This window comes from Rutidosis leptorrhynchoides, chromosome 5 (genome assembly GCF_046630445.1).
Source record: "Rutidosis leptorrhynchoides isolate AG116_Rl617_1_P2 chromosome 5, CSIRO_AGI_Rlap_v1, whole genome shotgun sequence".
Taxonomy (NCBI): Eukaryota; Viridiplantae; Streptophyta; class Magnoliopsida; order Asterales; family Asteraceae; genus Rutidosis; species Rutidosis leptorrhynchoides.
The window spans coordinates 203,416,534-203,488,622 of NC_092337.1; the positions used below are offsets into that span (position 1 = coordinate 203,416,534).

The window sequence follows — 72,089 nt, forward strand, 5'->3', positions numbered from 1 at the left end:
TTCCACATCCCACCAATGTTAGAGGAGTTAGGAGTTTTCTAGGGCATGACGGTTTTTACAGACGTTTCATAAAAGATTTTTCTAAAATTGCCACTCCTATGAATAAACTCCAAGAAAAGGATGCTCCATTCATCTTTTTGTAACAACCCAAACCAAACCACGAACAAAGGAACGGTGTTTAAAGACCGTCAGAGTTCATAACTACCATTAGTGCACTTAACACTTCGTACACTAACCCCACGGGTGGCATCTTAACACGTCGATACTTCACCCTGGGTGGCGTCTTAACACTTCGACACTTCACCCCGAGTGGTGTCTTAACACTTCGACACTTCACTCTTCATTTTACTTGAGGTGGCATCTTAACACGTCGATACTTCACCTCGAGTGGCGCCTTAACACATCGACACTTCACCTGTTAATCTCTTGGAGTGGCATCTTAGCACATCGATACTTCACTCCGGGTGGTGTCTTAACACATCGACAATTCACCCATCACATTGATTTGAGTGGTGTCTTAGCACATTGACACTTCACTGGTCACGTGAAATGTGGTGTCTTAGAACATTGACACTTCACATCTCACGCTACAACAAATAAATACATTATATACCTACGCATATAATTATTCCACTCACCTTACGCCTTCGGTGAATCGATAAACCAAGCTTGAAACTTCAAGATAATGCACCTATTACAAAGTACATATAATCAATCAACCATTAAAGTTGGTCAAACCCACAACACTCACCACTACTAGGTCATTTTGACCCATTTGGACACTTAACCATAAAATTGGGTCATCTTTCGCCAAAACCCTAACATTAGCCAAGTTGGGTCTTAAAACACCTTTTAACACTAGGTTTATGCATTAATCACATCCGTTAATTAACTTAGGTCCATTTTGACCCATTTGACCAATTTAAAGTCAACATACCCATTTCGGGTAATCCACTAATCTACTTAACACCCATTTACATATATATCGGTGTTCTAGCAATTCACTAACTACTTAAGGTTCATTAACAACAATTAATACTTGAAAAACCCTAGTTAGTCATCTTTGAGTCAACATAACCCAAATTCACCCACAACATCCAATTTACTAACAAGGTGGGTTTTAAGTTCACCATAAACCCTAACTATAACCCTTACATAAAATTGAATCAAGAAATCAAGATTAGAGCATACCACTACCACCAAAACGTAGCTAGGAAGTAGATGAACAACTTTAGAACTTGAGTTTAAGCAAGAATCCTCCTTCTTCTTCTCCAAAATGAGTTTTCTCACACTAGGTTAACACTCTCTCTCTAGAATTGAATGGATGAGGTTGAAGTAGATGGAAATTTAGTTAATGAGGCCCCAACAACTGGTTTAGGGCCTTAAAGTCGGACCCCATGTGATTTTACCAATTTACCCCCAAAATATATAATTTTAAAAAGAGGGAATCTGTTACAGACCAATGGCGCGGCGCGCCAAACGCCCAGACCATATTCTGCCTTCTTTTGAATTATGAAACGAACACCCACACTTCAAAGATCACATTTACACATATGTACGGTGAAATATTTGGGTCTTACAACTCTTCCCCACTTGAATCGAAGCGCGTCCTCGCGATCCAAGCCGCATGACAAGAGGGAAGATAAACTAACACAAATTCTTCGTGCTCCCAAGTAAACTCGGAACCTTTACTACGACGCCATTGGACATTAAAAGTCCTAACCTCTTTATGTCTCAACTTTTTGACCTTATCATCGAGTATATCAATCGGCTCCTCAATATACTCTAACTTATTGTTTAACTCGATCTCGTCTAATGGCACCCACGAAGAATCATCCGCAAGACACTTACGGAGATGGGAAACATGAAATGTATTATGGATCCATGCAAGCTCTTCGGGTAATTCCAAATGATAAGCAACTTCGTCAACATGATCTAAAACCTTAAATGGCCCAATAAACCGTGGAGCTAACTTTCCCCGTTTTTGCAATCGAATAATACCTTTCCATGGCGAAACCTTAAGCATCACCATGTCACATTCTTGAAATTCGATCATTCATCTACGTTTATCGGCATACGACTTTTGTCTATCTTGAGCCTTCTTCAAGTGATCCCGAATAATATCAATCTTGTTATTCGTCTCCAAAACCAAATCGGTACTCCCGATTTCCTTTTGTCCCACTTCACCCCAACAAATCGGGGTTCGACACCTACGCCCATAAAGCATCTCATATGGCGGCATCCCGATACTAGTATGATAACTATTATTGTACGAGAATTCCACCAAAGGTAAGTGCTCGTCCCAACTACCACCAAAATCAATAATACACGCCCGTAACATATCCTCCAAAGTTTGATTCGTACGTTCGGTTTGACCGTCCGTTTGAGGATGATACACCGTGCTCAATTTCAATTGTGTACCCATATCTTCGTGAAACTTTTCCCAAAACCGAGATGTAAAACGAGTATCTCTTTCCGAAACAATAGATATAGGAACCCCGTATCTCGATACTACTTCCTTGACAAACAACTTAGCCAAGGCCTCCGACGATATTGCTTCTTTAATGGGAAGAAACAAAGCACTTTTTGTCAATCTATCAACTATTACCCAAATCGAATCAAATTGGGTTCTCGCCGTTTTAGGTAACTTTGTAATGAAATCCATGGTAATGTGCTCCCATTTCCACTTCGGGATTTCTAACGGTTGCAACTTACCATACGGCTTTTGGTGTTCGGCTTTTACTTGCAAACACGTGGCGCATTGCTCAACATACTTCACAACATCACGTTTCATGTCCGGCCACCAATAATCCTTCCTCAAATCATGATACATGTTCGTCGCGCCCGGATGAATGGAATACTTTGACTTATGTTCCTCATCAAGTAGCACCCGCCGGTAATCACCCACCATAGGCACCCACACCCTTCCTTGAAAAGACAACAACCCACGTGACCCTATAGTAATGAATTATGATTGCCCCACAATTCATTCCGCATGCTTGCTGTTAACGTAAGCCACTATTTGAGTCACACCAAGTTTTTCAAGAAAATCGTTAGTAATAATCATACGTAACAATCCCAATAGTAACGCCGGATGATGACTCTTTCGACTTAACGCATCCGCGACTACATTCGCCTTGCCCGGATGATAAAGTATTTCACAATCATAATCTTTTACCACATCCATCCACCTACATTGACGATAATTCAAATCTCGTTGATTAAAGAGATGTTTCAAGCTCTTATGATCCGAATAAATCATACTCTTAACGCCATACAAGTAATGGCGCCAAATTTTCAACGCATGCACAACCGCCGCCAACTCAAGATCATGAGTCGGATATCTTTTTTCGTGTTTCTTTAGTTGTCGAGAGGCATAAGTGATGACTTTACCTCTTTGCATTAGAACACAACCGAGCCCATTTAACGAAGCATCACAATAAACCGTCATGTCTTCCACTCCTTCTGGCAACACTAACACCAGAGCTTGACACAACTTCTCTTTTAGCAATTGAAAAGCAATTGTTGCTCGTTCTCCCAATTAAATCTCTCGTTCTTCCTCGTCAACTTCGTCAATGAAGAAGCGATCTTAGAAAAGTCTTGGATAAACCGACGATAATAACCGGCCAATCCGAGAAAACTTCGGACTTCCGTAGGCGTAGTCGGTTATCTCCAACTCTTCACCGTCTCTATCTTCCCTGGATCTACTTGAATGCCGTCTTTGTTTACAATGTGGCCAAGGAATTGAACCTCCCTTAGCCAAAATTCACATTTGGAGAACTTAGCATACAACTTCTCCTTTCGTAACGTCTTCAATACTTCACGCAAATGATGTTCATATTCGTTCATACTTTTGGAGTAGACTAGTATGTCATCAATGAACACAATCACCGACTTGTCCAACATAGGTTGGCACACTCGGTTCATAAGATCCATGAATGTCGTCGGTGCATTCGTAAGACCAAAAGGCATAACTACAAACTCAAAATGCCCATAACGCGTTCGAAAAGTCGTTTTCTCGATATCTTCCTCACGGACTCGCATTTGGTGATAGCCAGACCGTAGGTCGATTGTAGAGAAATACGTTGCACCTTGGAGTTGGTCAAACAAATCGTCAATCCTAGGCAATGGATAACAATTCTTGATTATCACTTTATTCAACTCCCGGTAATCGATGCACATCCGCATACTACCATCCTTCTTTTTCACGAATAAAACCGGAGCGCCCCATGGCGAAGCACTCGGTCAAATAAAACCCTTCTCAAGCAACTCTTGGGTTTGATTTAATAACTCTTGCATTTTTGTCGGCGCTAAACGATAAGGAGTTTTAGCAATGGGAGTAGCTCCCGGAACCAACTCAATGCGAAATTCAACTTGTCTTTCCACCGAAACACCCGGTAACTCATCCAGAAAAACGTCTTCGAATTCACTAACCACCGGAATTTCACGAATGGGTGGTGGCTCATCACGAGTATCAACAACATGGGCAAGAAAAGCCATGCCACCACTAACAAGGAAACGACGTGCCCGTGCAAAAGAACATATCGACACGAGTCTTCTTCGCTTATCACCATGAATAATCATCTCTCCCCCACTTGGGGTCTTCACAAGAATAAATTTTTCGTGGCATGCAATATCGGCTCTATTATGATCGAGCCAATCCATACCAACAACGATATCGAAATCACCCAAAGTCATCAGGATGAGATCAATTTTAAAGTTTTCGGCACCAAACACAACATTACAATTTTTACACACGTCCACCACTAGCACCGTCTTGCCATCCGCTATTTCAACTTCTACCGGACGACTCAACTTAGCTAACGGTTTATTAAGTTTCGGAACAAATTTTGGTGACACGAACGACAAGTTAGCACCACTATCAAAGAGTATCCTTGCCGGATTAGAATTAACCATGAAAGTACCTGAGACGACTTCGTTAGATTGCTTGGCTTCATCATTGGTCATCAAATAATTTCGACCCCTGGCCGTACCCGCCGCCTTCTCTAACTGCTTAACATTATCATTGCGCAACTCGGGACACTCGGGCCTTTTGTGCCCCTCCTTACCACAATTGAAACAAGTGATTTTGGTTGCGGAGGATAAACTTGGACATTCACGATCCATGTGGCCCTTTTGTCCACAATTATAACACGAGTAAGAAAAATCCCCGGAAGCACCTTTCTTCCCACTACTAGCATTACCGAAACCCTTTTTGTTCTTTTTGTTCGAAAAGTTCGAATGGTTCGAACCTTCACTATTTCTCTTGCCAAAAGTAAAGCCGCTCTTCCTCAATACGAGCGCCTCGAAACCCTTGGCCATATCAAATAACTCATCAAAAGTTTTCACCACCGTTACACTAATCTTATCTTGATAACAATCATTCAACGTTCGGTAAAAGTCTTCCTTCAACATCTTATTATTCCCGACATACTCCGGGCAAAATTGGGTCTTGGACAAAAACACGGATTTGAGAGTGTTCAAATCCATTGACCCTTGCCTCAAGGAACGTAACTCGTCCTTAAGCCTAGTAAGGTCGGCCGAAGTTCGGTATTCCTTGAAAAATTCGAACTTGAATTCATCCCACGTGAATTGCATGCATTGCTCTTCACCATAAACTTGGAGCTTTGCGTCCCACCACAACTTAGCATCACCCCTCAACATACCACACACGTACATTGTCTTTTTTCGTGAGGACATTCACAAGTACGGAAGGCCCCCTCCATATCGGATATCTAACGGGCACTCTTTAGAGGGTCTCGTTCACCTTCAAAGGTGGGAGGTTGAGAATCCTTGAAGGTCTTATAGAGAAAGTCCCATCTTCCCACATTATCTTCATGAAGAACGGCCTTCACTTGCTCCTTGACTACATTGACTAATTGTTCATCAATCGTATCTAGAAACATTTTCTTAACATCCTCGAGGAACTCCGCCTTTTGACGTTTAAAGATGGCCTCAACTTTGGCCGTGAACTCAACGTCCTCACTCGTACTTCCATCATTGGTGTCGTGTCCATTTCTCATCTTCATTCTATAGAACGGAAAAGATTAAACACCGAAACGAAGGGATGTAACACATATGTATATAGATATGCACCACACTACTCCATCTTGCTTAACAATCGTCGTACATCGCTTGTTTGACACGATTTAAACCCGTAACAATGGTAGCTAATCATTGTTACACGAGCACATCGCATTAACTCACTAGTACCACGTCTATCTAGCTCGACGATTTCAAATACCATACAAAACAATAGCGTATGATTAGTTCACATAAACCTATGCACTAACCAAAACCCGATCCGACCCAAAGTCCAACAAGTCCCGCATAATGCGCATACAAAAAGCCTAAGTCTAGGCGCATATCTCAAGTCACCTAAATCCCTTAGACCATGCTCTGATACCACTTGTAACAACCCAAACCAAACCACAAACAAAGGAACGGTGTTTAAAGACCGTCGGAGTTCATAACTACCATTAGTGCACTTAACACTTCGTACACTAACCCTATGGGTGGCATCTTAACACGTCGATACTTCACCCTGGGTGGCGTCTTAACACGTCGACACTTCACCCCGAGTGGTGTCTTAACACATCAACACTTCACTCTTCATTTTACTTGAGGTGGCATCTTAACACGTCGATACTTCACCTCGAGTTGCACCTTAACACATCGGCACTTCACCCGTTAATCTCTTGGAGTGGCATCTTAGCATTGAATGGATGAGGTTGAAGTAGATGGAAATGGAGTTAATGGGGCCCCAACAACTGGTTTAGGGCCTTAAAGTCGGACCCCATGTGATTTTACCAATTTACCCCCAAAATATCTAATTTTAAAAAGAGGGAATCTGTCACAGACCAATGGCGCGGCGCGCCAAAAGGCCGCGCGGCGCGCCAAATGCCCAGACCAGATTCTGCCTTCTTTTTAAATTATGAAACGAACACCCACACTTCAAAGATCACATTTACACATATGTACGGTGAAATATTTGGGTCTTACACTTTTCGGATGAATGCATCAAATCTTTTAATATTCTTAAAGAAAAACTCACTAATGCGCCGATCATGATAACTCCAAATTGGAATTTACCATTTGAACTCATGTGCGATGCAAGTGATTTTGCAATGGGAGCCGTTCTAGGACAAAGGATTGAAAAACAATTTTAACCTATTTATTACGCTAGTAAGATGTTACAAGGAGCACAAACAAATTACACAACTACTGAAAAAGAACTCCTTGCTATTGTCTTTGCTTTTGACAAATTTCGTTCATATCTCGTTCTAGCTAAAACGGTGGTCTATACCGACCATTCTGCTCTTAGATACATATTTTCGAAACAAGATGCCAAACCACGATTAATCCATTGGATCTTACTCTTACAAGAGTTCGATATTGAAATCCGAGACAAAAAGGGAGTAGAAAATCTCGCAGCTGATCATCTTTCTCGTCTTGAAAATCCTGAATTAGAGGTTCTAAATGAATCGGCTATACAAGACAACTTTCCTGATGAATATCTCTTGAAAATCGATTATAATGAAATTCGATGGTTTGCAGACTATGTAAACTACTTAGTATGTGGATTCCTTGAAAAAGGATTGTCGTACCAAAAACGAAATAAATTCTTTAGTTATATAAAACACTATTTCTGGGAAGACCCACATTTATTTAAAAGTTGTCCCGATGGAATAATACGTTGATGTGTATTCAGAGATGAAGCTAGTCAAATCTTAAACCATTGTCACACAGGACCAACATGAGGGCATTATGGGCCTCAACTAACAGCAAGGAAAGTCTACGATGCTGGATTCTATTGGCCTACAATTTTCAAAGATGCACACCTTCTTTGTAAATCATGTGATGCGTGTCAAAGGGCCAGAAAAATAAGTCAACGTGATGAAATGCCACAAAATGTCATTCAAGTATGTGAAGTATTTGACGTTTGAGGTATTGACTTTATGGGTCCATTTCCAAAATCTTATAATAATCTCTACATTCTCGTTTCCATTGATTATGTATCTAAATGGGCGGAAGCATAAGCTCTCCCAACTAACGATGCACGAGTTGTAGTCAACTTCTTAAAACGTCTTTTTACTAGGTTCGGAACACCGAAAGCTTTAATAAGTGATCGGGGTACTCATTTTTGTAATAATAAACTTGTGAAAGTTCTCAAAAGATATGGAGTAACTCATAAAATCTCAACTGCTTATCATCCACAAACAAGTGGACAAGTTGAAAATACCAACCGAGCTTTAAAACGTATTCTAGAGAATACCGTAGGATCAAATCCAAAGGAATGGTCCATGAAATTGGAGGATGCACTCTGGGCTTTTAGAACAGCCTACAAAACTCCAATTGGCACCACACCTTTTAAACTCGTTTATGGAAAAGAGTAAAAATTGAGCACAAAGCATTTTGGGCTTTGAAGACATGTAATCTTGATTTACATGAAGCTGGACGTCTACAGTTAAGTCAACTAAATGAATTAGAAGAATTAAGACATGAAGCATACGAAAATTTGTTAATCTATAAGGAAAGAACGAAGAAATGGCATGATAAAAGAATCAGAAGTTCAAAAGAATTCAAGGAAAGAGATAGAGTTCTTTTTTCAATTCACGATTCAAGCTATTTCCTGGAAAATTGAAATCAAGATGGTCTGGACCATTTATAGTCAAAAGAGTTTTCCCATATGGAACAATAGAGTTGATATATTCAAATGGGATTGAATTTAAAGTTAATGGTCATAGAGTTAAACATTATATAGATAATCCAATAGAAGTTGAAGATGAAGTTAATCACAATTTCGACACCACTGCTAACTAAATGTGGGAATATTCGAATCTTTTAAGGGTAATATGAATTTCTGTTAGAGTTAGATATTCTGTTTTCGTGTAGTTTTTGAAAATGAAATATGCATGGTCTTTCCCTAGCAGACCCTAAAGAACTAGTCTTCTCCCTCCATTCTAAATTTTTATTTCTTTTAGGTTTTACGAGATGAAGAATTCCTTTGATCTGAACTATGGTCTACTACTACACGCTATGATTACTAAACGTAATAATAACACCTTCCCGAGTGAACTGGTATCATTCATAAGAGGAAAAATGGACGAAGTGAGGAAAGAACTCAGGAAGAATCATCATAAGACACATTTAGGTAAAGGAAAATCAAAATCCGCAATAAAAAGAAGAGCACGACACCTTGAAAGATGTCATAAATGCGGAAAATGGTCACACGAAGGTAAATGTTCGAACAATCAAACATATTCAAATACCGAGTTCGTTACTTTATGCAGAGAAGGACCGTTCATATGTTTAGAAGAAAAGTTATTGGAGAATCGAGGTTACGCTTATGTAGCTATGGAAAACCAAATCACACGACTCTCCTATGATTCGGCTAAAGCAGGTCTCTGAGAATTCTATCTCACAAGTAAGTATGTACAGTTTTAACCTTTTGATAATAAACGCTGAATCGTTCGCTATAAAGTATTAAATTGATATTCAATAAAATTAGGTATGCGAAACCGAAATTATTGATATCATACAAAAATTTAATGCATCACTGCGAAATTTACCGTTTATTCATAAGGTATAAATATCTTTAATCAATCAATCCAAAATATTTCAAAAATTCGTCAGGAGTAAAACTAGGTAAAATAGCCGAAATTACTTTACCCAAAAGAGGGCCGTATATTTTAGATAATATTTGATTGATTAAAGTGGGATAAAAGATCAAAAAGATTTTTAATTTTAATTTTTACCTTATTTTTAAATTAATATTAAATTATTATTGTAAATTTTTAAAACCAATATATTTAAGTTTTTAAATATTTTAAAAATTAATATTTTCAATATAAGTTTGTAAAATTAATGTATAAAAATATTAATCATATTTATATGAATTTTTAATTTTATGCATTTTAAATTTAAGTTTGGTGTGAATTTAAAAAAACAAAAAATTTACTTTATTTCATAAAGTTAAAAAATTTTGATATTTAAAATTCTTCGTAAGTTGAAAACTAGGTCATTGAACCGAAATTACTTTACCCAAGGGCGGGATAAGAAATTTTATTATCATTATTTTTAATTTTATCGATCTAAAGTATGCCAAAAACATTAAAAAATTTCAAAAATCTTAGCTTTTAAAACAACGCTTTAAAAAGACAATTTTTTAAAATTTTGTCGAGGGATGAACTAGATCAACGTACCAAACGCCCTCAATATAAAAGGAAACAAAATTTTAAATTTATTCCATTTTTTTTTTTACAAGTTAAAGGTTTTATTTAAAAAAAATATACTATACACCATGCGATCGCATGGGGTTTTGCCTTACATACCATGCGATCGCATGGCACGTAAAAAACTGGTCAGGAACAAAAGGCCATCGACTGGTTCTCTATCCACACAAAACACACACACATATACACGAAAATACTCTCAAATCCTCCCTAAAATTTGCCATTTTTCAACCAAATTTCACGAAATTCGTCACAATAATCCGCTATAATCATGTCTTTTCTCAGATGGGGAAGCAGAAAGGTAAAAATTTCACCCCTAAACTCATAAATTTCCTAATTTTTGTGATAATTACAAATATTTTTCCTAATTTAATTTTGATAATTATTAGTCTAATTAGAGTTAAATTGTTAGTATATTAAGTATGTATAACCTAGATTGATGCTATTTAACATGATTTGAAGCCTTAAACTTCAAAAATTTTAGAAATCTATGGTTTGTGTTCTTGAGCAATTTGTGGCTTTTTGACATAAACAAGTTATGGCCGATTTTTGTTATGAATTATTGCTAAATTAAGTAGTGTAACATGTTTTGGTAGCTAAATGATCCAAACTTTGATCCTAAACATGATTTTTGAACATCAAAGTGGACTTTTTAAGTCTAAAATTCATGAACTTGATTATTTTGATGTAATTGCCATTTGAAACTTGTTTAATTGCTTGTAATGATTATTTTGACATGTTATTTGAGTTGAATGCTTATGAACTTTGTATACATTTTCATATATGCTTATTTGAAAAATTGTAGAATTAATAAAAATATGAAAATGAGTATAAGTTTAATATGGATTAAACATGTTATTGTAATTGTTTTAATTTGTTATTTTGCTAACACTAATGCATATTTGGATGCACAAAAATTTTGTGTTTAATGTGTTTTGCAGAGAAATACCGATACTGATGGTGCATCATCATCGTCTAGGCAACCTGATCCGGAACCACAGCCAGAGATGCAATATCACGAACCGGAGCAACAACAGGAACAACAACAACAACATTATGATCAACACGTGCCATACTATGAACCAAAACCACAATTTTTTATTGCCTACGTAGTATTTCCCGTTCACCATGTAATAGAACACTCGAGAATTCATGAAGAGGAGTTACACCCCAATCTAAGGTTTGATAGAAGTTGGAGAGATTACCCGACGTACCAAAGTAACAAATTTAAGCTTTGGACCAAAAATGTAGAGGTACCAAGGGTAATAGATCGGGAGCCTTTGGTAAGGGTCCACCTAGCTAACTCAGTTAGGCAGCATCTAATCCAAAGGTATGGGAGCTCTTCTTTTACTGATTGGGAACGTTTATTTACCACTCGTAGGAATGTATATAAGGAGTGGTGTGTTGAGCTAATGAGTACTATAGCTTTAAATAAGGATGTAGATAGGTTAGACGATAAGAGTTTTCTTAGGTTTTTACTTGGAGGTAGGATGTACAGGATGTCTATGATAGACATGGCTAGAGCTTTACAGATTTACACCCCCACTGAATTATTATCACCTGATTGTACAGCTTTAATTATCACGGTGAGAGGGTAGATAGAAATTTTGACGCTAACGCCGTATGGAGGCGTATGTCAAATTTTAATGTGTTTACATGGGCAGGAAGACACTACTATTTAGATATTAACAAAGCAGAGCTTCGTATAATACATAGATTTTTAGCTAACTCGATTACACACAGAGGTAAAAACAAGGAGAAAATGACTCTAAACGATTTATTTTACCTTAAGTGCATTCGAGACACTAGAGGCTTTGTTAATATTCCCTACTGTGTTGGGTATTATTTGTCCAAAGTTGTGGAAGGTATACAGGATGGGGGAATAATAGGAGGAGGTATTTTTGTTACTCTCATTGGAGAGTACTTACGTGTAGATAGGGAACACGGGGGTCCAATGATGGTAGTTGAGGAACAAGCCGAGAGCATAGGCTTGCAGGTTTATTAGGGTGCAAAGGTACTAAAACGGAGGCATAATATGCCAATACCATATCATGGCACCCATCCATAGGTAGAGAGGAGTTCGGATGAGGAGATGGAGGAAGCAGATGACATCAGGGATGTCATTAGGGATAGTTTTACTGACGTTTTTCAGCGTATAGATGAGGTGGAAATGAGTAATGAGGATAGGCATCGTCAATATGAGCAGTGGCAAGCCGCGAATGCGTATTAGACTTCCAAGCGACACCAACACAATAGCTGGCAAGTTCATCAGCACCAAATCATGAGCCAGCTATTATATCAGGTACCAAATTACTACATCCCGACTCGACCTGCTTACTATCCACCACATCAGCCCGACATGCGACCACCCTTTGACCTGTACGACCCCAATCAAGCCTACCAGAACACCTATCACCAACCATGGAACCCAAGCGATGATATGAACTGGAACCCCTATCCAAATCAATAGTGTTCCATTAGTGATTTCTTATCTTTTATTATTTTTATCTATTTATGTTAAACATTTAATATTTTGATACTTTTATGTAATGTTTAATATTTTTATTATTGTATACTAATATTTCATTTTTGTAATTTGAAAGTGGGATATTAAGTCCCATTTCAAAATTACCATGCATGTTTATATTTGTATTGTATGTATTTTATCTCATGTACACAACAGGGTAAACCAGCGCATTTTCAAAGACTGGCATTAAATTCAGCAAAAGCAACTAATTTTGACGACAAGATGCAAAATAAATGTGATATAACAACTGCAGGAATGAACAAATGATGTGCACCATTTATCATTCAAAACAAACAACAATATGTTTGGAAACTTTGGTAAAATTTAATCATTTTTCTACGCTAATCACCCTCAATAATTTAAATTGCTACTGATTTCTTGCAAATGAGGGCATTGCAAGATCTTAAGTGTGGGAAGGGATTAAATTCTTTTAGTTTTTAAATAGTACAAGACTTATATACTTGGTTTAATAGCCGCCGTTAAACTTTACTAGTACCGCAGTAGTTGTATTAGAATCTAGTGCTCTCTGATAATAAAGAACAGCCTTAGTCTTATATACTGACTACCCACTTCTAGTAAAAATTTTAAATTTTTTTAACTAAATGGACTCAAAATCATGTTTATACATATTTATGAACGATAAAACTAGGTGTTAACACCGAAATTATTGTTACCTTAGAAAGGACATAAATTGAGAAACAACTCAAAATGCTTGAATTCATTTAAAATGGAATAGAGGAGAATAAAAAGGCAAAGAAAGAAAAATAAAAGCCAAGTGTGGGAAAAATTTACCAAGTTATTTAGAACATATATTACATATTTTTGTACAAATAATTGAAAATACTTTTGTTTTGGACAATATTAATCAGTTTTACCCAGTTTATTGTAATAGAATTTATAAGGAAGTATAGTCTTCCGAAAAAAAGACACGCGCTTCTTGATTTAGGTCAGGAAGTTGTCGTCCAGACCAGTTGTAGAGACTACGAAAACCTTGAACAGTTTTCTCAAAAATTAGCTGGAAATTCACGGACCTTAGCATCAAACAGGGTCGCCAAGTGGTCAGACTTATCCTAACGATGAGAGGATCTGTCTCGTACAATGGGGGGCACCGTGCAAATTAGCTTATAAGACTAATGAATCAGATCACCAGAAAGAATAATCTCCTTAAAAGATCAAAAATCAGCTTTTAAGCCTGATATTACTCAATCCTTGAGATTGACCTTAAAGATTGAGAATTACAAACTCATGGAAATCGATGATATCTAAACTCGAGCTTGAACGAGAAAATATTTTGATCAAAATTACAAACCGATTTGTTTTCTAAAAACCCATTTTTAATGCGTTCATTACCATTGAACGTAAAATCCTAAGAATTCACTGGAATTCATTAGGTCACCTGAACCAAATCGGGTGTCAACTGTAAGAACGGTGGTTGCATAGCATGGTCAAAGACAGGACCTTGTGCCAGACCGAAAAATTATAGGGTGATCTTTACTATTGCTCCTACAAAGGATAATGATTGCATCCGACATGATATAGACCATAATCAAAAGCGTGTCACGGGACATTGCCTTAACAGTTGCTTGTTCAACGCTTTCCTTTACAACTGGATGGTAGTTTACCGAAAGGTAATATAGGGAGCAAGTATACTGGATATGTTGCTTTCCTAATATAAGGGTAGCAAGTGGGTGACACAAAATTGCAAGTTTTAAGCTAAAATTTTCAAATCTGAAACCCACAAAACCCACAAAAACATTTTGCAAACACCGGTGAAGGACTATTCTGGAAAACTAATCTAAAGTAAAAGCTAGATTGAATTTTCAAAAGATCAAATGTTTTCATAAAGATCCAATTTCCTAAAGGATCTAAATTTTTATAGTCATATGGGACTGTAAACCACATCGTTACTATCATTGTTCATACCGCCGTATTAAAATCACTGATGTACAAAGTGTGAAGAATAAAGAAGTGATTCTAGTAAAGTTATATTCAAGTTCTATATTGCTTGAGGACAAGCAACGCTCAAGTGTGGGAATATTTGACAATGCTAAAAACGAACACATATTTCATAGCATTATCCTTCAAGAAAGACAAGCTTTTAGTTGCTATTGTTCTATTTACAAATGATATTTGTTTAAATAATAAAATGTGAAGACAAAAGACAGATTCGACGATTTTAAGACGCAAACGACCAAAAAGCTCAAAAGTACAAAATACAATCCAAGTGGTTCAATTTATTGATGAGAAACGTCTCAAAATTACAAGAGTACATGCCACAAAACGCAAAGTACAAGAAATTAAATAGTACGCAAGGACGTTCGAAAATCCGGAACCGGGACATGAACCAACTATCAACGCGCGACGCAACGGAGCTAAAATTACAAGTCAACTATATACACGAATATAATATAATATAATATATAAATAATTCTATAAATTATTTATATATTATATTTATATTAGAAACCGTCGGCAAATAAAAAAACAAAAGTACCTGAGCTGTAAAAGGGGGCCATGCGATCGCATGGCCAGGAAGGCAAAATCTATGCGATCGCATGAAGTACTGTAGCAGTCCAAGCCCTATAAATTGGAACGTTTTCTGCCGAGTAATACACACCTTCATCATACTTCAATCTCACTCTCTCAATATATAAATATTTATATTTTAATTTTTAATTTTAATTTTAAGTTAATAATAATAAGGTTATAGTGGCGAATGTTTTAAGTTTGTAAGTCGAAATTCTGTCCGTATAACACTACGCGATTAATACTCATTGTAAGTTATGTTCAACCTTTTTAAATTAATGTCTCGTAGCTAAGTTATTATTATGCTTATTTAAGACGAAGTAATCATGATGTTGGACTAAATATTAAAGATGGGGTTATTGGGTTTTGGACCATAATTGAGGTTTGGACAAAAGACCGACACTTGTGGAAATTGGACTATGGGCTATTAATGGGCTTTATATTTGTTTAACTGAATGATATTTCGTTAATTTAATATAGAGATTTACAATTTGAGGTAATTATAAATAACCACATACACTCAATTGGATACGATGGGCAGGATATTTATAAATACTAATAATCGTTCATTTAACCGGACACGGGAATGGATTAATAGTCAATGGACTCATTAAAATAGGGGTGGATCACATACAAGGACACTTGGTGTAATTGTTAATAAAGTATTAAAACCTTGAATTACACACAGTCGATAACCTGGTGTAATCATTAATAATGTATTAAACCTTATTACAGTTTAAGTCTCCAATTAGTTGGAATATTTGACTTCGGGTATAAGGATAATTTGACGAGGACACTCGCACTTTATATTTATGAATGATGGACTGTTATGGACAAAAACCAGATGGGCATATCGAATAATCCAGGACAAAGGACAATTAACCCATGGTTATAAATTAAAATCAACACGTCAAACATCATGATTACGGAAGTTTAAATAAGCATAATTCCTTTATTTTATATCTCATCGCACCTTTAATTATCGTAATTTTATTTATCGTCATTTTATTTATCGCACTTTAAATTATCGCACTTTTATTATCGTTATTTACTTTACGCTTTAAATTAAGTTGTATTTATATTTAATATTTTACATTAGGTTTTAATTGTGACTTAAGACATAAAATCGACAAACCGGTCACTAAACGGTAAAACCCCCTTTATAATAATAATACTACTACTTATATATATATATATATATATATATATATATATATTTATACAAATATAGTTTAAAATATATATATGTATATATATATATAGCGTTAGACTCAGCTAGCTTCCTGTGGAACGAACCGGACTTACTAAAAACTACACTACTTTACGATTAGGTACACTGCCTATAGTGTTGTAGCAAGGTTTAGGTATATTCACTCTATAAATAAATAAATAACTTGTGTAAAATTGTATCGTATTTAATAGTATTTCGTAGTAAAATATAATCTAATTCGTATACTATCCTGCACACATCAATAATTGTCTTTCTTAGACACCACTAAATGCTTATGAATAAGTTTGATAGAGAGCAGTATTGCCTGATACCAGTTCCCCTTCAGCGGAGCCAAAAACTAGTATCCTCCCGTGATATGGCCGAAATGGACGGTTTTTTTATTCGCGCGGTGTCGTCAGGCCACGGCTCGCCAGGATCAGCCACTCGTGGGAGGAAGGTACTATTTTAAATTTATATTTAGTGGGGCCTAAATCTTACTACTCCTTATAAGTAAGGGAAGTATGACCTAGAGTCGTATTTTTGAGATATCAGTAGAATCGAACCTATATTTAAGCCTAAGATAGTTAGGTAGTAGTGAATATTTATTTTTAGATTTTCTAATTTATAAGACAGATAAAGTAAATGCGATAAAATTCGTAATTCAGATAAGGTTAAAGTGAGTGCATACTATGACTTCATCAGTTATTCTACCGAGATTATGGAATGCTGGCTCATGAATAGGCAGGGGCCCTGTATTCATTACACTAGACCTAAACGCCCCTATCATAAGACATGTCACTGGGTACTGTGTTAGGCTTGAACATTCTGAATAGACAGCAACGTCCCTTACCCCCGACGCCCGTGCAGTCTGACTACAGGCATACACGTTCAGACGGCTCATCCAATTGAGCGACTCGGTTAGGTGACGTATTAACATTCCAAAAAAATGGTCTAAACTTTCTTAAGCATAATAGAATACATGGTTTACCATATCCGAGCGACTCGGTTGGGTGACGTATTAACATTCAATGATTTCGTTAATGATTGGTATGTGACAACCCGGAAATTTCTGACCAAATTTAAACTTTATCTTCATATGATTTAATATTTTCGACACGATAAGCAAAGGCTGTAATGTTGAAATCTCAAAAACTTTGAACTATGTTCATGTATTCATTTACCTTTCGACTGTTCTCGACGATTCACGAACAATTATGTGTAAATAGATATGTATGAATATATACATATGTGTGATTATTAAATTGAGAAATATTAATGAAACATTAAACGGTTTGATTAATATGAAAATAAGTTACGAAATCTATTATATGAATTGAGAACGTTAACAAGGTATTAGATGAATAATACTTTACATGAACGTAATTATTTCAAGATATTTTTCAACGGAATTAAAAGATAATATCAAATGATTTATTTATCAGATACATTGTATGATTATGAGTCTCTGTTGAAAGGTCCACTTTGATTTAGAAAACCTTTCCTTTTTAATGGTATTCGAAATGATTGGTAAAGTGATTTACAAATAAGAACAAAAGTGTCAATTAACGGTAACTGGACAAAAGTTAGTAGAGATTCATGTTTAATTTTCAATGCATGCTTTACAATAACTTTTTCGTGACTCTTGATAAGTTAATTATTTAACTTTCATAAAATTAATAGTAAGAACATGAAATGTAAATGGATGTCGACAAGGTAAGCAAATGGATATGTTGATTTAAAAAGATTTCATACGTTTAATTGTCCATTGGATTTAACCCTGCGATTTACGAATAAACTGTAAGTAAAAACTAGAAATCCATTGTGACTTATATATTATATAATTTTACTTTATGAAGTGAAAATGTTTTATGATATAACAATTTCTATTATTTAAACCTTTTAATAAAATGATATTGAATATAAGTAGTTTTGGAAAAACTAAACCTTATAGTATTATTTGATTTAGTTTCAAACGTACGAAAACATTTTTATTCTTTCGATATAATAGAATTTGATTATAAAATATTTTTATGGATTTTCAATGATATGAAAATAAAAATAAAGATAAAATAAAGATTTCTAATGGGCACCAAAAGACTATAACATTTCATCTCAAGATCGCAAGTTAAAATGATGGAAATCACTAAGCATGTGCACTTTCACAAGAAAAATCATAACTAAATCATACTGACTCGAAAAAGGGTGATTCCGGTGTCCAGACGTCCGTAACTCAAAAATCTACAACTTTCATGAAGACACCATACGCGGATCGCGTACCTATCTACGTGAAACGCGTAATGTTGTGTCGACATATTTTTGTGGCGGCTCACTATTTAACATGTTTTTTATTTATTTTAATATTATATTATATTATTATATTATTTATATACCTATATATATATATGATCGATCATAATTGTTTTCTAACTACCTAACTCTCACACTCTCTCTATAATTATATTTATTATTATTATTAGTATTATTATTATTATTATTAGTATTATTATACATAAAATACTACGACGATGTCATGAGCGAGTTATTTCAAAACGGGTTTTTCGAGCGGGGTAGAGCTAAGAAAATTATGGGTTATAGCTATGGAGGTTATGGGTATTGCTTGGGGGTTATGATCATGAGTCAAAGGCCAACCTAGTGTTTATCATCTCCGTCGTGTTTACGTACCTTTCCAGCAATATTGAATCTCAATATTGATACGTGAGTACTCATAAATTAACTTTTATATATTAATAGTATATCCCTGACTAGTGCTCGAGTATATAGGATTATGCATGCTTGTACTTTTGATATTTCCATTAGATAGGTTATGTTAAATTCTGAATTAGTTACATATGCGGTTGAGATAAGGTATAAGATATGCATGTCGTTGGAAAGCTAGCGAAAAATTAAGAACTTTTCATTTAGATATCGAACGGTTTCGATGAACGGATTAGAAGTTATAGTGAATTGAAGTTTGTATTATTATTAAAAAAATGATTATTATTATCGTCGTTATTATCGTCGTTCTAGTTTTTATCTAATTATTAATATTACTATTATTATTATTATTATTATCATTATCAATAAAAAGTATTATCATTAAAAATTATTATTTTATTATTATTACTATCGTTATTATCGTTAAAGTTATAATTAGTATTATTATTATTATCATCATTAAAATAGTTATTAGTATTATCATCATAATATTTATTATCACTAATATTATTATAATTAAAACTAATATTAGTAACACCTAATTATTATGATTACTATTATTATCATTATTATGAATGCGATATAAAAGAGAACTAAAAGCTATTGAACAAATCGATCAGGAAATAATGAGTATGGGTATCATGATGAAATTAAAATATTGTAAGATATTGATTTAAGAGAAAAAATATCGATTTCATTATTTTTATCATTATTATTATTTCTAAAAATATCATTTATATTAAAACTATCTTTTTTTACTAAAATATCATGAAATATCATTACTATTATCATTTTAGTATTATTATGATAAAGTAGAGTTATTATCTTATTATTAATATAGTTAATATTAAAAAGTATTGTTATTACTAATATTATCATGATTAGAATTATCAATTTTATTATAATAATTAGTAAATATAAACATTGTTATTATTATAATAATACTTATTATTATTACAAAATAATACTACTTTTACTTATTATTATTATTATCAATATTATTTTATCAAATAGATATGTGATACAAAGATATTTTGACCACACGTAATATAATTACATTAATAATACATACATCTATAATTTTATGATATTAAGTGAATTTTATAAATTTTATTACTTAAGACATAAAAGTATATTTTTATAATATATAAACTTTAATATAATTTTTATTTATTAACAAATGATTTATATTATTTACTTTAATAAAATTTAATAAATATTTAAATATATAAAATGACTATATTTAAGTTATATAATAATCATGTATAGATTTTGGAAATCATTTTGGATCAAGTTGACTTTTGCATGTTAGTCTCGAGCATTAGGATTGTGATACACTACAGTTTGACCTAAATTGCTAGACAGATATTGACCATCATATAAATATATATACTTAATATAGGTTCGTGAATCCGAGGCCAACCTTGCACTTGTTCAATGACGTCATATGTATTTTCACTACGAAACACAGTATTGTGAGTTTTCATTTGCCTGTTTACCCTTTATATTTTTGGGCTGAGAATACATGCGCAATTTTTATAAATGTTTTACGAAATAGACACAAGTAATCGAAACTACATTATATGGTTGAATTATCGAAATCGAATATGCCCCTTTTTATTAAGTCTAGTAATCTAAGAATTAGGGAACAGACACCCTAATTGACGCGAATCCTAAAGATAGATCTATCGGGCACAACAAGCCCCATCCAAAGTACCGGATGTTTTAGTACTTCGAAATTTATATCATGTCTGATGGAGGATCCCGGAATGATGGGGATATTCTTATATGCATTTTGTGAATGTCGGTTACCAGGTGTTCAATCCATATGAATGATTTTTATCTCTATGTATGGGATGTTTATTTATGAGAAATGGAAATGAAAATCTTGTGGTCTATAAAAATGATGAAAATGAATATTGATGATAAACTAATGAACTCACCAACCTTTTGGTTGATACTTTAAAGCATGTTTATTCTCAGGTATTAAAGAAATCTTCCGCTGTGCATTAGCTCATTTTAGAGATCTTACTGGAGCCATTCATGGCATATTTTGAAAGATGTTGCATTCGAGTCATTGAGTTCATCAAGATTATCATTAAGTCAATTATAGTTGGATATTGGATATTATGAAATGTTATGCATGCCTGTCAATTTTCGATGTAAAGAAAGTTTGTCTTTTAAAAACGAATGCAATGTTTGTAAAGTGTATCATATAGAGGTCAAATACCTCGCGATGTAATCAACTATTGTGAATCGTTTATAATGTATATAAATGGGTCCTTTCATGGTAAAAGATTGTTAGGCTCTTAAAAAGAGTTCAACCATTAAGAACACCATGGCCAAGTCAAGCTGACTTTCATGAACACGTTCGGTTATCCTAACTGTCCAATCCTTTATGTGTCTAAACAAACCGTTCCTTAATTAACTAAGAATCCCTCAAGTGGGGTGCGATGCTTGAGACCGCGTTATGGTGCAGTGTACTGGTCAACAATAACCGGGTTCCATGGCCTTACTTAGCAGAGGTACAGCTTATAACAACCGATGTGCTTCAGCGTGCACGTACGAAGTTTATATACTTGGTGACTACACTAGCATGGTCTAGGACCGACAATGTACTAAGGGTCTAGTCAGATGTTTCACTATGAAAGAGTCCTCAGTCGGAATCTAAAGCTCGATAGACTTACTACAACCTGTGTGCCTCGGTCGATCTTACGTTGTATCCAATAGACTTCTCTTACCAAGGGGTGACACAGATAGTGTACTCTGAATCGGGGTTCGCGACTTCCCAATAACAGAGCCTATAACTACATTCTATTAGTTGGAAAAGCGATTGAGTTTAAAGCATAATCGGAAAGCATTTCAACAGCATACACAGACCATAATATTAATTTGGCATTATAACTGCTTACATCATAGCATACACTAAAGATAACTACTCGCTAATCATGGCAACAATATCGTAAAACATTATATAAGATAAAGGATAGAAGTACCAGTAGATTAAACGAGTTCCGAATACAAAAGTGACAACTTCAAAACTCCATACCAATCCTAATACAATCTTCAGCATTCTTCTTCGGGTACTAGGTTTCCCGCACGGAGTCGAAGGCCTTGAGAGTATGACTAATATTGTACAAGAGAAAGAAAGAAGTGAATTAAAGTGTGTGTTGGAATGAATGACAAAGACCCTTTAAATAGACTAGGATTTTGCCAAAATATGGCTGGCAGGCTGTATGGCAGGCCGTATGGTGGCCCGTATTTGGCAGCCCGTTTGACTGGCAGCCCGTTTCTTGGGGGCATTTGCTGGGCCATGTGGCAGGCCGTACCCTATACTGGCAGGCCGTATCTGATGCTGGTCAGCCTTGATTCCCTGGATCGTAACTTGATTTCTTGTCTTTCACCGTTTTCGCTCTAGAATCTTCGTTTTAGCTCCGATTCTCTTTATTCTTTTTGCACCGCCTTCGTAATTACTTGTTCTTCAATTCTAACTGACGAAGTGGGTATTTTGCTGACAAAGTTCAAATCTTTCTTGTTTTTGGGCCTTAATACCGGGTGAAAACGTGACTTTTTAGCCGATATCAAAGTATCATGAAAACCAGTCAAAAAAACAATAAAATTCTTTTCCACTTAAGCGCTCGGTCATTTGATCAATATACGGGAGAGGTAAATGATCCTTTCTCGTGGCATCGTTGAGACGTCGATAATCTATACACACCCACCATCCCGTGATGGTTTGGGTCAGGACAAGCTCGTTTTGGTCATTTAAGATCACTGTGGTTCCACCCTTTTAGGTACCACTTGGATGGGACTCGCCCATGGTGAATCGAATATTGGGTAAATAAGGCCCGCAATCAGTGGTTTAATAACCTCCTTTTTCACAACATCTTTCATATTAGGGTTAAGTCTCCTTTGTCTTTGGATAACCAGTTTAAAGTTCTCCTCCATGAGGATCTTGTGAGTATAATATGATGGATTGATCCCTGGGATGTCCGTAGTCTTCCATGCTATTGCTTTATGGTGAGACTTAAGAAGTGAAACAAGCTTTGAATTTTGGTCAACGGTGAGTCTCAAAGAGATAATCACCGGAAGTTGGCTTGCTTCCTTAAGATAAGCATATTCAAGATGCTCGGGGAGCTCTTTGAGCTCAAGAGTAGTCTCACATTCAAATTCACCTTCATCAACATTAACATTCATAAATTCCCTAAAGTCGACCTCTAAATCCACAATGTCATTATTATAAATTTGGTTGAACCCCGTGGTATCAACCCCTAAAAGCTTTTCAAGCTCCTCATCTACACAAAAGTTAATGTGGTCAAGTGCATAACACTTATCATCATCGGTATTGCTTGGTTGCTTCATAGCTTCCTGGAATGTTTATGGTAACACGCTCTTCACCAACTCCAATGTTGAGTTGATTGCGTTGCACCAAGATGATGGTGTCGGCGGTTGCAAGAAATGGTCTTCCAAAGATGGACTTGAAGGTCATGCTTCGTCTCCATGATAACAAAGTCAACCGGGAACACCAAGGTGTCAATGCTAACCAAGATGTCCTCGGCGATACCAATAGCGGTGTCAAATGAATGGTTGGCCAATCTTATCCTAATTCGAGTTGGTTTAAGAGACCCAAGACCAAGTCTCTCGTAAAGTGAATGGGGCATTAGGTTAATGCTTGCACCCAAATCGGCAAGTGCATTGAATACATCCGATTCATCGAACATACAAGGGAAAACAAATTTTCCCGGATCACCCAACTTTTTAGGGATCCTTGGCCTTGATGCAAGTATCTTATTACACTCCTCTTCAATAAAGAAAGATATTTCGTCATGATACTTACCCCTTTGAGATATTAACTCCTTGATGAACCGACCGTAGTTGGGCATTCCTTTGAGCACATCGGTAATTGGAAAGTTGACCGACACATTTTTCATCATATCTTGAAACTTTTTATATTAAGCCGCCAACTTGTCCTTCCTTAAAGCTTTCAGATATGCTCCGGCCTTGTAACCTTTAAAGGTTCCTTACCCTTATTTTTACCCTTCTCATCATTACCCTTAGCATCCCTAACCTTATCATCATTACCATTAACCCCGGTTGATTCGAACTTTTCTTTCCCCTTCTCCTTGCTAACCCTGATTTCCACCTCAATGAATCTTGGTAGTGGTTCTTGGGTGATAAAGGGTTGTGGATGGGGATCTTCAATTCCTTGAGTGGTTAGACCGCTTTGAGTGGTTATGGCATTGACATTTTCATTTCGACTTGGGTAGCTAGGGTTTTGGTTGGTGATTTCAATAGGAATCACTCTTGTGTGGTTGTTGTAATTGTTGATTGGGTAGACTTGTGTGTTAGATGGCAAGGTGCTTTGAGGTCTTTCTGCAACTTGATTAGGAAGTCTTCCAACGGTGCTCTATAGGTTTTGAAATGAGGCTTGTTGATGTTTCAATTGTTGCTTCAAGAACTCATTCTCCTTTAACAAAATGCCTCGGTGGTTTTCGCTTTCTTGATATAATTTTGCATGATTTCTTCTAGGTTCTTTGAAGGTTGGGATTGTTGAGTGTTTTGTTGAGGTTGTTGATTGTAACCTTGGTTATTTTGTTGTTGGGAATAATCTTGGTTGTTTTGATAACTTTGATTTTCTTGGTTGGTATAAGGTTCGTTGTTATAGGATTGTTGGTTTTGAGATTGGATATTGTTACGGTTTTGGTAATAGTTGGAGTTGTAACCTTGGTTTCAGTTTTGGTTGGTAAATCCATGTGGTGGATTGGTTTGGTTGTTGAACGATACTTATCTTTGGTTAGGGTTGTGAAAGCCTTGGTTCGATTGATAAGAATTGTTGCCTTGGTTTGATGTTCCACCCCGTTGATAGTTTTGATTACTCACATAGTTAACATGAGCATCCGAATTCATGGAAATGTCATCCAAATCAACAAGGTTGCATTTATTAATTTATGGACAATTCTTGGTGAGATGTGGTCCTTCGCACTTTTGACAACCTACTTGCATTGCAACTATCGATTATTGTAGCTTTTTCAACTTTTTTCCATACATTTGAAATTGATTATTTAGGCTTGCAAGAGTGACTTGACCATTGTCACTCACCACTTGGGCTTTAGTTTTCCTTGGTAAGTCTCGTGGTGAAGGGTTCCATTCGTAAGTGTTGATCGACATATCCTCTAACATGGTTTCGGCCGCATTGGGTGATTTATACATAACCCCCCCCCCCCCCCCCCCCCCGAAGATGCATCAAGAGTTTGTCTTGTCAAAGCATTAGTGTAACGACCCGTCCAAATCCACCTGGACGAATACATCACATCTGGTCCCATTGCGAGGTACGGACCTCTATATGATACGTTTTACAAACATTGCATTCATTTTAAAAGATATCTCATTTCAAAATAACCAAATGATATAAGTTTTCCAATAATATGAATGACTAATCTGCCATTGACTTAATAAACGTCTTTTTGAACTTGACTACTTGAATGCAATGTCTTTTGAAATATGCCATGAACGACTCCAAGTAATATCTTTAAAATGAGCAAATGCATAACGGAAGATTTCTTTAATACCTGAGAATAAAAATGTTGAAAAGTGTCAACCAAAAGGTTGGTGAGTTAATAGGTTTATCATAAACAATAAAATTCAGTAATTTTGATAGACCACAAGATTTAAATACAGTACATCTATCTCGTGTACGAAACCATTTTTTATAAATTCTTGGCAGAGTAGGTTCGTATCCTTTTCTCCCCCGTAGGTTGCCTCGCGAGTTTTAATAATCGTACACATATCTGGTGTACAAAATAACATACACATAACCTGTGTATAAAATCATTCTCTCTATATATAACCTTTTCTTGGTAACCGACCTTAACATTTAATGTGCATAAATAATATCCCCAAAACAGAACCTCTCGTCTGTATAAATATATAAACCTTGAAGTACTAAACACCATGCCTACTAGCTCTACTGTCTAGTGAACATTCTGGGTAGGGGTGTTAAACCCAGTAGCTACCTTTGGGATTTGCGTCGATTAGGGGCCATTTCCCTAATTCTTAGGTTACCAAGCTATAATAATCAGGGGGAAATATTCGATATAATAACTTACAGAACTTCTGTCTGTATAATAATTCATTCGAGGAATGTTTTGCTTGTGTCTATCGTGTCAAACATTTATAAAAGCATTTAATGTATTTTCAGTCCCAAAAATATATATTGCAAAAGCATTTAGTAAAAAAGGAGCAAATGAACTCACAATACGATATTTTGTAGTAAAAATATGCATACGACGGAACTAAACAATGCAGGGTTGGCCTCGGATTCACGAACCTATATCATTTATATATATATATATATATATATATATATATATATATATATATATATATATATATATATATATATATATATATATATATATATATATATATATATATATATATATATATATATATATATATATATATATACATATACATATATATATATATATATATATATATATATACACACACACACACACACATATATATATATATATATATATATATATATACACATATAATTGTATTCGAACAAATTTATATATTATTATTAGTGATATAATTGTTATATTTAATAATTTATAGGTTTTATTAATTAATTAAGTATATTTATTTTATATATACTTTTAAAAATATTAATATAGTTATGTTATATGTATTAAATATATTTTAATATAATTAATATTTATTTTTTATAATATTAATAATAGGAATAGTATTAATAATAATGATACTTATAATAATAATGATAATACTAATAATAATGTTAATATTGATAATAAAAATGATAATAATACTAAAATATATAAATATTTTAATTATGATTGTAATAATAATAAGATAAAAAGATTGTATTACTTTTACAATAAAAATACTAATTTTGATAAAAATTCTTAATAATAATAATAATTATTAATAATACTTGTTAATAAATATATTAATGTTAATAATAGTAATAATAATAATAATAATGATAATAATAATTATAAAAATGATAGTAATAATAATATTAATGATAATAATAATAAAATGTATTATTTTTATAATAATTATAATAATAATAATATTAAAAATGATAATAATAATAATAATAATAATAATAATAATAATAATAATAATAACAATAATAATAATAATAATAATAATAATAATAATAATAATAATAATAATAATAATAATAATAATAATAATAATAATAATAATAATAAATTTTAGAATACAACCTTTGAAGAAACAAGCTTCTAAAAATAAAACGCCACTACCCAGACTCAAACACGCGACCTCTTGATTAAACACAAACACCCCTAAACCATGAAACTGCTTGTTACTTTTCTGATTCATTTAGGATTTTAAATCCTTTTAACCCAAAATTACGACCCATTCATATGTTCAAGCCCAAAAGCAACTAGCCCAAGATAAAGGATATGCCCATGAGATAATTAACTAAGCCCAATTAGCAAAACCCAATTAATAAAATCCCATTTAGTGTCTGCAACATTTCGACTTCACTATTCCAGCTTCATTTTCATTTTGCTACTTCTTGATATCTCATCATCATCATAATCCTTTTTATCCTATCGTTATTATTATATGTTCATAATTATAATCATCATCTTGCATCATTTCGATATAGCTACAGTAGAAGTGACTCGTTTAGTGATGGTGGCTTCAACAGAATAACAGGAATAGGATCTGTTGCTGCAACAATAGGTAACGGTAATGGTGTTGGTGGTTTTTGAAGTGAATTGATGGTGTTAATGAGTAATAATAGCCAAATAGAAGTGCAGTTGCAAATTGGTCGTATTTGGTTGTCTGTTGGATGTGGGTTTCGTTCGTGACAGAAATTCTGATGCAACAGAAACATTTATGGCATGCAAAATAACAGTTAACAAGAATGGTTATGGTGGTGGTCTGTTTGGGTTTTGGCCAAAACAGTCAACAAAAAGACGCAGTAGTTGAAGTTATCGATTAACAGGAATTAAATAAGTGTGTCGTGAAGCTGTTTCTCGGACAGACAGAAACAAGTAATAAAAAATAATAATAAAAGATGATTGTGGTGTGGGTGTGAAGGTGGCGGATGGTTGTATAATTGAGTGATTGTTTAAGTGGGTTTGTGGGTGGTCTACTATGGTGGTTTAGGTGTCGATGATGGTGGTTGCAATGGTAGGTTGAACGAAAACTGGAAATTTCTGTGGGGTTGGTTTGTGATAGTAATCTAGTTTAAGTGGGTTTGGTATAAGGTGATGATGAATGATAGTAGTTATCAAACGAGTGGCTGTTTTGGGTTAGAAGTGGTGATTGTATGGTGATAGCCGATGGGGATGGTGAAAGTGGTTGTTTATAGTGTTGAGCTTATGAAGGAAACAAGAAATAAAAAACACAGAATTAATAACATAAATCATAGCATGAAATTACAAGTGGGTTTCGATGGACATGATGATGGTTTGATTAAAGGTGAAGGTTGTGGTGATAGTTATGGTGAGGTGGTGGAAGAAGAGTGTGTCGTGGTGGTATAAGGTGATCAAAGAAGAGAGGATGGTGGTGTGAGGTGTTGAGGTGTGGTTTAACTAGTGATCGTTGATATCGATTAAACTCAGAAGAAGATGGGTGTTTGATGCATAAGGTTTAAGGTGGTGATTAGAAACAAAAGAAAAAAAAAATATACAGAAAGAAAGTGTGGTTTCAAGTGGCTTGTGAGGATGAATACTTATATCATATATTTATATTACTCCGTAAGATATTAAGATAGTGGTGAGAAGATCACAAGACCAACACTAACCCAATATTTAATTAAAAGGAAACAGTAAAGCAGTCACACTCTTGTAATTACTCTACCGACAGTTAGATATTTTTAATTCGCGGAGTGTTATATTGTGCCTGCTGTTAATTAGTAGCTGATAAAAGTCTTCAGAAAAATCTCAAATTTTTATATTAAATATATTTAGTTATTCTGGTCATTAAGTATTTGAAACCTGATCAAAAAGGTGTGTCTAATATTTATTTTCAGTTCCAAATAATATGTACGGAGTATTATAATTTAATCTAAAAAGATAAAAATATTTCTATCAAACCTAAAATTTCGGAATCTATTTACGGACTAACTTTTATTTTAAATCTTCTTAAACTCGTATTAGATCTATATGAACATTAACGAGATGTCAACCGAGTGTTACTAACGTTTACTAATTAAGCTTGAAATCATTTATTTTCCATATACTATATGTATATATAAATACATTTTAATATCAGGTTTTATTATATAACTAAATATATATATATTTTCAAATAAATATATTTACAATTAACATTCATGTATATATACATATATATATATATATGTATATATTTACAAATAGTTATTCGTGAATCGTCGAGAACAGTCGAAGGTCAATTGAATATATGAAACAGTTCAAAATTTTTGAGACTCAACCTAACAGACTTTTCTTATCGTGTCAAAATATTAAATCGTATCGAGAGTTTGATTTAAAATTAGTCAAAATTTTCTGGGTCATCACAATTAGTACCCTGATAGAACGTGTTGATGTACTCTTTCTTAGTCAAACCATGCGGTGGACAAGCTCTTAGCATTTTCTTGAATCGTATCCATGCATCATACAAAGACCCATCATTCCGTTGAGTGAAGCCATTAATCTCCATTCTAAGGTGCTCCGCCTTTGATGGTGGGAAAAAGTGATTAATAAAAGCTTCAGTCAAATATTGAAAACTCCTAATAGAATCGGAAGGTAGGTTCCTTAACCACACCTTCGCATCACCTTGAAGAGTAAAGAGGAATGCCCTTAACTTGAAAGTGTCATCGGTAACATCCCTTGTTCTTGTAGATGTCACAAATATCGTTAAATTGTTGAATGTGTTCAAACGGATTTTCCTTTATCAACCCATGAAATAGCATATCCTTGATCATTGTGAAGAAGGTTCCCTCGATCTTCCAATTATCGGCCCCAATTGGTGGTTTTGTAATAGTGGGAGGCACCAAGGTAGGTCCAACCAACCTAGCGTTCCACATCGGAGTGTCATTTGGATCATCTTGTAGCTCTTCTTGATTAACCGGTAGACCATAACCAATCAGATTACCCTCTTCACCTCCGTCCATATCTACTAAACAAAATGGCAAAACCTTAAAATATTTCCTTAATACCCTTTCTTCTCTACGCTTGTAAACCCCGTGCACGTGTTTCTCCGGATCGAAAAATGGATGTGTAAACTCTTGATCCTTTTGGGATCTCCTTTTCATACACCAAAATACCTAGCCTTCAATCATAACACAAACACAAATGGTTTTCCAAACACAAAATAAAATATAAAAACAAGAAAAGTAACTTTTGTAAGGATAAATCCTTACAAAAGGATTGAACGATTAAAAGCTAGAAATAAAGATACAACTAACTAGCCGATACCCGACAGCGGTGCCAAGAAGTTTGATGAGCTTGCTTTGTTTCCTTTTATGCACATACTTTTACTCTCTTTTAGATTTATAATTGAATTAAACTTTGACTTGACTATGAAATAAACTCACGAGAAACTATGACTCGGTAGTTGTAATTAGCAAGTGTTCCGTTTAATGTTCGTCCCAAGAGAGCGGTAGTTGCTAGTTGAATATATGTAAACTCATAATCATCCTAGGTTGTGATTAATTGGGGGGAGGGGATTTGAAGTTAAGATATTAAGATGACTAATTAAACTAAGAACTAAAGTGATTAAGTAAATATCAATATTAAAAGCATGTGCACTCGTTTAATCCACTTGAAGCATTTGGGTTGTTCCTTGTTCACTTAAGGTCTAATTGTGTTCAAACTTTGGACTAGTATCCCTACTAGATGTTATTGTGATCAAATTAATACTAGCAAATTCCCATAAGCTTATACCAATCGATCTTAATTGAATCATGCAATTATCACAAGTACTTAGCCTAGGTTAAGTCGCCTAAAACCACTTGGTGATCAAAATCCCTTAAGAAAACCAACTTCACTATGTTAACTAAGGACCAATTGATTACCGACCCAAACTAGAACCCCAATCCCTTGAAAGCTCTAATTTGATTGTTTAGATCACCTAAGTGTTGAAGTACAAATTGCTTCACTAATCAAATCCCTTTGAATGCTACACAACCTATATAATCAAAGTCAAGTCCAAAACAATCATAACAAAGGATCTTTTGACTAATTCTAATGACAAATCACAATCATCAACTACAAATTCATCTAAACACAATCAATAATCATCAATATGAATAACCCATAGCATTCAAGCTTCATAAACAAGTGCACATAATAAAATGTAGCCAATCATGGATAGAACTAAATCAATACAAGCTATTAAAGTTAATCTAAACATGATTAAGCAATAAACAAGAGTAAATTGTACCAAACTTATGAAATTACAAAAGTGACTAGATGAAGAAGATGAAGATGATGAAGAACAAGCATTAGATCTTGATTCAATCTTCAAATCCTTGTTGTAGAATGGAATGGATGATGGAAAATTGATGAAAACCTTAATGAAATAGCTAAGAAACCCTAAAATTGATCAGCCACCATGAACTGTTCTATTGAGTGAATGATATGGATGAAACTCTCATCTCTTCCTTTTTATACTCTTCAAAATCTTCCCAGAAAACGCAGGTAGAATGTCGCTCCACTTTATAGAACATCGTTCTTGAGCTTCAAAGGTGGAACACCGTTCTGGAAAACACAACGTTGTTCTTGAAAAAATGTGGAACGCCGTTCTTTCAAAGGAACGTCGTTCCTGAATCATGCTAGAATTTCCATCTTGTTCTGTTTCCATTTCTTTTGTAAATTTCCCAGGTAGAACGTCATTCTGGCCTTTAGAACGTCGTTCTTGGTGATGGAACAGCGATCCTTGATGATGGAACGTCGTTCTTGTTGCCAGGATGAGCACTTTACAGTTTTTTTGATCATTTTGCACACTTTGGTCAATTTTACACCAATTTTGCACTTAGAAATGAAAAAGCACTCAGAACGCGATTGAACCCAAGATCATAACCTTTTTGAGCACTTTGCAAACAAAAATCTAGTGAAACGAGGGATATATTGCGTGAGAAACATAGCGTAGATGAGCAATATCAATAATAAAACCACTGCTCCCTTTTGGTAACTAAATTCGACGCTTTGCGACTTAACAACACTGCAAAAATAAAACCGTCCGTTTTGGTCATATCAGTATTCTTGTTCTAAATGAAAGCGTTGATCTAGATAGAAGTAGGAATAAATGTTTTATTTTCAAGGCGGATTTTGCAAAAGCATTTGATAGTGTTAACTGGAAGTTTCTAATTGGTATGTTTAAACGTATGAGATTTGGGCAGAAATGGATCAAATGGATTGATGGTTGTCTTGTATCCGCATCGGTTTCTGTCCTTGTTAATGGCTCTCTTACAGAAGAATTTAAATTAGGAAAAGGCATTAGACAACGTGATCCCCTATCACCTTTTCTATTTATTATCGCAGGGGAGGGTTTAAATTTATTAATGAAGGAAGCTGTTGATATAGGATTAATCCGTGGTGCGAAAGTTGGCAAGGACAAGATCTTGTTATCACATTTACAATATGCCAAAGACATTTATCTTCATTGGGGACTGGTCCAAAAGGAACATCATTAACGTTATGAAACATCTTATGTGTTTCGAGGATGTTTCGGGTCTTAAGATAAACTTCATGAAAAGTAGTCTGTATGGTATTAATGTGTCTCAGCCCGAGATTGGGTCTATGGCAAATCATTTCGGCTGCAAAGGTGATAATTTTCCTTTCTCTTATCTAGGGTTACCGGTAGGGGCCAATATGAATAAATCTGATGACTGGGGACAGTAATTAAGAAATTCCAAAAAAGACTCTCGGCATGGAAATCTAGAACGATGTCTTTCGGCAGACGTTTGATGCTTATTAAATTGATCCTAAATAGCTTACCGTTGTATTACTTCTCTACATTCCGTGCCTCATCGTGCATTATCAGTTTGCTTGATGGTTTGCGTCGTAATTTCTTTTGGGGCGGGGCGGGGCGGGGCGGGTTGAAATGTCCCGTTCTTATTGATTAAAAACGTTCCATATTAATTGATTTCGTTGCGAGGTTTTGACCTCTATATGAGACGTTTTTCAAAGACTGCATTCATTTTTAAAACAAACCATAACCTTTATTTCATAAATAAAGGTTTAAAAAGCTTTACGTAGATTATCAAATAATGATAATCTAAAATATCCTGTTTACACACGACCATTACATAATGGTTTACAATACAAATATGTTACATCGAAATCAGTTTCTTGAATGCAGTTTTTACACAATATCATACAAACATGGACTCCAAATCTTGTCCTTATTTTAGTATGCAACAGCGGAAGCTCTTAATATTCACCTGAGAATAAACATGCTTTAAACGTCAACAAAAATGTTGGTGAGTTATAGGTTTAACCTATATATATCAAATCGTAACAATAGACCACAAGATTTCATATTTCAATACACATCCCATACATAGAGATAAAAATCATTCATATGGTGAACACCTGGTAACCGACAATAACAAGATGCATATATAAGAATATCCCCATCATTCCGGGACACCCTTCGGATATGATATAAATTTCGAAGTGCTAAAGCATCCGGTACTTTGGATGGGGTTTGTTAGGCCCAATAGATCTATCTTTAGGATTCGCGTCAATTAGGGTGTCTGTTCCCTAATTCTTAGATTACCAGACTTAATAAAAAGGGGCATATTCGATTTCGATAATTCAACCATAGAATGTAGTTTCACGTACTTGTGTCTATTTTGTAAATCATTTATAAAACCTGCATGTATTCTCATCCCAAAAATATTAGATTTTAAAAGTGGGACTATAACTCACTTTCACAGATTTTTACTTCGTCGGGAAGTAAGACTTGGCCACTGTTGATTCACGAACCTATAACAATATATACATATATATTAAAGTATGTTCAAAATATATTTACAACACTTTTAATATATTTTGATGTTTTAAGTTTATTAAGTCAGCTGTCCTCGTTAGTAACCTATAACTAGTTGTCCACAGTTAGATGTACAGAAATAAATCGATAAATATTATCTTGAATCAATCCACGACCCAGTGTATACGTATCTCAGTATTGATCACAACTCAAACTATATATATTTTGGAATCAACCTCAACCCTGTATAGCTAACTCCAACATTCACATATAGAGTGTCTATGGTTGTTCCGAAATATATATAGATGTGTCGACATGATAGGTCGAAACATTGTATACGTGTCTATGGTATCTCAAGATTACATAATATACAATACAAGTTGATTAAGTTATGGTTGGAATAGATTTGTTACCAATTTTCACGTAGCTAAAATGAGAAAAATTATCCAATCTTGTTTTACCCATAACTTCTTCATTTTAAATTCGTTTTGAGTGAATCAAATTGCTATGATTTCATATTGAACTCTATTTTATGAATCTAAACAGAAAAAGTATAGGTTTATAGTCGGAAAAATAAGTTACAAGTCGTTTTTGTAAAGGTAGTCATTTCAGTCGAAAGAACGACGTCTAGATGACCATTTTAGAAAACATACTTCCACTTTGAGTTTAACCATAATTTTTGGATATAGTTTCATGTTCATAATAAAAATCATTTTCTCAAAATAACAACTTTTAAATCAAAGTTTATCATAGTTTTTAATTAACTAACCCAAAACAGCCCGCGGTGTTACTACGACGGCGTAAATCCGGTTTTACGGTGTTTTTCGTGTTTCCAGGTTTTAAATCATTAAGTTAGCATATCATATAGATATAGAACATGTGTTTAGTTAATTTTAAAAGTCAAGTTAGAAGGATTAACTTTTGTTTGCGAACAAGTTTAGAATTAACTAAACTATGTTCTAGTGATTACAAGTTTAAACCTTCGAATAAGATAGCTTTATATGTATGAATTGAATGATGTTATGAACATCATTACTACCTTAATTTCCTTGGATAAACCTACTGGAAAAGGGAAAAATGGATCTAGCTTCAATGGATCCTTGGATGGCTCGAAGTTCTTGAAGCAGAATCATGACACGAAAACAAGTTCAAGTAAGATCATCACTTGAAATAAGATTGTTATAGTTATAGAAATTGAACCAAAGTTTGAATATGATTATTACCTTGTATTAGAATGATAACCTACTGTAAGAAACAAAGATTTCTTGAGGTTGGATGATCACCTTACAAGATTGGAAGTGAGCTAGCAAACTTGAAAGTATTCTTGATTTTATGAAACTAGAACTTTTGGAATTTATGAAGAACACTTAGAACTTGAAGATAGAACTTGAGAGAGATCAATTAGATGAAGAAAATTGAAGAATGAAAGTGTTTGTAGGTGTTTTTGGTCGTTGGTGTATGGATTAGATATAAAGGATATGTAATTTTGTTTTCATGTAAATAAGTCATGAATGATTACTCATATTTTTGTAATTTTATGAGATATTTCATGCTAGTTGCCAAATGATGGTTCCCACATGTGTTAGGTGACTCACATGGGCTACTAAGAGCTGATCATTGGAGTGTATATACCAATAGTACATACATCTAAAAGCTGTGTATTGTACGAGTACGAATACGGGTGCATACGAGTAGAATTGTTGATGAAACTGAACGAGGATGTAATTGTAAGCATTTTTGTTAAGTAGAAGTATTTTGATAAGTGTATTGAAGTCTTTCAAAAGTGTATAAATACATATTAAAACACTACATGTATATACATTTTAACTGAGTCGTTAAGTCATCGTTAGTCGTTACATGTAAGTGTTGTTTTGAAACCTTTAGGTTAACGATCTTGTTAAATGTTGTTAACCCAATGTTTATAATATCAAATGAGATTTTAAATTATTATATTATCATGATATTATCATGTATGAATATCTCTTAATATGATATATATACATTAAATGTCTTTACAACGATAATCGTTACATATATGTCTCGTTTAAAAATCATTAAGTTAGTAGTCTTGTTTTTACATATGTAGTTCATTGTTAATATACTTTATGATATGTTTTCTTATCATAGTATCATGTTAACTATATATATATATATCCATATATATGTCATCATATAGTTTTTACAAGTTTTAACGTTCGTGAATCACCGATCAACTTGGGTGGTCAATTGTCTATATGAAACATATTTCAATTAATCAAGTCTTAACAAGTTTGATTGCTTAACATGTTGGAAACATTTAATCATGTAAATATCAATCTCAATTAATATATATAAACATGGAAAAGTTCGGGTCACTACAGTACCTACCCGTTAAATAAATTTCGTCCCGAAATTTTAAGCTGTTGAAGGTGTTGACGAATCTTCTGGAAATAGATGCGGGTATTTCTTCTTCATCTAATCTTCACGCTCCCAGGTGAACTCGGGTCCTCTACGAGCATTCCATCGAACCTTAACAATTGGTATCTTGTTTTGCTTATGTCTTTTAACCTCACGATCCATTATTTCGACGGGTTCTTCGATGAATTGAAGTTTTTCGTTGATTTGGATTTCATCTAACGGAATAGTGAGATCTTCTTTAGCAAAACATTTCTTTAAATTCGAGACGTGGAAAGTGTTATGTACAGCCGCGAGTTGTTGAGGTAACTCTAGTCGGTAAGCTACTGGTCCGACACGATCAATAATCTTGAATGGTCCAATATACCTTGGATTTAATTTCCCTCGTTTACCAAATCGAACAACGCCTTTCCAAGGTGCAACTTTAAGCATGACCATCTCTCCAATTTCAAATTCTATATCTTTTCTTTTAATGTCAGCGTAGCTCTTTTGTCGACTTTGGGCGGTTTTCAACCGTTGTTGAATTTGGATGATCTTCTCGGTAGTTTCTTGTATAATCTCCGGACCCGTAATCTGTCTATCCCCCACTTCACTCCAACAAATCGGAGACCTGCACTTTCTACCATAAAGTGCTTCAAACGGCGCCATCTCAATGCTTGAATGGTAGCTGTTGTTGTAGGAAAATTCTGCTAACGGTAGATGTCGATCCCAACTGTTTCCGAAATCAATAACACATGCTCGTAGCATGTCTTCAAGCGTTTGTATCGTCCTTTCGCTCTGCCCATCAGTTTGTGGATGATAGGCAGTACTCATGTCTAGACGAGTTCCTAATGCTTGCTGTAATGTCTGCCAGAATCTTGAAATAAATCTGCCATCCCTATCAGAGATAATAGAGATTGGTATTCCATGTCTGGAGACGACTTCCTTCAAATACAGTCGTGCTAACTTCTCCATCTTGTCATCTTCTCTTATTGGTAGGAAGTGTGCTGATTTGGTGAGACGATCAACTATTACCCAAATAGTATCAAAACCACTTGCAGTCCTTGGCAATTTAGTGATGAAATCCATGGTAATGTTTTCCCATTTCCATTCCGGGATTTCGGGTTGTTGAAGTAGACCTGATGGTTTTTGATGCTCAGCTTTGACCTTAGAACACGTCAAACATTCTCCTACGTATTTAGCAACATCGGCTTTCATACTCGGCCACCAAAAATGTTTCTTGAGATCCTTGTACATCTTCCCCGTTCCAGGATGTATTGAGTATCTGGTTTTATGAGCTTCTCTAAGTACCATTTCTCTCATATCTCCAAATTTTGGTACCCAAATCCTTTCAGCCCTATACCGGGTTCCGTCTTCCCGAATATTAAGATGCTTCTCCGATCCTTTGGGTATTTCATCCTTTAAATTTCCCTCTTTTAAAACTCCTTGTTGCGCCTCCTTTATTTGAGTAGTAATGTTATTATGAATCATTATATTCATAGATTTTACTCGAATGGGTTCTCTGTCCTTCCTGCTCAAGGCATCGGCTACCACATTTGCCTTCCCCGGGTGGTAACGAATCTCAAAGTCGTAATCATTCAATAATTCAATCCACCTACGCTGCCTCATATTCAGTTGTTTCTGATTAAATATGTGTTGAAGACTTTTGTGGTCGGTATATATAATACTTTTGACCCCATATAAGTAGTGCCTCCAAGTCTTTAATGCAAAAACAACCGCGCCTAATTCCAAATCATGCGTCGTATAATTTTGTTCGTGAATCTTCAATTGTCTAGACGCATAAGCAATCACCTTCGTTCGTTGCATTAATACACAACCGAGACCTTGCTTTGATGCATCACAATAAATCACAAAATCATCATTCCCTTCAGGCAATGACAATATAGGTGCCGTAGTTAGCTTTTTCTTCAATAACTGAAACGCTTTCTCTTGTTCATCATTCCATTCAAATTTCTTCCCTTTATGCGTTAATGCAGTCAAGGGTTTTGCTATTCTGGAAAAGTCTTGGATGAACCTTCTGTAGTAACCAGCTAGTCCTAAAAACTGGCGTATGTGTTTCGGAGTTTTCGGGGTTTCCCACTTTTCAACAGTTTCTATCTTTGTCGGATCCACCTTAATACCTTCTTTGTTCACTATGTGACCGAGAAATTGAACTTCTTCCAACCAAAATGCACACTTTGAAAACTTAGCGTACAATTCTTCCTTCCTCAATACTTCTAACACCTTTCTCAAATGTTCACCGTGTTCTTGGTCATTCTTTGAGTAAATAAGTATGTCATCAATGAAAACAATGACAAACTTGTCAAGGTATGGTCCACACACTAGGTTCATAAGGTCCATGAACACAGCTGGTGCATTAGTTAAACCAAACGGCATGACCATAAACTCGTAATGACCGTAACGTGTTCTGAAAGCAGTCTTTGGAATATCATCTTCTTTCACCCGCATTTGATGATACCCGGAACGTAAGTCAATCTTTGAATAAACAGACGAGCCTTGTAGTTGATCAAATAAGTCATCGATTCTCGGTAGTGGGTAGCGGTTCTTGATGGTAAGTTTGTTCAACTCTCAGTAGTCGATACACAACCTGAATGTACCATCTTTCTTCTTGACAAACAAAACAGGAGCTCCCCACGGTGATGTGCTTGGTCGAATGAAACCACGCTCTAAAAGTTCTTGTAATTGGCTTTGCAGTTCTTTCATCTCGCTGGGTGCGAGTCTGTAAGGAGCACGAGCTATTGGTGCAGCTCCTGGTACAAGATCTATTTGAAATTCAACGGATCGATGTGGGGGTAATCCCGGTAATTCTTTCGGAAATACATCGGGAAATTCTTTTGCAATGGGAACATCATTGATGCTCTTTTCTTCAGTTTGTACTTTCTCGACGTGTGCTAGAACAGCATAGCAACCTTTTCTTATTAGTTTTTGTGCCTTCAAATTACTAATAAGATGTAGCTTCGTGTTGCCCTTTTCTCCGTACACCATTAAGGGTTTTCCTTTTTCTCGTATAATGCGAATTGCATTTTTGTAACAAACGATCTCCGCTTTCACTTCTTTCAACCAGTCCATACCGATTATCACATCAAAACTCCCTAACTCTACTGGTATCAAATCAATCTTAAATGTTTCGCTAACCAGTTTAATTTCTCGATTCCGACATATATTATCTGCTGAAATTAATTTACCATTTGCTAATTCGAGTAAAAATTTACTATCCAAAGGCGTCAATGGACAACTTAATTTAGCACAAAAATCTCTACTCATATAGCTTCTATCCGCACCTGAATCAAATAAAACGTAAGCAGATTTATTGTCAATAAGAAACGTACCCTTAACAAGCTCCGGGTCTTCCTGTGCCTCTACCGCATTAATATTGAAAACTCTTCCACGGCCTTGTCCATTCGTGTTCTCCTGGTTCGGGCAATTTCTAATAATGTGGCCTGGTTTTCCACATTTATAACAAACTACATTGGCATAACTTGCTCCGACACTACTTGCTCCGCCATTACTCGTTCCGACACCATTTGTTCCTTTCGTTCTATTAACCCCTGGTCCGTAGACCTCACACTTCGCCGCGCTATGACCATTTCTTTTACACTTGTTGCAAAATTTGGTGCAGAACCCCGAGTGATTCTTTTCACACCTTTGGCATAGCTGCTTCTGATTGTTGTTGTTGTTGCAGTTATTATTGTTGTTGGGATGATTGTTGTAGTTGCTGTTGTTGTTGTTGTTGTTGTTGTTGGGCCGTTTGTTGTAGTTGCGATTGATCTTGCGATTGTTGGGATAATTGTTGCGATTATTGTTGTAATTGCTGTTGTTGTTGTATTGGTGATTCTTATCACCGTTTTCCTCCCACTTTCTTTTGACTTGCTTCACATTGGCCTCTTCAGCAGTCTGTTCTTTAATTCTTTCTTCAATCTGGTTCACTAGTTTGTGAGCCATTCTACATGCCTGTTGTATGGAGGCGGGCTCGTGTGAACTTATATCTTCTTGGATTCTTTCCGGTAATCCTTTCACAAACGCGTCGATCTTCTCTTCCTCATCTTCGAATGCTCCCGGACACAATAGGCACAATTCTGTGAATCGTATTTCGTACGTGGTAATATCAAATCCTTGGGTTCGTAACCCTCTAAGTTCTGTCTTGAGCTTATTGACCTCGGTTCTGGGACGGTACTTCTCGTTCATCAAGTGCTTGAATGCTGACCACGGTAGTGCGTACACATCATCTTGTCCCACTTGCTCTAGATAGGTATTCCACCATGTTAACGCAGAACCTGTGAAGGTATGCGTAGCGTACTTCACTTTATCCTCTTCAGTACACTTACTTATGGCAAACACCGATTCAACCTTCTCGGTCCACCGTTTCAATCCGATCGGTCCTTCGGTTCCATCAAATTCCAAAGGTTTGCAGGCAGTGAATTCTTTGTTGGTGCATCCTACACGATTTCCTGTACTGCTAGATCCAAGGTTATTGTTGGTATGTAGCGCAGCCTGTACTGCGGCTATGTTTGAAGCTAGAAAAGTACGGAATTCCTCTTCATTCATATTCACGGTGTGTCGAGTAGTCGGTGCCATTTCCTTCAAAATAGTTAAATGGAACAAGTTAATCATACAGAATATTAAGAGTAGTTAATAGTATTTCGTAGCATAATATGAACTCATTTATAAAAGCTTTTTCTTCATATTAGCGTTTTATAAGTTTAAATTCGGGTAGTACCTACCCGTTAAGTTCATACTTAGTAGCTAATATACAATTCAACTACTACAATTCTATATGAAAAACTGATTGTAATAATATTTCGCGTTCAAACTTTTATACAATATTTTACAAACTTACAATACCGCTTATTTTACATAAAGCATGAAATATAGCACACAATAACTTTGATACAAGATAGTTGTGAAGACAATTCTAGCTAGTACACAAGTCGTTCAGCAAAGGCAATAAAGACACGTAATTCATACGTCCAGAAACAAGTCATGCATTCTGGTTTTACTAGGACTACTTCCCATCCTTGGTCTTGTGCAACATAACCGTTATGGTCGTTGATAAGACAGCGTGTTGTAACGTCATCAAAGGAACGAGGGTTACGTAATGTCCAACAGTCCCGTAATAATCTAAAAACCTCATTTCTTACCCCAATTACCGACTCCGTCACTTGTGGAAACATTTTGTTTAATAGTTGTAGCCCGATGTTCTTGTTCTCACTTTGGTGAGAAGCGAACATTACTAATCCGTAAGCATAACATGCTTCTTTATGTTGCATGTTAGCCGCTTTTTCTAAATCACGAAGTCCAATATTCGGATATATTGAGTCAAAATAATTTCTTAACCCGTTGCGTAAAATAGCATTTGGGTTCCCCGCAATATATGCGTCAAAGTAAACACATCGTAACTTATGGGTTTCCCAATGTGATATCCCCCATCTTTCAAACGAAAGTCTCTTATAAACCAAGACATTCTTGGAACATTCTTCGAATGTCTTACAAACTGATCTCGCCTTAAATAGTTGTGCCGAAGAATTCTGGCCGACTCTAGACAAGATTTCATCAATCATGTCTCCGGGTAGGTCTCTTAAAATATTGGGTTGTCTATCCATTTTGTGTTTTTAAACTGTAAAATAGACAAGAGTTAGTTTCATAAAAAAATACTTATTAATACAAGCAATTTTTACATATATCATAAAGCATAAGAACACTATATTACATATATTACACCACACGAATACAACTATCTTATTCCGACTCGCTCGTTTCTTCTTCTTCAGTTTTGGTTCGTTTTGACAAGTTTCTAGGGATATATGATGTTCCCCTAATACGAGCCGTCGTTGTCCACATTGGTTTAGAAAAACCTGGTGGTTTAGAGGTTCCCGGGTCATTGTTACAACTTAAGGACTTCGGGGGTTGACGATACATATAAAGTTCATCGGGGTTGGAATTAGATTTCTCTATTTTTATGCCCTTTCCCTTATTATTTTCTTTTGACTTTTTAAATTCAGTTGGGGTAATTTCTATAACATCATCGGAATTCTCGTCGGAATCCGATTCATCGGAGAATTGGTAATCCTCCCAATATTTTGCTTCCTTGGCGGAAACACCATTGACCATAATTAACTTTGGTCGGTTGGTTGAGGATTTTCTTTTACTTAACCGTTTTATTATTTCCCCCACCGGTTCTATTTCTTCATCCGGTTCCGATTCTTCTTCCGGTTCCGATTCTTCTTCCGGTTCCGACTCTTCTTCCGGTTCCTCTTCGGGAACTTGTGAATCAGTCCACAAATCATTCCAATTTACATTTGACTCTTCATTATTATTAGGTGAGTCAATGGGACTTGTTCTAGAGGTAGACATCTATCACATAATATCAAACACGTTAAGAGATTAATATATCACATAATATTCATATGTTAAAAATATATAGTTTCCAACAAAAATGTTAAGCAATCATTTTTAAAGAAAACACGGTCGAAGTCCAGACTCACTAATGCATCCTAACAAACTCGATAAGACACACTAATGCAAATTTTCTGGTTCTCTAAGACCAACGCTCGGATACCAACTGAAATGTCCCGTTCTTATTGATTAAAAACGTTCCATATTAATTGATTTCGTTGCGAGGTTTTGACCTCTATATGAGACGTTTTTCAAAGACTGCATTCATTTTTAAAACAAACCATAACCTTTATTTCATAAATAAAGGTTTAAAAAGCTTTACGTAGATTATCAAATAATGATAATCTAAAATATCCTGTTTACACACGACCATTACATAATGGTTTACAATACAAATATGTTACATCGAAATCAGTTTCTTGAATGCAGTTTTTACACAATATCATACAAACATGGACTCCAAATCTTGTCCTTATTTTAGTATGCAACAGCGGAAGCTCTTAATATTCACCTGAGAATAAACATGCTTTAAACGTCAACAAAAATGTTGGTGAGTTATAGGTTTAACCTATATATATCAAATCGTAACAATAGACCACAAGATTTCATATTTCAATACACATCCCATACATAGAGATAAAAATCATTCATATGGTGAACACCTGGTAACCGACAATAACAAGATGCATATATAAGAATATCCCCATCATTCCGGGACACCCTTCGGATATGATATAAATTTCGAAGTGCTAAAGCATCCGGTACTTTGGATGGGGTTTGTTAGGCCCAATAGATCTATCTTTAGGATTCGCGTCAATTAGGGTGTCTGTTCCCTAATTCTTAGATTACCAGACTTAATAAAAAGGGGCATATTCGATTTCGATAATTCAACCATAGAATGTAGTTTCAAGTACTTGTGTCTATTTTGTAAATCATTTATAAAACCTGCATGTATTCTCATCCCAAAAATATTAGATTTTAAAAGTGGGACTATAACTCACTTTCACAGATTTTTACTTCGTCGGGAAGTAAGACTTGGCCACTGTTGATTCACGAACCTATAACAATATATACATATATATTAAAGTATGTTCAAAATATATTTACAACACTTTTAATATATTTTGATGTTTTAAGTTTATTAAGTCAGCTGTCCTCGTTAGTAACCTATAACTAGTTGTCCACAGTTAGATGTACAGAAATAAATCGATAAATATTATCTTGAATCAATCCACGACCCAGTGTATACGTATCTCAGTATTGATCACAACTCAAACTATATATATTTTGGAATCAACCTCAACCCTGTATAGCTAACTCCAACATTCACATATAGAGTGTCTATGGTTGTTCCGAAATATATATAGATGTGTCGACATGATAGGTCGAAACATTGTATACGTGTCTATGGTATCTCAAGATTACATAATATACAATACAAGTTGATTAAGTTATGGTTGGAATAGATTTGTTACCAATTTTCACGTAGCTAAAATGAGAAAAATTATCCAATCTTGTTTTACCCATAACTTCTTCATTTTAAATTCGTTTTGAGTGAATCAAATTGCTATGATTTCATATTGAACTCTATTTTATGAATCTAAACAGAAAAAGTATAGGTTTATAGTCGGAAAAATAAGTTACAAGTCGTTTTTGTAAAGGTAGTCATTTCAGTCGAAAGAACGACGTCTAGATGACCATTTTAGAAAACATACTTCCACTTTGAGTTTAACCATAATTTTTTGATATAGTTTCATGTTCATAATAAAAATCATTTTCTCAGAATAACAACTTTTAAATCAAAGTTTATCATAGTTTTTAATTAACTAACCCAAAACAGCCCGCGGTGTTACTACGACGGCGTAAATCCGGTTTTACGGTGTTTTTCGTGTTTCCAGGTTTTAAATCATTAAGTTAGCATATCATATAGATATAGAACATGTGTTTAGTTGATTTTAAAAGTCAAGTTAGAAGGATTAACTTTTGTTTGCGAACAAGTTTAGAATTAACTAAACTATGTTCTAGTGATTACAAGTTTAAACCTTCGAATAAGATAGCTTTATATGTATGAATCGAATGATGTTATGAACATCATTACTACCTTAATTTCCTTGGATAAACCTACTGGAAAAGAGAAAAATGGATCTAGCTTCAATGGATCCTTGGATGGCTCGAAGTTCTTGAAGCAGAATCATGACACGAAAACAAGTTCAAGTAAGATCATCACTTGAAATAAGATTGTTATAGTTATAGAAATTGAACCAAAGTTTGAATATGATTATTACCTTGTATTAGAATGATAACCTACTGTAAGAAACAAAGATTTCTTGAGGTTGGATGATCACCTTACAAGATTGGAAGTGAGCTAGCAAACTTGAAAGTATTCTTGATTTTATGAAACTAGAACTTTTGGAATTTATGAAGAACACTTAGAACTTGAAGATAGAACTTGAGAGAGATCAATTAGATGAAGAAAATTGAAGAATGAAAGTGTTTGTAGGTGTTTTTGGTCGTTGGTGTATGGATTAGATATAAAGGATATGTAATTTTGTTTTCATGTAAATAAGTCATGAATGATTACTCATATTTTTGTAATTTTATGAGATATTTCATGCTAGTTGCCAAATGATGGTTCCCACATGTGTTAGGTGACTCACATGGGCTGCTAAGAGCTAATCATTGGAGTGTATATACCAATAGTACATACATCTAAAAGCTGTGTATTGTACGAGTACGAATACGGGTGCATACGAGTAGAATTGTTGATGAAACTGAACGAGGATGTAATTGTAAGCATTTTTGTTAAGTAGAAGTATTTTGATAAGTGTATTGAAGTCTTTCAAAAGTGTATAAATACATATTAAAACACTACATGTATATACATTTTAACTGAGTCGTTAAGTCATCGTTAGTCGTTACATGTAAGTGTTGTTTTGAAACCTTTAGGTTAACGATCTTGTTAAATGTTGTTAACCCAATGTTTATAATATCAAATGAGATTTTAAATTATTATATTATCATGATATTATCATGTATGAATATCTCTTAATATGATATATATACATTAAATGTCTTTACAACGATAATCGTTACATATATGTCTCGTTTAAAAATCATTAAGTTAGTAGTCTTGTTTTTACATATGTAGTTCATTGTTAATATACTTTATGATATGTTTTCTTATCATAGTATCATGTTAACTATATATATATATATATATATCCATATATATGTCATCATATAGTTTTTACAAGTTTTAACGTTCGTGAATCACCGATCAACTTGGGTGGTCAATTGTCTATATGAAACATATTTCAATTAATCAAGTCTTAACAAGTTTGATTGCTTAACATGTTGGAAACATTTAATCATGTAAATATCAATCTCAATTAATATATATAAACATGGAAAAGTTCGGGTCACTACACGGGTGAGGGTTACAAAATGTCGTGGGTCAAATGGGATTCTATACTCTTGTCTTATATGGATTGGGGCTTAAATATTGGGTCATTGAAGGTAAACAATTGGGCTCTTTTGGGAAAATGGTGGCGGAGGTTCTGTACCAAAATCGATGCTTTTGGGCTAAAAATAATCAAAAGTATTTATGGGCGGGGGTGGGGTGGGGGTGGGTTGGATAACTCAAATCACAATCGGATTGGAATTGGACACTCTCCATGGAAAGATATTATTAGGACCGGGAAAGATATAACTAAATGTGGCTTTAATTTTAACAATAATTTTTCAAGAACTATTGGTGAAGGCAGGAATATTTTGTTTTGGGAGGATCAATGGATTGGAGACCAATTCTTTAAAGATAAATATCCGAGAATTTACAGGTTGGAAGAGGTCAAAAACGACAAAGTTTGTGATAGGGTTTCATGGGTTAACTCGTCACCGATTATGAAATGGCAATGGAGGAGGTTACAACGCGACATTAATGATGATGAATTAAACTCTATGGTCCAGGACATAGCATGCTCGATTCACAACGATAATGCAAATGATGGATGGAAGTGGTCAGTTAGTGGTGATGGCAAATTTTATACCAAGGAACTAACTGCTATACATGATAAAAAGCTTCATGGGCAGATCACAGGCGTAAAGGAAACAGTTGGTAATAGGCTGCTACCTCAATCACTCGGCATCTTTGTATGGCGGGCTAAACGTAGAAGACTACCGGTAAGAGTGGAACTTGATAATCGAGGTATAGACTTACATACGGTTCGACGCCCCATGTGTGATGAGGATGTGGAATCAACCGATCATGCTTTAGTCCTTTGCAAACATGCGTTCAAGGTTTGGGAAAGAGTTTACCATTGGTGGGGTCTAGGGAACTTTTCATCTACAAGTGTAAGCGACTTGTTCAACGGAGAATGTAACAATGCAAGAGGGTTGAATGGAAACACTCTATGGCAAGCTGTCGAATGGGTATGAGGATATTTAATATGGAAGAACCGTAACCAAAATGTTTTCCATAATACTTCACGTCCGAGCTCTACTCTCTTAATTGACATTCAAATGAAAAGCTATGAATGGATTCAAAAGAGGGGGGAAAGTTAAACAGCGGGTGGCATCAATGGTTGAAAAATCCGGCTTCTTTAGGAAGTAATGGGGGCGTTCGAGCAAGAGTGGGATAAGGGGATTGGAATCACTTAAGGTTAATGTATATATATGTATGTAGATTAATGTTTATATTCTGTGATATAGTTGTGTAATTGATAGGCAAACTGCCACTGTATCTTTTTCGTTGATATATATATATATATATATATATATATATATATATATATATATATATATATATATATATATATATATATATATATATATATATATATATATCTTTTCAACGAAAAAAAGATAGTAAGGTGGTTAACAATTTTAAAATAGTTGGAGAATAATAATAATAATAATAATAATAATAGTAATAATAACAAAAATAATTTTATAACAACAACCTTTAAAGTTATTGTTAACAAGCTTGTACATACCAATTAGTACTCCTATTAATTTCTTGATGACAATATCTTAAATTTTGTACAATTACTAGGGGTAAAGCCCGTGCGTTGCACGAATTTTTCTTTTCATTTTAATATTTACGTATTTATTAGGTTGTTTGGGTACTACTAAGAGTGTTCAAATTATATATTCACATATAATCGTTCTGAAAAACATATAAATTTTGCTTATCATATAGTCATATTCTATCATTTATCATATACATTAATACCCAATGATTTGTGTCTTTTTGTTCAACCGTAAAATGTTGTTTGCATTTGAAATGACCCGTCCTAATCCATCCAGACGAAGTCCATATCGATTATAAACGATTCACAACAGTTGATTACATCGCGAGGTACTTGACCTCTATATGATACATTTTACAAACATTGCATTCGTTTTTTTAAAAGACAAATCTTTCATTACATCGAAAGTTGACGGCATGCATACCATTTCATTATACATCTAACTATAATTGACTTAATTATAATCTTGATGAACTCAACGACTCAAATGAAACGTCTTTTGAAATATGCCATGAATGACTCCAAGTAATGTCTCTAATATGAGCTAATGCACAGCGGAAGATTTCTTTCATACCTGAGAATAAACATGCTTTAAAGTGTCAACCAAAAGGTTGGTGAGTTCATTAGTTTAACATAAATAATTTCATAATTTTAATAGACCACAAGATTTCATATTTCCATTTCTCGTAAACATACGTCCCATGCATAGAGACAAAAATATCATTCATATGGATTGAACACCTGGTAACCGACATTCACAATTTGTATATAAGAATATCCCCATCATTCCGGGATCCTCCTTCGGACATGATATAAATTTCGAAGTACTAAAGCATCCGGTACTTTGGATGGGGCTTGTTGGGCCCGATAGATCTATCTTTAGAGTTCGCGTCAATTAGGGTGTCTGTTACCTAATTCTTAGATTACCAGACTTAATAAGAAGGGGGCATATTCAGTTTCGATCATTCAACCATAGAACGTAATTTCAATTACTTGTGTCTATTTCGTAAAACAGTTATAAAAGTTGCGCATGTATTCTCAGCCCAAAAATATAAAGGGTAAAAAGGTAAATGAAACTCACCTAATGTATTTTGTAGTAAAAATACATATGACTATATTGAACAACTGAACAATGCAAGGTTGGCCTCGGATTCACGAACCTATATCATTTGTATATATATTAAAACGTATTCTTGTAATCGAACAATTATATATATATATATATATATATATATATATATATATATATATATATATATATATATATATATATATATATATATATATATATATTAATTATTAATGATATAATTTTTATATTAGAAACTTATGTATTTTGTCATTAATATATATATATTCATTTTTATATATGAAAATATAGATTTTTGTTAAGTTACATATATTGAATATCTTATTTATATACTTTATTTATATGTAATATAACTTAAATTTTATGTTATACATCTATTATGTGTGTGTATATATATATATATATATATATATATATATATATATATATATATATATATATATAAAATGATTTTTTTAAATTCGTTTTGTTATATTAGTATATTTATAAATATATGTTTAGTTCTTTATATAGAACCGATAGTTTGTTATACGTAAATATTTTTATAAGTAATGTTCGTAATAATAATATTAATGATAATAAATTAATACTAATACTATACTAATACTAGTGAAAATAATAATAACTGGTATTATTTTCATAATAATAATAATAATAAAGATTACACTACATATAATTATGCTAATAACACTAATACTTATAATACTTATAACAAATGAATAATAATAATAATAATAATAACAATAATAGGAATAATAATAACAATAATAAAAGTAAAGGAAATAACAAAGTATACCCTTTTAAACTCCGTCCTAAAAATAATTGCTTCAAAGGAGACTCGAACCCGAGACCACTCGTTACCCCATCAATACCCAAGACCACTCTTCCAATCATGTTTTTCTGAAATTCTACCCAAAAAATATAAATATAACTCGTTTTATATTTCTGTTTCTTCCTCACCTCCTTCTTCTTCTATTACACGATCGAGACTTAATACCCATCAATCTTTTAGTTGTTTATTTAATCTTAAGATGTTTAAACAAAAGATAATCGTTCACAAGTAGGATAATGAAGTAATAAACGCAAAAAAAAAAAAAAAAAAAAAAAAAAAAAACAGCGACTGCTGTTCGAATAAAGAAAAAAAAAATTGATTTCTAGATTTGCAATGTTTTAGGCAGAAGTTATAAAACGAAATTAGTTTTAATTCACCTTTTGAAACTATTGGGATCGTTAATTTCCGGTAATTCTCAACAACAAACTCAAATTTCTGCAAGAACAATTTTGTTGACCTTTATTTTCAAAACTTTGACCTTGAAATTCGAAGTGGTTATGAGGAGTTGGAAGTTGAGATTTTGCAAGTAGTCTGAGAGATGGATTCCTAACAACATTGCTTTTAAAGATTTTGCAAATTCATTCAAAATTGGATTATGAATAAAAAGTGATTATTCAGAGTGTTTTCGAGCTGTGAAAAAAAAATCAATTAATTGAAACAGATAGGAATGGATACATACTGCAAAAATCGATATAGCTGCTGGAGAAATCGAATGTATATGTATAAGAAAGAGATGATTGATAAATTAGTATGTGTGTCGACATATACACACGAGCAAATAGAACTCAGAGAAAAAAGATAAAAAAAATATGCTGTGTAGTACCCGTGAAATCTGTTTCCATATATATTATATTTATATTTTTTTTTTTATAAAGATTAATAATTATATTAAATATAATAATATATTAATATTAATAACACTATTAATATTATTAGTAATGATAAAAATGCTACTAATAATAATAATAGCAACAATAATAATAATTTATAATAATGATAATAGTTATTGATAATAGTAATAATACCTAATAATAATGCTAATATTAATCATAATAACTACAATTATAATTTTACTACTGATTATAATGATATTAACAATGATAATAATAATATTATTATTAATTTTATTAATAACACCACTTATATTAATTTAATATTATTAATGATAATAATAATGTTACTACAACTTATACATATCCTATTTTATTTATATTAAAACTTATAATATTAGTAATACAAATAATAATACTAATATTAATATTAATACTAATGATGAGAGTAATACTAATAATATTGATATTGATATAACAATTTATATTTATCAAATCTAATAACTATATATTATGTATTGAATTAATAATATTCACAATACTAATATCAATGTTAATAATGAAAGTAATTTTCATTAATATAATAACTATGTCTTAACTTGTAATTAAAATTAATATAATAATATTACATTTTATTAATTATGTAATACATAATAGTAACATACATTTAGTATTAGATATTTTTATATTTTAATATATTAGAATATAAATATAATCGTCGTCATATTTAGAAAATCATTTATGTATATATTCGTTACAATAGTTAGTTATATCCTATTTTTACATTTTTAATTCTATTGTTTAGAATATATTTTTTTTTTTTTGACTTCAACTTATTATATATACCTACGTTTATATATATAAGGATACATATTTAATTATAAGTAATTGTTCGTGAATCGTCGGTAATAGTCAATGGGTAATTGATTACAAATAAAAAATTCAAAATTTTGATACTCAATTTTACAGACTTTGCTTATCGTGTCGAAATCATATAAAGGTTAAGTTTAAATTTGGTCGGAAATTCCCGGGTCATCACAGTACCTACCTGTTAAAGAAATTTCGTCCCGAAATTTGAGTGAGGTCGTCATGTCTAACAATAAATATGTTTTCCTGACGAATATGAGTTGATAAATAGAGTTTTATCATTATTGAATAATTTGAATAAAACGATTCGATTACTCGAAGCGTACGAGTGAAGCAATCACAAAAGATGGAGATAAGGTAATAGATATTCGTCTTTACTTTTGATGTAGTCATGGTTGAATTTAGAAGATATAGTGCGTCATAGCTTTTGACGTAGAGGGTTGAATTCCGGAATTCAAGGGATTTATAGAAAATCTTAGAAATCTAAAAGATATGATTCTTCGGTAAATGAGGAAATTAGGATCTCTTTAATTAAATGCGATGATCTGCTTTGATTGCTCTGTCTGATATTTCCACTATAAATTTATCTCTTCCATTCCATTAGTTTCCACCACTTCTATACCTTCTTTCTCAGTTCATATATCTAAAAGATTATAATAATGCTTAATCCGGTTCTAATCCTTGTTCTTATTCTGACTATCGCAATGATCATTCTTCTTTTCCAACTCCCACCTGAAGAATCTGTTTATTTCTACTATGGTCTAGGGATTATTGTATTTATAATCCTCCCGTGTCTTTATATTGCTATACGCACTGATATCCACAGTTTGTAATTTCGGTGTTGTTGTTGGGCTTTTTATATTTTCTCTTATATTTTGGAACTCTTTGCCTTTTTATTATCCTCCCGACCTCTAGTAAAGCGAGTAATGGTCCAGAATTCGTAAGTATGGAATTTCGAATAAACATCGTGTTCTAAATAAGAACTAATGTATTAGCACGATTTGATTTATCAAATTACCAGATTCACTGAGAATAGAATTATCAAGAAAATACTTTCTTGATATGTTCAGAAGTTCTGCATAATGAAAGAGTTATGTAACATGGATCGTGATGACGTTATGATCTGTGAATCATCACGTCCCATTAGAAACTCAGCATGATTTACTATAATATAATCACGTTGATCAAGTGTCATTATATTATACTAACTCATGCATCAGTTCCCAACATTACTTCACTAACATTCGTATTTTAAGCTTAAAAGTTTACAGAATATAGAAACTAACTGTTTCTATATTATGTAACATTGATAGCACGAATAGATTATTGATTTCAGGTAAGAATAGTTATGAAAATATCTTCAGAAATATGGAGGATATTTATAATGAAAGATACGATGATATCTTGGAATTTCTAATATCGATGGATGATGAAGAAGATTTATCTGTAAGGGTTTAGATTCGGAAGCAAGGTATTCGCTAAAGACTTTAGCAGACATTGAATCATTTGGATTCTTTGAAGTCAAACTTATTCTTTGTGATTTGTCCACGGCTTTCTTCCTAGTTTCGCATAATCTGCTTTTCGGTACTAAATTTTCTATTGAATGTTTCCAATATAATGATACACAGGAAGCACGAAGAGGTATATAATTTCGGACAAGAATATTTATGAAAATATCCTCAGAAATATCGAAGATATTGATGATGATATTTTGAAATTTCTAAGTTCGATGGTTGATGGAGAAAGATTTTCCGCAAGATTTTAACATGACTTCGGAGCAAGATATTCTTTGAAGGTTTCATCGAATCTAGAATCACCTGGATTCTTTGAATATATGGTATGGTCTTGTATTTGTCCTTGGTCTCCTTCGTGGTTAGCTCAATCCGTTTTCCAGTTCCAACTTTTCTGAACTCTTCCAACATACTATTCTTTATCATCAAACTTCCGATGATTAAGGTCGGTTACGGTTGCCTACGGTTTCTGCTGCTTCATTCAGCTTTTTCAACATTCAGAGTATCGATTCATAAACTGGGTGCCTTTTCAAAGTTTCAGAATTGAAGATCGTAATTCTAGGAGATAATTGTTATATGTATACATATAACTATTGATGTAGATTTGCTACGAGATTCGAAATATTGATTGCTGATCCCTTTACATTCACTGCTACTATATCTGAATCATTGGTTATCGATCCGAGGTGATTTTTAAGAGAATTGTGTTTTTAGATGATTAAACGCTGACGGTAATATGGTGGAATATAAAAGGTTCCCCGGTAACAATAAAAGGACATACCTATAAATCAAGGTGATAATAAGGTTGTTTTGAACGAAAAGTCGTAGTTAATTTGCTGAAGCTGTGACAAAATTTGCTACTTTGAAAAGAGATCGCAAAGTTATTTTTGCTAATAAATGCCAAAGGATCTGAAGCGGCTACGTGTTAAAATTTTACCCAGTTGTTGAGAGTTTCTCAGATGAAATACTATATACATAAATCTTTCCTTCCGTAGATGAAGCGCGGTTGATTCATCCTATCGATAGAGGTGTTTTCAAGAATTATAAAAGGTTTGAATGCAGATTGTAATCGACGAGATACATATGGGGTTTAAGATGAAATCAAGTGGCAAACTTGAAGAATTGTTTAGTTTCATATGTTATAATCAATATTTTAATTCATTTTAATTGTCCAATGTTGGTAGTCCACAGTTGATAGTCCACAGTTAGCAATTCAATAATTCATATACATTTTAATATATAATATTCGAATTAATTAATACGTAACGTGACCCGTATTCGTCTCAGACTCGATCACAACTCAAAGTATATATATTATTATAGAATCAACCTCAACCCTGTATAGCTAACTCCCGCATTACTGCATATAGAGTGTCTATGGTTATTCCAAATAATATATATAGATGCGTCGATATGATATGTCAAAACCTTGTATACATGTCCTGATATTTAAAATGCGTAAAATAAATACAGAAATTAAATGACGATAAATTAAATGCGTAAAGTAAATAACAGAAATTAAATGACGATAAATAAAATTGCGAGAATTAAAATTGCGATAAAATAAATTGCGATAAATAAAATGTAATATGGAATTAACAGTTAGCTAGGAACAGTTAGCTAGGATTTTGTTAGCGTGGTTTCTTAACAAAATTTCATATTGTCAATTAGTCTGTTTCTAATCAATTTTTATTGTGTCCATTATTTCTTCATTATGCCACTTGTTGGATTCTGATAAATCAAAATCCAAATATGAAATTGGATGAATATGGTTATTCTGTGGTGAACGGATACGTATATCTGTGGATGTAAGTAGGATAGTAAATGACCGTTGAATCAGGTTCGAAGAGTGTACAGTGTAACTTATAAATGTGAAATCTTAAATATTCTTCGGGTATTACCTACCCGTTAAAATATTTTCATCATTAACAGTTTGTACAAAAGAATTTTTAATTACAAACTTTATGAAAACATATATACATATATATTTTCTTCAGATGTATTCATGAATTTAATGAGTTAATATGATATTAAACACATTTGCTTTTCGGTTGGAACTAGAATAAATAATCTCTAAACCTTCAGAGATTACATATTCGTCATGTCGAACGAAGATAAATGAGGTAGAACGATACGTAAAACGAAGATCATACTCAAAGTACAGATGATGATATTGAAGCATGGATTGTTGATGGTACTGGTGCTGTTATTGATGGTACTATTGGTGCCGGTGATGTTGCTGAAGCTGGTACATTTTGCACCATAATCTCTGAATTGATTAGTCGAGCGCGAAGTTCGTTGACTTATTACTTCAGGATGATTGTCGGTCGGAACGAGCGGATGAATAAGGTTCAGAATTGTGGATAGAATATAATCTTGTCGAGTTACCCTGGAAATGAGACTGAAAATGGTGTCTCGAACAGGTTCGCCGGTAAACGCTTCAGATTCATTGTCAAGAGGTGAATTCGGTTGGTGGAAGGGATCGCCTTCTGCGCGTCTCCATTGATTAAGTCGACTACGAACCCATCAGATGAATTGATAATGACTGATTGGTAGATTCATGCTGATGACGCTGTTTTTGGAGCTTAGGTGAACATCTATGTCGAAATAGCTGTCGGAATAACTATCAGAATAGTTATCGGAATCTGAGAGACTCGAACAGATTTAGGGATTCATCTCGTACGAGCAGAGGAAGGATTTTCGATAAGAAATAGATTATAGGATGTAGATTAGTACCCTGCAATACATAATTTACATATGCATATATAATACTAAAATCTCATAAGTTACGGAGGAATCTATGGAACTGTCAGGCAAAGTTTACGGTAATAGATACGCTAAGATATGAATTAGTAGATACGATAAGATACGAATTTCGTCTATACACTATTCATGCAATCATTGCAGTAAGATGTGTCTAGACTAAGAATGATAAGCAGGTAACTTCCTAAGGATGATAAGCAGACGATTTCCGACACAAAATGATAAGCAAAACTTTTGACACGCAGACACGGTCGAAGTCCAGACTCACTAATGCATCCTAACAACTATCAGTTAGACATACTAATGCAAGACCTGGTTCGCTAAGACCACCGCTCTGATACCAACTGAAATGACCCGTCCTAATCCATCCAGACGAAGTCCATATCGATTATAAATGATTCACAACAGTTGATTACATCGCGAGGTACTTGACCTCTATATGATACATTTTACAAACATTGCATTCGTTTTTTTTAAAAGACAAATCTTTCATTACATCGAAAGTTGACGGCATGCATACCATTTCATTATACATCTAACTATAATTGACTTAATTATAATCTTGACGAACTCAACGACTCAAATGAAACGTCTTTTGAAATATGCCATGAATGACTCCAAGTAATGTCTCTAATATGAGCTAATGCACAGCGGAAGATTTCTTTCATACCTGAGAATAAACATGCTTTAAAGTGTCAACCAAAAGGTTGGTGAGTTCATTAGTTTAACATAAATAATCATTTCATAATTTTAATAGACCACAAGATTTCATATTTCCATTTCTCGTAAACATACGTCCCATGCATAGAGACAAAAATATCATTCATATGGATTGAACACCTGGTAACCGACATTCACAATTTGTATATAAGAATATCCCCATCATTCCGGGATCCTCCTTCGGACATGATATAAATTTCGAAGTACTAAAGCATCCGGTACTTTGGATGGGGCTTGTTGGGCCCGATAGATCTATCTTTAGAGTTCGCGTCAATTAGGGTGTCTGTTCCCTAATTCTTAGATTACCAGACTTAATAAGAAGGGGGCATATTCAGTTTCGATCATTCAACCATAGAACGTAATTTCGATTACTTGTGTCTATTTCGTAAAACAGTTATAAAAGTTGCGCATGTATTCTCAGCCCAAAAATATAAAGGGTAAAAAGGTAAATGAAACTCACCTAATGTATTTTGTAGTAAAAATACATATGACTATATTGAACAACTGAACAATGCAAGGTTGGCCTCGGATTCACGAACCTATATCATTTGTATATATATTAAAACGTATTCTTGTAATCGAACAATTATATATATATATATATATATATATATATATATATATATATATATATATATATATATATATATATATATATATATATATATATATATTATTAATGATATAATTTTTTATATTAGAAACTTATGTATTTTGTCATTAATATATATATATATTCATTTTTATATATGAAAATATAGATTTTTGTTAAGTTACATATATTGAATATCTTATTTATATACTTTATTTATATGTAATATAACTTAAATTTTATGTTATACATCTATTATGTATATATATATATATATATATATATATATATATATATATATATATATATATATATATATATATATATATATATATATATAAAATGATTTTTTTAAATTCGTTTTGTTATATTAGTATATTTATAAATATATGTTTAGTTCTTTATATAGAACCGATAGTTTGTTATAAGTAAATATTTTTATAAGTAATGTTCATAATAATAATATTAATGATAATAAATTAATACTAATACTATACTAATACTAGTGAAAATAATAATAACTGGTATTATTTTCATAATAATAATAATAATAAAGATTACACTACATATAATTATGCTAATAACACTAATACTTATAATACTTATAACAAATGAATAATAATAATAATAACAATAATAGGAATAATAATAACAATAATAAAAGTAAAGGAAATAACAAAGTATACCCTTTTAAACTCCGTCCTAAAAATAATTGCTTCAAAGGAGACTCGAACCCGAGACCACTCGTTACCCCATCAATACCCAAGACCACTCTTCCAATCATGTTTTTCTGAAATTCTACCCAAAAAATATAAATATAACTCGTTTTATATTTCTGTTTCTTCCTCACCTCCTTCTTCTTCTATTACACGATCGAGACTTAATACCCATCAATCTTTTAGTTGTTTATTTAATCTTAAGATATTTAAACAAAAGATAATCGTTCACAAGTAGGATAATGAAGTAATAAACGCAAAAAAAAAAAAAAAAAAAAAAAAAAAAACAGCGACTGCTGTTCGAATAAAGAAAAAAAATTGATTTCGAGATTTGCAATGTTTTAGGCAGAAGTTATAAAACAAAATTAGTTTTAATTCACCTTTTGAAACTATTGGGATCGTTAATTTCCGGTAATTCTCAACAACAAACTCAAATTTCTGCAAGAACAATTTTGTTGACCTTTATTTTCAAAACTTTGACCTTGAAATTCGAAGTGGTTATGAGGAGTTGGAAGTTGAGATTTTGCAAGTAGTCTGAGAGATGGATTCCTAACAACATTGCTTTTAAAGATTTTGCAAATTCATTCAAAATTGGATTATGAATAAAAAGTGATTATTCAGAGTGTTTTCGAGCTGTGAAAAAAAATCAATTAATTGAAACAGATAGGAATGGATACATACTGCAAAAATCGATATAGCTGCTGGAGAAATCGAATGTATATGTATAAGAAAGAGATGATTGATAAATTAGTATGTGTGTCGACATATACACACGAGCAAATAGAACTCAGAGAAAAAAGATAAAAAAAAATATGCTGTGTAGTACCCGTGAAATCTGTTTCCATATATATTATATTTATATTTTTTTTATAAAGATTAATAATTATATTAAATATAATAATATATTAATATTAATAACACTATTAATATTATTAGTAATGATAAAAATGCTACTAATAATAATAATAATAGCAACAATAATAATAATTTATAATAATGATAATAGTTATTGATAATAGTAATAATACCTAATAATAATGCTAATATTAATCATAATAACTACAATTATAATTTTACTACTGATTATAATGATATTAACAATGATAATAATAATATTATTATTAATTTTATTAATAACACCACTTATATTAATTTAATATTATTGATGATAATAATAATGTTACTACAACTTATACATATCCTATTTTATTTATATTAAAACTTATAATATTAGTAATACAAATAATAATACTAATATTAATATTAATACTAATGATGAGAGTAATACTAATAATATTGATATAACAATTTATATTTATCAAATCTAATAACTATATATTATGTATTGAATTAATAATATTCACAATACTAATATCAATGTTAATAATGAAAGTAATTTTCATTAATATAATAACTATGTCTTAACTTGTAATTAAAATTAATATAATAATATTACATTTTATTAATTATGTAATACATAATAGTAACATACATTTAGTATTAGATATTTTTATATTTTAATATATTAGAATATAAATATAATCGTCGTCATATTTAGAAAATCATTTATGTATATATTCGTTACAATAGTTAGTTATATCCTATTTTTACATTTTTAATTCTATTGTTTAGAATATATTTTTTTTTTTTACTTCAACTTATTATATATACCTACATTTATATATATAAGGATACATATTTAATTATAAGTAATTGTTCGTGAATCGTCGGTAATAGTCAATGGGTAATTGATTACAAATAAAAAATTCAAAATTTTGATACTCAATTTTACAGACTTTGCTTATCGTGTCGAAATCATATAAAGGTTAAGTTTAAATTTGGTCGGAAATTCCCGGGTCATCACAGCATTAGTGTTAACTCAAATTTTTTATTTTATTAATAGTATAGTAAATAGTAATGTCTCTATATAAACTTGGAATAAAATTTTAGCAATAGGTGACGCAACCGATAAAAATAATATTTAAAAGAAATAAACAAAATAAAAATAAATTGTGTAGTTTAAGAGTTTTGTAGCACCTCTATTTTTTTACGTACAATGTTGCAAGTCTCCGTGCAAATGACATTTCTTGTGGAGTTCTTCAACTCTTTATCCTTGTCTTCCTTCTGTCATGATTATCATTCATTATTATTTCTAATCATCGACATAAAAAATCATCCATAATCATCCATAGGTATATATAATGCATAATTGTATAATATATGATACATAATTAAAAATATATAAAGATAGACATACATATACATACATCATGTACAAATTGAAAATGAAACTCATTAATAGGATTTTTTTTGAAATATCAATTTAGAAAGGGTGAATCGTTTAATCGAATATAGACATCTTTTTGAGATATCAATGCAGTGAAAATGTATGGTTTTGATTGAATGTGAAGAAAGAATGATGAAGTTAACTATCACCTTATTGGAAAATTCTAAAAGTTACAATTGACAATCAAGCTATTTGAAAATGAAGGTTAAACTCAACTATCAACCTATATTCATATATACACGTATAGTTATATCCGAATGAAATTCAAAACAATAAATAATTAATTATGGGAAGATATCATATTAGAGTGTTTACATAAGACTTTTTCACAATATTAAGATAGAGATATGAACCTTTTGTCATTATGTTTAAGAAATTGAAGCGCATTTTTTTGTTTCGTGTGTGTGAGAGACAAACTGATGAGATAGTGTGACAATTGGAAGGTTTTGTTCACCATATGGGCACATGTCGTGCATAAAAGAAAATGTGCACATGGACAACCAAATCTAACACTTTTCTTATTATGTAGTCTCTCACCGTAGTGTGAAACCTTATAAACACCATTATTATTTAATGTTATTAAATAAAATATATAAACCGAATCAGCTACTTAGTTACTACAAAGTAATAATCTTGCATGTATCATTGCATCAATTCATTTGCCGTTATTTAATGTTGGGAGTTAAAAACTGATGATCTTCATTTCATGGGTTTAAAGGTGTCATTGTTTATTGTTGTGAGTTATAAACTCATTATCTTCATTTCAAGACTTTATACTTTTTTCTTTTGCCATTTTTTAATTTAGACTCTATGTTTATTTTTTCTTTTGTTATCATTCGTTAATGTTGGAGTTTAAACCTTTATATTACCAACAGTTAATTTTGGAGTTTAAGACTTATATTTTACTTCAGAACTCAAAACACAAATTTAGTAGTATAGTAAATTGATAACCAATACCTCTTATAAAGGTAAAAACTCATTATGTTAGCCGCTTGGGAATTAAAAGTCCTTTTTTACTACTCTTATATGGTCACATGACCTACTTGTAATTTGTAATATGTTTAGAAATAATCCTTTAATTTTATTGGATATCAAAAAAGAATAACTCCTATCATGGCTCAAATGTATAGCATTTAGTTTAGGGGATTTAAAGCGGATTTAAAGCTCTTGTTAATTAACTATACTCTTATAGTTAAACTTAGATTTATTAAATTGTTAATTGCTAATTAGATTCATTAAATGTTAATAATTCAGTTCTATAATACTTTTACTACATGTATTAGATGTTAGAGGGGTTAATTCAAGTTTTTTACCATTACTTAATAGTGTGGTTAAAAGTCATAATTACTTCCTAGGACTCAATCTTAGGATGTAGGTAGATTATATGTTACAAAAATTCATATCCATATTTATTTAATATTGATTACGATTTTTCGAACTACGACCCTTAAAATTATCGTTAAGGTGTATAAAAGTGTTTTACATAGAGGTTATATATTTGTTAATGCATAATGTAAGTCCCTAGTTCATTATCATGTATTCGTGAGTGCTATGGACATTGTAAGTATTTTGGGCAATTATTTGTTGGTTTGTTACGTTTTCTATTTCGATTACAATCAATTGTATGCATTTATTGTTAACTTACAATCTGTGTAACCGTATGAATACAGAATGAACGTGTACGAATACAAGTTCAACCGCACGGTTGCAAACTACAATCGCACGGTTAAATGTGCAAAGTATATATAATATTGATTTCAGGTTCATTGTTGGGGTTACAAACCTTTACACAACCCTAGACGTGTTTATCATTCTCTGCAGGTCTAGCACTCATCAAGGTCGATCTATAACATCTAAAAGTCATTTTTAATTATATGATCAAGGTCATTAAGTTGTTTTTGATATAAAACTCAATATCGAGATTTTTCGCACTCAATATTATTGATAAGGTCGATTAATAATGTTTAATCGTTCCTACAATATTAACTTTAGGTGGGATTATTATATTGTACAACATAATTATCTACGTTAATGACAGGTGTTACTGTGTTAGAAAATACTTAATAATAATATATTTTCTAATGACAATAAGGTTGTGAACTTGAAATCTATACATTATATAAAGCGTGTGATAATAATCCTACATCTCAACTCCTGATTAATTCATGTAACGTGTCAACTCCTCATTTATTTCTGTCACGTATCAGTCTATCAATTATTTTCATCTATTAGATTTCCTACTTAATTTAGTATAGATATTTCATTATTAAAGATATTATATTATATTACCATATAATATAATATAGTAATAATAATAATAATAATAATAATAATAATAATAATAATAATAATAATAATAATGTTAACATTATATATTATATTAATATAATATATTATTATCATGAAATTGTTTTAAATGGTTATAAAGTTTTAAAAGATACATTGATTAAATATAAATATAAATATAAATTTTGATAATATTCATATATATAAATTATCATATATTAAAAATTATTTACAATATTTTTTATTCTAATAAAATTTATAAAATAGAAATTTCTTTATTGACATTATAATATTATTTATAAATGATATTTTATGTAATATAAAATTAATAACAATTTGCGCATAAATTTAAAAAATTACGTTAATATAATATTTGTAAAATATTAAATAAACACACGGGCTCATATTGTTAATTGAAAATAAAATGGTTATTTGATAATCGTTATAGATATTTGTTTTTAAGATTTCTTCGCTTAAGATTTTGATATAATGGAATTAGTTTGTACTAAAACATATATACAGTTAGAGATGTAAATAAAATATTATTCTTAACGATCAGTTTAAAAACAACTTTTAGGGGCTAATGTTTGGCGTTTTATCAATTATTTGTCAATTGAAGTTAAAATAGTGTCAATGGACAGGCTCATAATCTATGAGTTGGTATTTAATACTAATGTTATTTATACAAATATTATCGGGTAATAAATATTTTTTTATTTTAATTGTTATAAATTTGATAACTATCAATAGTAACGTTAATCGACTAATAATTTATACAAATGTCATGCAACGTACGGGCTCATAAAACTAGTTATATATATAGTCGGAGCCGGATGTAATTCCTTAGCACCAGAAGATGCTATTAGTGAAGTAGGTCATTGGGTGAAAATTTTATGGACTTTCGACTAGTAAATAATATAATGTAAATTTTTGGACTTTTACTATCCTAATTTCTAATCCTTATATCTTAATAATAACGATAATGATATAATAATAATAATAATAATAATAATAATAATAATAATAATAATAATAATAATAATAATAATAATAATAATAATAATAATTTCTATTAAAATGCTATAATGATGATGTCATTATTAGGTTAATCCATCCCTAATGATGTCATCATTAGACTAATCTATCCCTAAATTTCTCTTGATAACAAAATTGAATATAATTATAAAAAAAATAAAAAAACAATAGAGCATATTAGTACGCATAATTATGCAAACAAAAAATTAAACTCCCCTATTATTATGGAAAAGAAAATAAAATACCCCCATGACCATATGTACAAAATCTGAAACATTATGTACAATCTTATGGTAAACACCCATGACCAAATATGCAATATTTAAAACATTATGTATACAACTTTATGGTAAAACATCCACATGACTATATGTACAAACATTAAAATAAATTATACAATATTCTACAGAACAATCACTGAACACATTTATAAATTATAAGCATATTGTATAACATTTATATAATAATTATAGTTTAATTTTCTAAAAAAATTTCAAATGACATATGTTATTACTATTACTAATAATTATTATTAAAAATATAAATATTCAACTTTCAGCAAACTTTATTATTATGATTTATTTTTATTATAATAATTATAATAATTATATTATTGATATTCAAAAATTGATTCTCTTTACGAGATTAATTACGTTACATATGTATGCGAAAATACACGTCTCTATATATTTGTAAAAACAAATACAAGTTTCTTAGTCGAAAACCGTGATTTCACGGGTCATTAAAATAAATGACTTTATCATTTACATTTACGTAATACCTAAAATGTGTCATTAAATTGTTTCATTTCAACAAACCCGTGGTTTCACGGGTCATTTCACTAGTAATAATAATAATAATAATAATAATAATAATAATAATAATAATAATAATAATAATAATTATTATTATTATTATTATTATTATTATTATTATTATTATTATTATTATTATTATTATTATTATTATTATTATTATTATTATTATTATTATTATTATTATTATTGTTATGATTATTATTATTATTATTATTATTATTATTATTATTATTATTATTATTATTATAATTATAATTATAATTATAATCTTCTATTCTATATATAATAACAAAAGTTAAAATAGATCATCTTTAGATAAAAAATTAATCTTAGACATCCATTAAATTAATCATCAATGATCTAGACCCTTAAATTTCTGTTAATCTTGTTTATGACCTCATAATCCTAGCCTTGAATTATTTGATTACTAAAACACCCTTCTAACCTAGATTTGGGGCGGCCTTTTCTTAAAATTTAAGGTCCCAAGTTTATTTATCATCACATTCAAAATTTTAACAAAAAAAACCCTAAATCCATGTACAAAATCAAACATCTTTCTTCACCAAAATCAAATCCGCATACAGTAGTAGCACAAGAAGAATATACGATTTTGAGTTCGATCACAATTATACAACAATATTAATCGGAGCCCATAGACACAAAATTAGGGCAGAAACTCTTAAACCTTCATTCTACTTCCATCTTTTTCAAGAATCTAACCCAAAAAAGGGTATCAATCAAGGATTTGAGGTTGATTTCTGCTGAAAAATCGATTGTTACATCATCATCGTTTACGTCGGAATCAAAAGGTAACTACATCTCCATTTTCTCAGTTAAAATTTTGATATGGGTTCGATTCTAAATGTATGTATTTGTATATCCAACTTTAATTTTCTGTTCTTAGTTTGACAACAACATTGTTAATTAGTTCATTTACATTTAAAGTGCTGTTCTAATTATTTTATTTTATTTCTATGATTTGTAGTTGAAGCATCAGAAATTAAAGAAACATGAGAACAAGAAAAATCCTCACGCAGAGAAACAAAGGAAGATTTAATAAGAAAAAAAGTATTTACCCTTAACCTTATCTTTGCTGTTATATTATCAATTGATTCTTGATCTGTTTTACTTCTATATGTTGTTTTTTATTCACTTGAAGAATCTTAGAATTTTAAATCTGTTCATGAAACATCTATGAAATGTGGTGGGTCAAACAAGTATAGTTATTAAACAATCTATCTTACAGCTTTCTTTCATCGAAGAGGCGACCATTGATAGGATTGAGTTATGAAATGCTTTAGTGGAGGACGCGAAGTAGTCATATACGAGTAGGTTTTCATTAGATAGGTAGATTTACAATCGATTAGTAGGTTAATGTCAATTCGGAAAATCAATAATACTAGCCGGATTAAGCTTAATAATACACTATTTCTCTAATTAGAATTAGATCTATTAATGGTAAAATCGGGGTAGTCAGAGACTGTACTTCGTAAGTTTTTTGATTCATATATCGTGTCTTCTTTGGAGTTAATGCTTATTTTCAACCATTCTTTTGCATTTATTTCATATATTTGTTAGTGCCTTTTTATTTTTTTATGTTTACATGTTTAACTCTTTATCTACTATTTTATTGTATTTGTTGAGTGAAAGCATTCAGCGAGTTTAACATGGCATGAACTACCTATATAATTGTGTTTATAAGTGAAACCAGTTGTGTCACTATTAATGAGTTGTTTGTGTAGTTGGTGCAGCAACACAATCAAGAAGAAGGATGAGATCAAGAGAGAAACCAAGGCTAATTGTTAAGGAATTTTGTTCTTTTGGTGTTATGTTATGTATTTTCTTTTAAATCTTGTGATGAATAGTTATGGAAATGGTGTTTTTGTGATGTATATTGAGTTAGGTTTTCTGTATATATTTTTTTGATGCACCCAGTTCAATAATACGAGGAGTATAAGGTGCGAATGAATGCGTTGGTAGAAAAAGCCCTAATAAATTCGAAAAAGGTTGGGTGATGCAAGACAGAGCACTATGACCTGATCATTATAGTTATGATCATCCTGGGATGATTTAGGTAAATTGTCAACATTAAACATCTTGATATGTTGATTGTCAGAAAATGTAATATGAGGACAACACAATTTTGGGGTCAAAACAGACCCATGGCCACAAGACTCAAATTGAGAATTAACTTATAATGTTAATGGACATGTTTATCTAGGAACCGGAGGTGCCTTTGAACCTTTGAAGTTGAAGGAAGGAAGTTGCTTCTTCACGGATCCACAACTCGGTAAGAAGCTCTGCTACGTCCAATTTCCACTACGATTTGATGGTATTATACTAATGATGGGTATGTCAATAGCAACGTCTTGTTCTTTGATTTCAAAAACTACCATTTTGAATGTGGTGATTTCGATCCAATTTTGAATGAGAGGGTTAATTTGGGTAACATTTTGCTGTTCAAATGGGTAAAAGAAAGTTCAGCAAAAAATAAATTGGCCTCAACGTATTAAAACTTTTTAATAACTTTCCGTTTATAAAAGTTCATATTTTGTTTAGTTAACATAAGTTAATAGGCTATGTAATAATCATAATTGACAAAACAATGTGTTTATTTAGAAATATTGAAATTGTTTATCAAATTGTTGTCGGCACCTGTACAATATTTATTTATGACCCTTTACCCAGTTTGCTTATTTTATTACATCTAATGGTGTTTGAAATCTAAAAAACAACATTAGAGAACTTGATGATGTACAAGGCGCACGATGTGTCTTTAAACAGGCGGGCATTGAACCCCCCCCCCCCCCCCCCCCCCCCCCGGTTGAAGAAGAGATCAATAATGACTTGTGATTGATTTTCTTTATGGCTGTTTTTTTGGTGGTTAAGGGAAAAAATTATAAAAACATAAGTATAAAAAAAAAAAGTAAAGGTTGAAAGCTAACAACAACATTTAATTTTAAAAATTATTTCCTATATTCTTTTAGTTTCTAAACAACCTAACAAGAACCAAAAAATCAATAATTCAATATTATAGAAAGTCATATTACTTAGCAATGCAATATTTAATTGGTCCTTTAAAAAATCCCGCGAATTTGCTGGTAAAAGCTAGTTAGTTAATAATAATAATAATAATAATAATAATAATAATAATAATAATAATAATAATAATAATAATAATAATAATAATAATAATAATAATAATAATAATAATATATTTTCGGGGATCACGCCGTGTCTTGTGCTGGTATGGTGGGTATTAAGCATCGACATAATATTGTTCGGGATTCCCTTGTTGATGTTTGTTATCGATCTGGGATTTCAGCGAGAAAGGAGGTTGACATTGGGTTGTCTGGAGGGAACGACAGGGCCCTCAGACCTGCTGATGTGTTACTCTATTCCTGGGATTGTGGTCGCGATGTTTGTGTTGACTTGACAGGGTCTTCTCCTTTGACGCAGTCTGGGCTTTCTGACTTTGTCCCTGGACGTGCTGTGGTTGATGCGGCTCGTCGAAAGCGGGTCAAGTACGAATCTAGCTGTCAGGCGATTGGTTATGGTTTCATTCCTTTCTCATTTTCTTCCCTGGGGGAATTAGAGAATGAGGCTGTTTCTTTGCTAAAGCGGGTTCAGAAGAGTTCGATGGCGCAAGATATTAGTGCCGGTGCTGCTGCTCATATTTTTACTAGGATAGGTTTTGCTATTGCTAGAGGTGTGGGGGCCCAGATTGTCTCTAGGCTTCCCACTAATTTTTTGTAAGTTTTAAAACTTTTAAGTTTTTTTTATTATAATAATAATAATAATAATAATAATAATAATAATAATAATAATAAGGGGGATGATTCTCACACACACTTTTTTGATCCTCACACACCTATTTTAACCTTTTACTCTTCTAATAATACTCAATTGGTGTGTGAGGATCAAAAAAATGTGTGTGAGAATCATCCCCTAATAATAATAATAATAATTAATAATTTAATAATAACAATAACAATATAATAATAATAATACGGAATATAAGGAATAGATAGACGGTTAATGGGGTGTATTCAACGGCTTACAACTTGGTAACCGTATTTTAAAAAATAAAATAAAAATAAAAATGACAACACGATGTAGTGGCTTTATGGTCGTGGGAGGTCTCATGCTAAAAAGCGAAACAATTACATTTAATCAAATACTTATTACTTTATTAAACTAAACCAAAATTAAACAGCACAACTTCTGTGTCTCTCTGTCTTTCGCTAAACGTGTACCTGTTTCATTCTCTCTCTCTCTCTCTCTCTCTCTCTCTCTCTCTCTCTCTCTCTCTCTCTGTGTGTTTTTCAGCAACTTCCATTTTCTCGATGCAATGAAATAGTTGATCATTAATTTATCATTATTTTGATTATATTACGAGCTTCAATTTCTAGTTCGGATCTGAACGAATTTATCGATGCTGATGTTTGATGTTCCAACTAATAACGGTAATTCAAATATAGTTACCTGATTTGACTTTCTGAATTTTCAAGTGATGTTCTTAAGTGTGGTGATTTTATAATAAACTACACTTTGTTTATGGTGAAATTGTGGATGAATTATTGAATTATGTGATGATGTGATTGTTGTATTATTGTTAACCGTTTGATTTAGAATGTTATCAAATCTGAATTATGATTAATGTTTTTTATTAGTTCCTCATTCAAACTGTTTCATTCTGTAGCACTGGTTTTATTGGTTTAATCAAATATAATTCATTTAGACTAATATATATATATATATATATATGAAATACGAGTATTTATATGTAATTTATTTACGTATTATGTTAAAAAAATGAACTGGTAGTTACCTGGTATAACTTCCTTCTGATAACTTCTGTTTGGTTTTGTATTGAACAAAAACGGCAAGTGGTGTGTAATTTCAATTTTACTTTCTAAAGAAGTATGTGATTATTAGTCATTAACTCTCATTATGTTGAATCTGTTTTTTTACTTTTCTTTTATGTTTTGATTAATAAAAAACAAAAATAAAAACTGTATTCTTATATATGTGGATTTTTATTACGGCAACCCTAACGTGGTCGTTAATATGCATTAATATGTTGTACGTAAGGGTTTATATTGACTTTTCAAATTCCGGTTATTAAAATTTACAATTCTTTTTTACATGTTAAAGTGGGGTTGTCGTTAGAAAAATTCATATTTATGTATTTAGTTATAATTACAGGTTATGAATTATGAAATGAAGTTTTACGTGTTTGCTGCAACTGTTCTGTTGCTGGTGGAGTAAAGCATCGTTGCAATATTTAGCGCATTCGGTTTGTTGGTGGTGACGTTACATGTATGGGAGGATTCTTACATCTCGTAGATTTAAAACACGGACGGATGACTAGAAAAATCAGAGTACATAAGAGAAATATTGGTGGTAAGATTTACTAATCTCATTGATAACCACACCTGCTATTAACTTTACCATCAATATTGTTGTTGTTGTTTTAAATTTTGTGGTTGTGGATAATATATTACAGAAATTAACATTTCGTGTGCCCTGCAATTGTTTTCGAATTTATTAGTCGAAGTTGATTTGATTCTTAGAATTGTTTTTTCTTTCATATGCTTTTAACGAAATGAAAAAATGGTGAGATTAGTATTAATTTTAGGAAGGAATTAAGATGACTTTAATCATTTGCAGGTGCAGAGGCTCCACGCAACAGTTTAGATCTTCCTTTGGGAACTTACAAGGGCTATTATTCTCCACAAGATGATGAACTGGTAAGATCATTATATCATTATATTTATTTTATCATTATATTTATTTTATTACAACTTAGAAAAATTGTTATTTTATCTGGGTTGGTAATTTATGTGAATTATATACTTGTTTGTGTACTATGAATTTGAAGTCTAGAGACTTGCATTTTTGGATCATTAGTTCTTCATTTTTTCAAGTATAATCAATAATTAAGCTATATCTTAGAGCTACAACAGCAGGCTTCATATCTGTGCTTATATTTATGAGCATTAGTGTTTAAACCGTTACATTTCAGTAAATTCAACTCCAAATTGAATGATTCTTGTTATGTTGTAGCTCTAAAATGGAAAGGGGCAACTTTTTACACTGTCAGTTTAATCCAAGCTGAGCCTGTTTTAAGCTGTATTAAAAGTTACCCACTTTAGCATCTTACCCAACCCACCCGTTTGGACACCTCTTCTTTATACGAATAGTTTCACCCAAATCAACTATTCGCCATACTGATTATTCAAAATGTTACTGGCTTTGTATTTATTTATATGTTTAATGCTGTGTATACTTGAGATCTCAATTGTAACTAACAGTTACGAGTTACAAGATAACCCAGTTAGGCCACGTACATCTAAGTAACAATACTCGCCAATATTTATCTAACGTCTTTAAATTTGCAGTCAAGGTATCAAGAGACACATGAGTGGATTGAGTCGGGCTATTATCCAACCGAGGCTCCAATGAAGAAGTTAATAGGTGACGAAATGACCAAAAGACCAAAGAACAAAGTTAACGCTCCAAATATCGTGGCTCGTCTAATGGGTGTCGATACAATGCCCCCGGATACAAAACCAGTACAACAATGGTCCGAAAAAAAACCCGAAAATACAACACGCACCGTTTTAAAAGAAAACCTAACTCGAAGTAGCTCCGTGGGCTCCGCTCCATCCCCTTCAAAATCGTTTCGACTAGTAAGTAACGATTCATTTCACTTATCGGAAGATAGTGATCTCGATGAATGGAGCAGTGGCAAAAAGTCAAAAAAACCGAAGCCACGTCAGCACCCGCAAGAGGAAGAATTACAAAAATTTAAGAAAGATTTTGAAGCGTGGCAATCGGCTAGGTTTAAAGAGTGTTCAAAGATCGTTGAACATGATACCGAAATTACCATTCCCGAGCAGTTAATAGCTCAAGAAAACCTCAACAAGGAAAAAATGGTTCTGTATACAAATTCATCATCGAAAGTCGAAGAACTGAGAAAATCGCGCTCGTTAAAATCAGAAGAAAAACAGTCGGTTCTTACAAGAAGGAAAACAATAACCGAAGATTTCGAGGAAACTGTGCAATATTCTGCACCAACTAAAATAGTAATCTTGAGGCCGGGGTTGGATAATGCTAGTTATCACGAAGAACCGTATGCCAGCTCGTCGGTTGTTTCTGATGATAGAAACGATATCGAAGTTTTTCTTGAGGAAGTTAAAGAACGGTTAAAATTCGAGTTACAAGGAAAAACGTTTAAAAGTGGAGTCGTTCGAGGAGGTGGAATCGAGACACCGTACAGCGAGAGACCTTCGGATCCGAAAAAAATCGCGCAACGAATAGCAAAACAGGTTCGAGAAAGCGTTACGAAAGATCTAGCAACGAATTTGGTTCGTTCTGAATCAACGAGATCTTATCGAGGTGAGATTCAGTGCAGCGGAACAAATTCACCCGAATTTATCAGCCGAGATACGAGAAGGCTTCTATCAGAAAGATTAAGGAATGTTTTAAAGAAACAATCGCATAATATTGATAAGATAACGAATGATGATGAAATAAAAGTCGAAATTGATATGAATATGAAGATGAGTGATCAAAGGAATTTGTCTCCAATTAATCTTGTTAGATCTATGTCAGCACCGGTTTCAGGAACGTCGTTTGGAAAGCTTCTTCTAGAAGATCGAAACGTTGTAACGGGGGCCCACATTCGAAGGAAGCATGAAGCTAGCGAAAAGTTAGCAATGAAGGTAAAAAAA

At 32.6% G+C, this 72,089-nt stretch overlaps 4 protein-coding genes and 1 non-coding gene across 5 annotated transcripts in view; 4 read left to right on the forward strand and 1 right to left on the reverse strand.

Annotated features, from left to right (window-relative positions):
• Nucleotides 1-23,607: 23,607 nt before the first annotated feature.
• On the reverse strand, nt 23,608-24,096 carry LOC139849235 (uncharacterized). The gene has a single exon (XM_071838895.1). It carries the CDS (start codon nt 24,094-24,096, stop codon nt 23,608-23,610), a length of 489 nt encoding a protein of 162 aa, XP_071694996.1.
• A 5,717-nt stretch (nt 24,097-29,813) lies between these two features.
• Nucleotides 29,814-29,919, forward strand: LOC139851055 (small nucleolar RNA R71). Its single transcript, XR_011760418.1, has one exon. It is a non-coding gene; the product is annotated as a small nucleolar RNA R71 (small nucleolar RNA).
• A 2,660-nt stretch (nt 29,920-32,579) lies between these two features.
• LOC139849236 (uncharacterized mitochondrial protein AtMg01250-like) lies at nt 32,580-33,096 on the forward strand. Its single transcript, XM_071838896.1, has 2 exons — nt 32,580-32,867; nt 32,980-33,096. Exons 1-2 carry the CDS (start codon nt 32,580-32,582, stop codon nt 33,094-33,096), a joined length of 405 nt encoding a protein of 134 aa, XP_071694997.1.
• A 13,324-nt stretch (nt 33,097-46,420) lies between these two features.
• LOC139849237 (uncharacterized) lies at nt 46,421-47,410 on the forward strand. The gene has a single exon (XM_071838897.1). It carries the CDS (start codon nt 46,421-46,423, stop codon nt 47,408-47,410), a length of 990 nt encoding a protein of 329 aa, XP_071694998.1.
• Nucleotides 47,411-68,701: 21,291 nt separating this feature from the next.
• LOC139847951 (uncharacterized) overlaps nt 68,702-72,089 on the forward strand; it is a 5,240-nt gene continuing 1,852 nt past the window's right edge. The window contains exons 1-4 of the mRNA XM_071837684.1: nt 68,702-68,816; nt 69,559-69,756; nt 70,024-70,103; nt 70,755-72,089. The exon at nt 70,755-72,089 is cut by the window's right edge and continues 189 nt beyond it. Of these exons, the coding sequence (XP_071693785.1) occupies nt 69,675-69,756; nt 70,024-70,103; nt 70,755-72,089 (1,497 nt within the window). The 5' untranslated portion in view covers nt 68,702-68,816; nt 69,559-69,674. The remainder of the gene's footprint in view (nt 68,817-69,558; nt 69,757-70,023; nt 70,104-70,754) is intronic.

Excerpts from the sequence above, each read along its gene's own strand:
- LOC139849236 (XM_071838896.1), top strand. The coding sequence starts at position 32,580 with ATGAGATTTGGGCAGAAATGGATCAAATGGATTGATGGTTGTCTTGTA. Across the intron at positions 32,868-32,979 it reads TTTATCTTCATTGGGGACTG|CCCGAGATTGGGTCTATGGC; the intron begins GTCCAAAAGGAA and ends AATGTGTCTCAG.
- LOC139849237 (XM_071838897.1), top strand. The coding sequence starts at position 46,421 with ATGTCGTGGGTCAAATGGGATTCTATACTCTTGTCTTATATGGATTGG.
- LOC139849235 (XM_071838895.1), bottom strand. The coding sequence starts at position 24,096 with ATGCCCAACTACGGTCGGTTCATCAAGGAGTTAATATCTCAAAGGGGT.